The following is a 72,089-nucleotide window of genomic DNA, read 5'->3' as shown; positions in this document are numbered from 1 at the left end:
GAGTGATCTTAGTGCGGTTAGTGAGGCAAAGCAACGCAAATGAGCTTTAAGCAATGGAGGTCAAGAAGGATATCAGCTAGTCTTGTGCAATTCTAACAAGTCTGCCTTATTTAAAAAATACTTAAACAACACAAAATAACAAGAGTTGTCCAAACATTTTTTTAATGTTTCAAATGTCCGCCTCTCTGTTCTGATGGACTGCATGTGGAGATTATGGAGGACCATGAAAAATAATTTGTTTGAAAAGAATAATTGATGCATCCTGCACAGGCTCTTAAACACTTATTCATTTAGATATGAATGCTGAAAGATGGTTCTAACACAAAGAAAATGTAATCTTTGTGATTGTGATGTTAGGAAGCATTAAACTGCATCCAGAGATTGCATTTCCATTTTTATAGTGATCTATGAAAATATATTAAAGGATATACTATACTTCCTGCCCGTACTAATAACATTTTATGACTAAAGCCATTTTAATTTAGATTTTGATCTGATTTTATGAAAAAATATAAATATAAGAATATAACTCAATTTGGGGGTCATTTTTGTGGTCATGTATACTCTTGTATGCTCTTCATATATACTGTATACTTGAAAATAATAACTGTTGTCCTAAATGAAACATGAAAGGTAATTCATAATGCAATTTAACACTTTGACTGTTTATTGGAAACCAAGAGAATCTGCCGTTAAATGTGCTGGGTGTGCTTTATCATTCAGCCCCTTTATTTCTCTGTGACTGCCAGTGCCTATATATTTAATCCTCAGCTTGGCCGTTGAGTCAAAGTGAATTTTTCTGTGTCCATTAAGGTTTTAATACTCAGGAAACAACCTCTTTTGCTACTTAAGTGCAGCTTTTGTTGAGCATTACCTCCCTTTCATTCTGTCTAAGCCACTCCCGCTACTTCTTCATGGCAACAGATTTCTTGGCTGGATTTTTGATTATTATAAAGGGCACTCATATACAGAAGAGAATAATTGACACTGGCCCCTCATCTCTCCACAGACAAAACCAGAAGACTGGCAAAAAGCTGTTAAATAATGTGAACTATGCATTTTTTTTACCATGTTATGATGACCTTTATCATCATTATGTGTGGTTTCAGAAGTCAGATGATGCAGCTAAAGATCTCAAGTAGACAATAACAATGCTGCATGGAGTGAAAATCCCTGGAGCCAGTCAGTCTTTGATTCCATACAATCAGACAAGGAGACCTATTATAGAGGAATGTCACAAGCTTTTGACATAAAGAAAAAGGATGAGATTACACAGTACACAGCTTGGTCCAGGTTGCATTCCAGAAGGATCATTTCATTTTACAATACAATTATACACACACACACACACACGCACTCACAGAGAGAGATAAATATACATATAGCTCAACCACAGGTTTGCCCAGGGTTAATTTTTTTGCTTCACCCAGCAACACTCATGTTTGCATTGCTGAAGATATTGATGTGTGAAATAGGTTGGAGGAATTCTGTGTGGGGGTGAAAAAAACTCCAATAGACTTGCCACTAGTAGCCTAGAAATGTGTGAAACAATCACAGGCATTTGCTGTTTTTTGATATTATTTTATTTTGCCATAGTGCTCTGGGTGCAAGTAATCTCTTGATAAAAATATGATTTTCCCAAGAAAAATATTTCCATGCTCTCGTGGGTTTTGGGGCCTGAAACATGCCAGTGACTTAAAAATACATTTAAACTGGACTCAATTTTCATGTCATTCACTCAGCCAAGCACTTCTTTTATGGTGTCTTCTGCTCCCCAGCCATTGCCGACTTCCCTGTCACTTTGTGCCCTGCTGCAGTGCTCCAGTTGCCATCTATCCACTGATATACCACAAGATTTCTGTCAAATGTTCCACATCCCAGAACCTGCTGGTTGGTCTAACAATGTTTCGCTATGAGTTCCTGTGTTATTTCACTAATGGATTCACTAATCCATTTCAGATCACCACATTCTGTCAGTGTAAACACCATCAGAGCCACTGCAGCCCTCATTACTGCATCGTCTAACATGTCTCTCAGTCATAGCCAGGGCACAAAAGGAGCACAAGAATATGATGACCACCATCAATCCATCTACTCATTAATTTGAACTGCTTGCAGTTGCTAGTAGAGGTCCTGTGTCAGCTTCCTCCCACCTCATTCACTCATGTCAGTGCCATGGGGTTGGACAAGTAGTTGGGTCCATTATCCAGCTCCAATTAGGAGCTAACTAGTGGTATTTCTTTAGAATCCTTCAGCCCACAGAGAAGTCTTCTCCAGATATCATGCATGGACAAGAGTTACTTTTTCCCCCATACCAAGACCACATAAAATGTTTAACTAACATAAAAGTTAAAGATAATTAAGGAGAACTATTACTTTTCTGATATGTTTATTTTATAGTAATCTGCAGTTCTGCATAATGTAGATCTTTGACATTATTTGCAGATTATTTCCTGTTGTCTTTATCACATTTCTGAATAAACATTGGTATAAATCTTGGTATCAAAGTAGTTCCTGCAAGATCATGCTTTGGTCCTTATTTGTAAATACACACCATTTTATATATTATGAAGTAATGTATGGTATTATTTGTATGTAAGCTCAAAGTAATGTTCATGTATTCCTTACTTCTTTCATTTGCATGCACCTTCATTACAAAATCTAATTTTTTGTTTTATTAGGAAAGAAACATAATAATAATAATAATAATAACAACTTAACAACATATTCAAAGACAAAGGGTTAGACTAACATTCTGTAATACCAGGCCAGCAGGTGAGGGAAGCACAGCCACTCAACAGCATGAACAAACATGTTTAATATCGAAACCAAGATACAAAAAGATGGTACATACATAGTGAAGTGATTGTCACTTGTGATACTCGAACCGGCAACCTTCTGATTACGGGGGCGCTTCCTTAACCGCTAGGCCATCACCCTGAATAAGCAGTGGGCAGCCATGACAGGCTCCTGGGGAGACCGTGCTTTGCTCAGTGGCACCTCAGTGGCACCTTGGCGGATCGGGATTCGAACGGGCAACCTTCTGATTAGATCAAGATCAAGGTGTGTCACATGCAGGTTCCCTTTTAAGGGAAACACTCATGTATATGGGCGCAGCCCAGGGGCACCAGGCCATCAGACATTTGTGACTTCATATCACATTATAGCATTAGCATATGACATTATTTGTATGGATAAACAGTCAAACGTTTGAATTCAGCAATTTGTCGGTAGAAACAACTGCGATAGTAGTCCACCTACAAATTCAGTGTCATCTATAAACAATAAGCAGAAAGCAGCTGACTTGCAGTGAAGGCTCATGGCAAAGTCCTCACATGCTGTGCTGTCTGGAGAGGAGAACTATTTATTTTTTTTAAATCCGAAATACCATGTCAAACTGTCTGACAATGAAATGTTCTGTTATCTCTCAGAAAGGTGGTATACACCCATGTGACATTCCTTCAAAAAATTTGTTGCTCTCAAAATAGATTATTTTGAAAAAAAAATTGGACAGTTATAAACAGGTTTCTAGACATATTAAGTCATCACAAGTCATCTTAAATACAGAGTGAACATAAAGATAAGTTTAATTAGAGTGAACATGCTCTAAAATTATACTCAGAAAAATGAACCCATTAATGTTTAGTTTTAAGATATTAAATAAAATACATTTTGAAAAACTACCCTTACCTTTAATGAAACCATGACTTTAAATAGTCGAATCACGTATCTGTCTGTCAGGATTGGCTCCAGGTGATCACGACAGCTGAAGCCAATTCTGACCGCCTTTAAAAGACTGCAACTCCGCCCCTTCTGCAGCGGCGGCATTTTAGTCAACTTTCGTGAACTTGACCTGGCAACGATTTATGTGTATGTGGGCCAGTTTGTGTTTTCCCAGTTATTTCCCACTTTCGGCCAGCGTGCCGCGTTTATTTGTGTTTAGTTATTATTGTTAATAAAACCCCTTTCTCAGCATTTCCCGCCTCTGCGCTTCCCTCCCCCATCAGCTCGCGAACGTGACACTGTCAGGCAAGCAGTACCAGCTCCTTCTCTAACCTGTTCCCAATAGTCATTCGCACCCTACTCTTTTTCCTCTTTTTTTCTGTTCTTGCATTAGTGTATTTGCATTATCCCTGTCTGTGTTCTCCCCTCAGGTTTGTGTCCAATAAAAACTCTCTCCCCCCATCTGCACCTGGATCTCAGTAGTCGTGACAGTAATCGACTGGAAGAGACTCCAGCAACCACATGACCCAGACAGGATAATCAAGATTTAAAAAAGCTATGCATGTAAATAGAAATGAAATGCACAATAGTAGCAGAGCTACACAACTTTTCATATCGATTTGTTAGTTGTGCTCAATAGGTGTGTGTAACCCAAAAACATACTATGTTCCTCAACACAACAGATGTAAGAAAGTATTGATTTATGGATTATTGTTCTGCACATTACTTAATTGACTTGCCTTTAAGGCTTTGATGCATTCAAATAGTCATAGTTTGGTCAGCTGCAACTAATGGTACTTCCTTGGACACTGAACATTGAAAACCAATGTAATCAAGTTGCTATCAGTCATGAAGAGTCCACTCAACTCCCCCCGACCCCCCAACCAGCCCCCCCAAAAAATGGAATTGATTAAATATGCAATCGATCAGTTACTTTACATCATAACAAACATTAATAAATAACAAATATTTTGCCCTGAACAATAGTGTAGTGAAAACTAAATGACAACCACATTCCAAATATGTGAGAACCCAGTGAACTGAGAGAGAAAGAGAGAGAGAGAGAGAGAGAGAGAGAGAGAGATTTATTGCCTTGACACAAACATTTTATTTGACACATTGGAGCCTGTGCAATACTTTAATATCCATCTTATCATCCGTCACTCAGTCAGGACGTTACCTTCAGCAGCATTTATCTTCGTCATGACACAGTACAAATATTTTATAATACTTAAGTGTGTACTTATACCCTTGGCCCCATGCTTTTTATTTATCAGACTCAGTCCCTCAGAGATGTGGTGTCCATGACGTCAGCAGCATAATTATGGAGTGCATTTGAGGAGCCAAATGCAAATGGGCTGTGTTCACTCAGAGAAAAGACGCAGGCTTTCTGTCCCGACTTAGCCCATGGCTCTGACTCCTGTTGCATTTTTAAGAGCATCTGCATTGCCATGGTAAGGGAGTCAAATTGATTTTATTTTTTCCAAACTGTCTGCAGTGTGACATAGTGCCATAAAGCAAAATGGGGTTTGAGAGATGACAATGCATCACCATTTTTTGGTTGCAGTATACTCTTCAACACATATGATGTTAGCTTGTTATGCTTAGTTTGTATGTTTTGGCATATATGATGAAAAGTCATTCAGGTTATTGGCAAGATACTAATTATTTTAGCAATAAAAATTTGTGCTTACAGTAAATTGCTGTTTTTTTTTTCTTGACAAACCATATTGAACCTCTCAGATTCCATTGAAACACTATTAACCATCCAGAAAAAAATGATCATTTCTGCATGAAAAAATAATTGATAACAAGTCAGTCTTAAAATGCAATGCAAACTAAAAAGATCTGCCACTGTACCCCTATAAACCACAACGGCAGCGAAATGATTCATTCATCAAGCTGTTTTACATTCATAGAGGTGTAAAGCCAACGAAAATACTGTTAATAAAACGACTCCTTAGGCAATGATTTAATGTGACTGCATGATCACCAAAAAGGGCAACGCGTTTAGCACTAGTTCCGTCATCGCAGCCAGTGCAGAGTAGACTGAGGGCTTTATAATTGATGGAGAGACCGGCGGAATCATTTTCATTTTCATGCTCCCTTCAGGGCTGTTGTGACTGCAAGAAATCTCAATATTGCTGACTTTGGATATGCTTGAGCGTCCGTTGTTGGGGACACAGCCATTTGCATTGCTGTGCAGTGGCTTCCCATAGGAGTCCAGAATAAACAGGAAGCACACACTGTCAGAAATGAAATATGATTTAAATGTTTGGGCAGAATTGAGCAAAATTACATTCAGTGCATTTGTGTTTCTGCATCCCTAAGATAAAGAGGTCATTATGGTCTAGCACTGATGTACGCTCCAAGTGCTTGAGTTTATAGCTGAATTTTCCACCATTTGTGCAATGCATGCCGCACATATTTTGTGTAAAAGCGTAAGAGATAATGCTTTAACGAGGATCAGAAAACAGAGTGAATTACACCAAAGCCGGTTGGCTGCTGAACATTTGTTTAATTTGCAACAGAAAGGAAATCAATGGCTTCATTTTGCTGAGCAGGAGCTTTTGTGTGCCTGTAACTTGTTTTACGCAGGCCAGTACCATGAAAGCCGCGACAAAGAAGAGAACTACGAATGCTTTCATTCTGTTATGCTAATAATCACTAATGGCCCAGTGATTACAGCCTTCAGCTCCCCTCCATGCCATTTTCAGATGCCTGTTTGCCATGTAGTGAGAAAGTATACACATAGCATTCAGAGATGAAATGAACAGATCATATATTTTCTATTTTAGAATTTGCTCGGGTTAAACAAATGTTGAATGCATTGGTTTCAGTTCATTTTTCTTTATCTTGCTTTATGCTTCTGTGTGATCAATGAGATGAAGATCTCAAGTGTGAGTTGAATTTAATGACCAAAGTGCCCCCCCCTCTCCCATTAAAAAGTGCTCAATGCCCAAAACAAAAGCACACCAGTATACTGGATTCTATAAATACATTAGCTTAGTCACATGGTAAAGCCTGTAAATGTTCCCTGGTGGGGAAGCTCAGAAGTTGTATTTCTGAATAAGCATTTGATAGCATTTGAACACCCACACTGGAGCACAAAATTTTAGACATTTTTACTGCCAAAGTACTTTTTAAGCAATGCCTAAAAACCACAGGGGGAAAGAACAGGGAACGATATGTCATAGAGTTATCCCTTATTGAAATATACATGAGAATTTATTGAACACTAAATATTTCTAACCATCCCACACTGGAATAACAATGCTTCTTTTTACTGTTTTGAGTCTGAGTGAGATTGCGGATACGGAAAGCTAAGAAGAAAACACAAAGGTGTCACGCTGTTTTGATGTTTTGAAAAGGTTATATTTGGTTCCATTATTTGTATTCACAGATAAGCTTCCATGCTTTATAAACCAGGCTAAACAAGAGAAGTAGGTCTGAATGAAGGAATCGCTGCACTTCCTCAGTGGTACTGGGTGAGTTAAATATTCAAAGTCAAATTAGATGATTTTCCTGATTTCTTACCAGTTGCAAAGTCAGCTGACCGGGAAATCCGGGAAAAGGATTGAGGATCCCTGCATTATCCCAATACTGGTAGATCCTTGATTTTAATGTAGGTTATGCAGAAAAATAGTCTGGTTTGGATGATGGCACAAGGGTTCGATTGTAGACAGATAAGTAAACACACCAGGGCTCTTCCAATCTGTTCCTTCGAATCCAAATCCTTGGCCTTGTCTTCAGTTTTATCAGGATGTTGGTGTAATACTGATTCTGAGCTGCCACAAAGACTTCACGCCTGGCCTGCAGATGAAGAAACCTGCAAAACCCCACCACCAAGACCATAATGTTCCCTGAGCATCTCAGCTACTGTAAGTTGCACATTGTTCTCTCAGAAGTGCTGTTTACACTATTTAAACATTCTTCTTGTTCATTGTTTTTACCTAAATATCCATCTGCCCTAAAGAAAGGTGTGTTTTAAAAGCACTGAAAGAACCAGTTATATTTCAAAAGTATGAAATTATTACAGTTTGCGTCAAGAGAAATTTGTTTTTGCTTTGGATGCTGGTTGCTTTGGTTTTTGCATGGTGCTTGAAGTCCTCCTTACCCCAATCCTTGATGGCATTTACATGTGTTTTGTCTATTGCCAACATTAAATCAGTTTCATTATGTGCAAATGTGTACCATTTGAAGCATTGTGGCCCAGAATAAAACACATTCCCAGTCACTGGCTGCAGTGCCCTGTTTGAGTCGTTCCAGCCTTAAGCCTAGATATTGCTGAGATAAGGTAATAAAAAATATAAAATTAAGGATGGATAGATGATGGATCTGCCTGATCAAAAATATAATTTTTTATGTCCAATTTATGGACATTACACTTTATGTCCAATTAAAATGAAACTTGAAAAACACTTCTTTCAAAATAGTTATGAGAAGTGAGTCTCAAGGACTCTAAATCTAGAGATTACTCTGCTAAAGGTTAAAAGAAAGAGGTCTATTATATATCACATGCAATTATTATGAGCCTAAAGTTATCACGAAGCAGTGAGCACCGTAAAACTATAATCCACTTTTTATCGTCCATCACCAGAGGATGGGGAGCTCAAAAGCCTTCATGCAGTGGAAGGCTTCAATGAAATTCTGTAGCTATGTTCATTTTAGTCAAAGAATTGTTCCCCACCACTCCTATTTTTTAAGAAAAATTTTTTTACGGCTTCCAGAAAAGACACCAGAAGACTACAAAGTCACAGGTTCAAACCCCAATTATAACATTGTGTCCCTGAGCAAGACACTTAACCCTGAGTTGTTTCGGGGGGGCTGTCCCTCTGCCTACTGATTGTATGTTGCTTTGGATAAGGGATTCTGCTAAATGCCATAAATGTGAAAATGTAAAAATGCAAAGATGACAAAATATATAAAGTGCAAGGTTTATCCATCCAGTGATATGCCAAAGTCTACACTTTAGTTTCTTGGAGTCAGTTTGAAATTCTCACATTGTCATTGTCATGAGAATACATGTATCCTCCAAAATAGCTCACAATAGATTTTTTGCAACTCTGTTGGTGATGCCTGTTGACAGCACCATACATACTGCAATATCATTCATGTCACATAGCCATGTATCGGATCCGATTTAGACCCACATATGACGGTGACACTGATTTGATTTGAAAAGATCGGATTTGTGTGCCCACGCCACCCGTAAAACATCAGATCTGTGTCACAATAAGTAGAAAAATTGGATTTGAGTTACTTCAGCCTGGTAATATGATGCAATGAATCAATTGCACCTTTATTTAAACTGCACCTCATATCCACTGACATCACTGTATAATATTACTTACTCTACTTGTAACACATTCTGAATATTCTTTAATTATCTACTTACAAATGAACGTAAGTAGCAAAATGCGGCTGTGTTATTAAAAGCAGTTGCCCTTGGATTGGCACATTTGTTCTCTGAATGCAGACTTGTAAAATGTAATTTGGCATTAGGCCCTAGGCCTGTCAACTATGTTTCTCAGCATATTTTGTCATTTCAGCATGGCTGCTGAACATAAAATTCATTCAATTGTAATGACATCAATTTGTGCGTTTCGATGTCCCATGACTTTTGGCTTGGGAAAGGGTTTGCGTGGGTGATCCATTCGCACAACTATCACCTCTTGCGACATGCATTAGGACAGGCTTTAATAATTTACTGTCTGAATGGACATAGACATGAGCGTTTCTTTGAGTGAGGTGTACATTTTTAATTGCACGCCTAAGATATTAACAAGACAGTCATGAGTTGAATGAGAGGGTCGACATTGGCATAATGCGCTGGCTGTAAGTTTGAGTGAAAGGGAGCATTTCACTTGTCACCCTTCATTCATCTTCACTAAACACTTGTCACAGACAGGGTCACAGTCCGCTGCAGTTTATACTAGCACCAATAAACACAAGGCGAGGTACCCAGATCAGGGTGTCAGTCCATTATGGGGCCGACTTCCCATTTGTATTCATTTCAGGTGCGTTGGCCATGCAGTGTGTTGCATAATTTTCCATTCTGTACAAGGTGCCACCAAAATCCCAAAGATAATCTGTCATTAGTTATCATAGACTACAACTCCAACAAAGAATTTCCAACTAACAAAAGTAAACAAAGCACAACTACTATCAACAAGAATAGCAATTTATCCAGATCCTCTCGTCCTGTATTTTCACTCTGACCGAGGTGGCAGTTGACTCGTTCACAATTCGCTTGGAAAATGATGAAAACAAATTGCATGCGAACTCTCTTCACCTGGGCACACAGTTCCCTCTATTGGTTCTCTAACTAAATGAAGCCTTATATGTTTTTATCCAAGGAGAATCTGCTGACCTGAAAGAAGAAACCCATTTCCTTTTCAGATCATGACTGGCTCACCCTAACTAGATTACATGGGTAACCCAGGAGGGTTCATCTGTAATTACTTTGCTGATTAAAAGAGTGGCGGTCTCTTATGTGAGCCGTCAATCAAACATGTCTCTGAGACAGACTGATAGAAAGTGTCACCCATCCTTAAGGTTGAATTGTCTGAATTGTCTTTTGGTTCTAAAACTTTGGACAATTTGCAGTCTTTGCATTATGCAGCAGTAGCTGCAAAAGCTGTAACTGTATACTACAAAAGACAAACTGCCTATGATAGTAGTTATTTTAAATTACTATTTTAATTATTATAGATTTGCCCAGATTGTATTCATTTATAAGAAATGTACGGTGACTGCGCCTGAAATGGGACCCCTGTGCAATGAAGTGTTGCCTGCCATTTCCAGGCCCGTTGTGCTTCTTGTAGACGGAGAGGTCAGTGGCACCAACACCAGTCCACTAATCCACTCTTTTCCAACACCACTGCCCTACAGTACCATAATGGGGCTCAGGTGATGGTTAATACTCTGATAGGGAGCATGGCAGGTTGAAAGTAATATGGGTCGGAATGAAAACAGTGTGGCAGGTGGTACTGCTGGGGGGTGGGTCATCATTGGCTGACCCATTTATAATGATGGTCCTTGTTATCACCATATCGTTCCCACATATGGAGTTTGTCACAAATATTCCACATGCATTCCTAGCCAGATGCAATATTCTTCTCACTCCATATAGCTCTTGTGCACTCTGTTAAAGCACCCATTAAATTATAGACACTGATATCCCATACATGACACTGATAATGCTTCCATATGACATATAGAAAAAAAAACATGTATGATGTGTGCATTTGACTGAAGTGTCACATGAAAAATGTATGGTAATTACTGTACAATGTGTACAGTATACCGTGTATTTAATTTATGTTTCACACCCCCATAGTGCAATCATAAAAAAAAAAAACATATACATACACTAAACTAAAATATACTAACTAAAACTAAAGCTTAAATACTGACATAAAAATACATAAAATAAACATATAATACACTACTAAAAAATATATAAAGAGAACACTTAAACAACACAATGTAACTCCAAGTCAATCACAATTCTATAAAATCAAACTGTCTACTTAGGAAGCAACACGAACTGACATTCAATTTCATATGCTGTTGTGCAGCATCCTCCAGCATGACCAGTTTGGCAGTGGGTCAGTAATGGTGTGGGGCGTCATTTCTTTGGGCATTTCTCCATGTGCTCACCAGAGGTAGCCTGACTGCCATTAAGTATCGAGATGAGATCCTCAGACCCCTTATGAGACCAAATGCTGGCTGGCCCTGGGTTCCTCCTAACACAAGACTTTTCTAGATCTCATGTAGCTGGAGTGTATCAGCAGTTCTGTCAGGATTGCCTGCAGCTGGCCTCCACACCTGACTTTAATCCTGACGCCCCATAAATGCCGGAAGTTTCCGCCCGTTCGGGGTCGCTGGCATTTTCGTGAACTCTATGCACGAACTTGACCTTGTTTAGTTTTATGTGTTTTGAGTTCTGGCAATCGCCACACGCCTACGGGTTTGTTTCAGTTCTTGATTTATGTTAAACTGTTTTTGGCCATCGCGCCATTGTTTCTTTGTATTTCTTTGAGTTTGTTTATTTGTTGTATAATAAAAACCCCTTCCCAGTATGTCAGACCTCTGCGCTTCCTTCCCTCGTAAGTCCGTAGTCGTGACAGAATGCCAGCGACCCACCCAAAAGCGCAGAGGTGGAAAGCAGAGGAGAAGAAACGCCGCGAAGGACGCAGCCCGGCGCGGCGAACGCGGACGCCAGGGGAGAGACGCGCCGCCCGTTCTGGTGGAGCGTTTTCTCCCCGAGAAGCCGTGGTACGCGGCGCCGCGTGATGACGTCACCCCCGGGAAACTCCGCGAAACCCGGAAGCGACAACGTCGGCGGGTGAGTGGGCGGAGCGAGGACGTTGGCGTCGGCAGCAGCGAGGAAGTGACGTGGGCAGCGAGCGCAGAAGATGCGACCCCCACGATCTTCGCCATGTCGAGCCAAGAACTCTGCGCTCTGCTGGCAAGGCTCCCCGTGGACGACACGGACGACGACGAGAGCACGGGAGACGAGAGTTGGGCTCCGCCCATCGCGCCAGTCTGCGATCGTCGCAAGGTCCGTGGGGACCCACGTCACTTCCAGGGGGGTGAGAAGCGGCAACAACAACGGCGGCGTTCCTCCAGCGAGGAGGTGGGCAGCCTCCAGCCCGAATGGCCAGAGTACTGCCCATGGGAGCTTATCGCGCCATGGGTCCAGGATGTCCGCAGGGTGGACGACCCTTGGAGTCACCGGTGGGAGGACACGGATGACGAAAGCGATGATGACGTGGATTTTCGGTGGGCGGTCGGTGCCGGGATGGCTCCGCCCAGCGTGCGCGTCCGAGATCATCGCGGCGTCCATGATGACCCATGTGACTTCCGGGGGTACGAGGTTGACACGGACGACGACCAGGATGACGCCGTTTGGGCAGTCGGTGCCGGGATGGCTCCGCCCATCGCGCCCATCCAGGAGCGTCACGAGGTCCGTGGAGACCCACGTCCCTCCCAGCAGTGTGAGGAAAGCTGGTGGAAGAGGGCGACGGGAGGTCGCCAGCCAGCAACTGCGCTGCCGGGACTGCCTCGCAGGGAATCCTCCATTCCTGCTCCAGTCGCCGACCCGCCTACCCTCTGCCCGGACGTTCCCCAGCAAAATGGCAGCGCAGCACCAGTGTCCACACCTGCTGGAGAAGACGTCCACCCCCCTCCACACCACACACCTACCACCATCTCCAGCGACGTGCCCAGCCCCGTGTGGGACCGCCCAATTGTCCCGGGACCCTTCAGTGGGGCAGCAGACACAGACGAGATCACTACCATCCTCACGTGTCTGACTGGATCAGCATGGGGCTGGAGCACAACCCTCTGGCAGCAGGGAGAGACAGACAGGAGTTTTCGGGACTTTCAACAGAGACTGAGGGCGGAGTTTGATCGGCCTGAGCCAGGGATCGAACTCTGCCCCTCCACCACATCCAGTGCCAGTCAGGATCCGGGGCAAGAAGACCCAGCACTGGTGGGCGACGAGAAGGTCGCTCCTCCCGAGATCCTGGCTGTGCCCCCTGAGGAGGTCCCGGAGAGCCCAGAGAGGGAGCCAGACGACCCTCTCTTCTGTCTGTCTCTGTCTGTGTGTGTCTGTGTGGCATATGTGTCCGTATGTCGCCCCCACTTCCCCTCTTTGTGTCCACCAGATGGCGACCCAGCCGCGGAGCCGAACCCCAGGGAGGAGGTTCCTGACCCGAATGTGCTGGTCCAAGGCGAGGTGGACAAGCCCCAAGGTACCCCTAAGTCCAGCCGGGGGGGGTGCTCCCCCAAAGAATTTTTTGGGGGGGTGCAGTTCGGGTTGGGGACTCCTCCTGAGGGGAGGGGAGGTGGGGGAAGCGATGGAGCTGGGTCCTCCGGTAGCCAGTGAGGAGGGCGGGGCAGGCATGGGCCTGCGTCTGCCTCCAGAGGGGTGGAGCGCCATAGAGCCCCCGGGTAGGCATGAGGACCCAGCTGGGACAGGCAGGAAGAGGGCCTGCTTGTCCCAACGGACGCAGAAGGGGCTAGCCGGATGGTCTGGCAATGCCCCCCCCTTGGCACCAGGGCCGGGCAGCGAGAGGGGCTGCATAGTCCCAGAAGGCACCAGCCTGGGGTGCCTGGAACAGTCGCCGGAGGCTCTGGGACAATCTCCCTGCGCGGTGCAGGGGGTGACACAAGATGTGTCAGAGGGGACATGTGGAGACAGGGCCCACACGTACCCAGATGGATCGGCCCTGATTATTGTGTGCAGATACGGGAGTCCGGGGCCGCCAAGCGGGACCACGCCGGGGAGCCAGGCCGAGGGTCCGGGGCCGCCAAGCGGGACCACGCCGGGGAGCCAGGCCGAGGGTCCGGGGCCGCCAAGCGGGACCACGCCGGGGAGCCAGGCCGAGGGTCCGGGGCCGCCAAGCGGGACCACGCCGGGGAGCCAGGCCGAGGGTCCGGGGCCGCCAAGCGGGACCACGCCGGAGAGCCAGGCCGAGGGTCCGGGGCCGCCAAGCGGGACCACGCCGGAGAGCCAGGCCGAGGGTCCGGGGCCGCCAAGCGGGACCACGCCGGGGAGCCAGGCCGAGGGTCCGGGGCCGCCAAGCGGGACCACGCCGGGGAGCCAGGCCGAGGGTCCGGGGCCGCCAAGCGGGACCACGCCGGGGAGCCAGGCCGAGGGTCCGGGGCCGCCAAGCGGGACCACGCCGGGGAGCCAGCCCGAGGGACCGGGTCCTCCAAGGGGAGGATACAGCAGGGCAGGAGCCCTGTGGTTGCCGCCGTCCGCCCCGCCGCCTCCACTGATGGTACTGTTGGGGCTCCGAGGACGTAGCCCTTGGAGGGGGGGCTCTGTCAGGATTGCCTGCAGCTGGCCTCCACACCTGACTTTAATCCTGACGCCCCATAAATGCCGGAAGTTTCCGCCCGTTCGGGGTCGCTGGCATTTTCGTGAACTCTATGCACGAACTTGACCTTGTTTAGTTTTATGTGTTTTGAGTTCTGGCAATCGCCACACGCCTACGGGTTTGTTTCAGTTCTTGATTTATGTTAAACTGTTTTTGGCCATCGCGCCATTGTTTCTTTGTATTTCTTTGAGTTTGTTTATTTGTTTAATAAAAACCCCTTCCCAGTATGTCAGACCTCTGCGCTTCCTTCCTTCGTAAGTCCGTAGTCGTGACAAGTTCCTGCAAGACAAAGGCTATGGACCCAGACCTGAATCCAATTGAGCACATATGGGACATCATGTCTTGCTCCATCCTCCCACACTATATTACACCACAGATTGTCCAGGAGTTGGTGGATGCTTTAGTCCAGGTCTAAACTCTAAACAGGTCTTTTACTCCAGATCCCTCAGGAGACCATCCGCATGACCATCAGGAGCATGACCAAGGATTGTAAAGAGGCCATATAGGCACGTGGAGGACATACACACTAAAGAGCCTCATTTTAACTTGTTTTAAGGACATTACATCAAAGTTGGATCAGCCCGATTTTCTACTTTAATTTTGAGTGTGACACCAGACCATCATGGGTTGATGAATTAGATTTACATCAATCATGTTTGTGTGATTTTGCTGTCAGCACATTCAACTATGCAAAGTATTTAAGAAGAATATTTCATTCATTCAAATTTACGATGTCTTATTTCCCTTTATTTTTTGAGCTGTGTACATTTTAACAAAATGTGGCTGCAATTTGCATAGACAATTAACATTAATTCATGTCATTAAAGGGAAAAGAACAGGGTAATCACTCATAAACACTCAATCAGAAGCAAATTCCGTCAAGTTGCTTTTTTAAAGGCTAAGTGGCACTGATTAAAAATGTTCCCATAAAATATTCTCCATAGTATAAAGTCACAGAAGGTATTGCTCTCTGTTGCCAAGCACATTATCATTCTTTCGAACAATGCAACAGTCGTGAAAACAGCGACGTATTCTGCTTGCTTAATTACTTCAGAGCAGCAATCGAAATCCTCATGGCACCAAAAAAGACCTTCATTAATTTTTTTAAAATCCCCTGGCCAAAAGCCCTGTCCACTGAATGATAGATTTGCAACGTATTTTTTAAGAATGCTAAATGTTTTCAACCCCTTTTATTTGGATATAGTTTTTAGCAGACTACAAAAAGTATACATTTAGTTTTGAGGATATGTGTTAAAGTTCTTCATAATAACATTCATGATGAAGTTCTTCATATTATGAACCAACAGGCACATGTGGTGGCAATCTGCATCCCTGGGCTGCATTATAAAGGTCTTCCCTTAACTCTAAGTGAAGGACTACAGCAGTAGAGCAGTGGTCCAACGCCTGCCTTCTGGCTGAGCGCTTTAAATGAGAAACATTGATCTGAGCCATGCCACGTTCCCCTTCGAGGAAGTGTGGGAGATGGAGCAGAGCCAGGGTGGAGAGAGAGCTCCACACAGTGGACGCAAGGGCCCCTACATGCACGGGCTCACAGCAGAGAGCAGGGGGCTAAACATGCATCTCGTTCAGCTTTCATCAATCACGCCGGGTTACAACGTGTCTCTGTGCAACATGTCATTAAAGGAAGTCTGTCGGCATGGCCTGGCCCGGCCTGGCCGAGCTGAGTTGATTGCAGCTATAACGTTGGGGGCAATAGCAATTTCTGTAAATGTGGTCAGCGCTGACGGCACACAGCAATGAAAAAAAAAAAAAAAACGTCGCGCAGAGCACGCTAATCAACTCTTGAATCTCGCTTCTATGTTAATCAGGAGAAGTGAATGGGAAAATGCTAATTAGATGAATGAGATTCTGAAGTCCCTGTCTGATTCCTGTCATAACAAAAAAGTTCATTAAGAATATAATCAGGCTATTCAGTTCTCCTATGCGCTCGCTCACACTTTCGCTCATTCTTCTGCCGTAGCTGAAGAAATGTTCTTTCTGGTTTCCGTAATAAATGAGTGTAGCTCATCATTCATGCACCATGCACTTTGCACAACGTTGGAAATTCAAATCAGGATTGCCCGTGGTAAAAAAAAAAAAAAAAAACAGAAAAAAATACACTAAATTACTTTGGGGACTCCCCATTGTGCATGCAAATATTCCAAAGTTTAGATAATGTTTACCTAAAGGTGTTGGAGGTAAAACAATAAGATTTTTCTCATTTGCTTACACACTTGCTAAGCACCATAATTTGAACGAATATTTTCCCTTGGGTGAGTGTTAGCAATGTGCTAATCAGAAAATGTCAACAAAAAGCATGGGTTTGTGGGTATGAGTTGTCTTGGATCTAAATGCAATGACATTTTAGCCACTACGTAATTCTCACATGGCTACGCTAATGATTTCCAAATCAGTCTGGCAGAGGTTTACATTATAATGCAAGGAATGGTCTTTACCTGCCACTCTTTGCCAGACTTTATTGGTAAAGCTTCAAAGGCCTGTTTTTTTTTTTTATAAATAAGGTGTCCTGGCTCAGTGATTCATATTGGGGTTAACATTGCACACAAAAAAAAAAGCATAAGGGAGAGAATGCGTGCCAAATATGTATCTATAGATTAATGCAACGCTCGCAAACAGCCATTTTTTGTCAGAGGAACACAATTCCCAAATGAACCAGTGATTACAAATGCAAATCCCAGTTGCGAATAGGCCTGGCAGCACCTGTTCCTGACACGAACTGAGCGTGCGTGTGTAAAAGAAAACCCACAAATAGAAGTGAAGGCAAAAAAGGGATGGACGGCAAACCGTGCCTTGCAAGAGTGCATCTCTTTACGCTCCCATCGGTCATTTCCACGGCCACCGCTGCTGGCGTTGCCCCTTTGAAAGGGAAAAGTGCTTTCTCCCTTTTGTAGTAATTTGTCCTAGTCAGTGATGGATGGATTCAGGTTGTGTCATGATCTGGCAACCTGACAAACCTATCTCTGATTCTGCGTTCCAGATACAGAGAGCATCCTTTGTCTCACTTCAGTGAATGCCTGTTGGGACATCCAGTTTTCCAATCCAGTCCAACATTTTGCAGGTAATTCAGTAACGATGAGATATTAACAGATTTGTATTTGTGCACAACCAAGACATTAATGTGACAGAGAAGGCTTTAGGATGGTCTCTACACCCCATTTTTTTCATGCTAAGCAGTCATGTCTGTGTGCTTTCGTGACGTGTGTGTCATACCCGGCAATTCCGAGTGAAACTGATCCCTGCCTTGGTTGGCATATGCACATCAGATTTGTGATGCTTCCTATGATCTCTGTTACATCCCTCTCTTTTGGGAAACATCAAAGCTGTAGACACTGCAGATACGCCTGTGCTGAATTGAAATGTTCTGCTCTCGTCACAGAAGGAAACTGCACAAAGTCGCTTATTTTTCCATCAGATTCACTTTGAGATTGAAGATATTCTTGGTCTCCTTGTTTGAAATGTCCAATAAGTCCATAGTGAATATGTCAATAGTTACTACATGCTTTATTTCTCAGGCTAAAACAGATGCATTGCAGATATTAAACCATGTCCATGCATGTTAGTAGGACTTTGTTAGTGCAAACACAAGACGTGAACTCAATACTGAACACAATACTGACCATGGACTTTGTTTCGCTTATCTTTTTATTAAGTTATTAGGTTGTTTCTATAAATGCATGTTGATTATGAATTTAATTTTGAAAAGTTTTTGAAAGTTTTTGGATTTCATTTGGGTGTCCGAACAATGTCTAATATGCATTTTTGCAATGGTCACTTTTTTTTTTTTTTTTGGTGTTTTCACAAAGACAAATAATCTTTTTAATTTTCACTTTATAGTCACTATAAAATTCTCCTGACTGATAATTATAGCAGTTGTGCCATCCAACAAATAGGGGACAGAGCTTGAAGACTCAAAAAGACCAGCTGCTCCAACACCAGGGCTGAGGAGAGGAGCCACAGCTTGGCACTCGGCGGACTGCCTGAACAGCGGCCAGCAAACACCGCTCACCTCCCTTTCCATAAACTTGGATGGGGTTTCTGCAGCGTTTCTTTGGCCATCTACACAGTCGCTTTCTGCCCCCTGTTGGGCTGCTACCTTATGAATAACAGGAAAGCAGAAACCAAAACCCATACGATTTCAGCTGTTCTAATATGTCATCTACCAAGTTGCAAACTTTTTATTTATTATTTTATTTGAGAACAAATACCCTGTATCGGAATTCTAAGGAATTCTGTGGGTCCCGTTATTTTTCCTTATACCTGGCAATTGACAAGCAGTAACAGTAGCAGTAATGGTAACATCAAATGTTTTAGTCTATAATAACATTATTACTGCAATAACATCGGATGGAAAAGAGGACAGGTAATGGGAGAACAACCTGGCATTCAACAGATTTAGCATTTTGCTGATTACTGTCTGTTTTCTTGCTGCGATTCATGTGAAGCAATTAGCATGAGTAATGTTAGAGCATGGCTTCTTCCGTTCGTTTGTTCTCCCAAAAGGCTGATGAAAATGTATGCACCTGCGTGGGTCTATAACTAGGCTAAATATTCACAAAAAAAGACAGCAAAGGGGAAAAAAAAGCACTCGGCTTCTATTTTGTGTAAAGAAATGAATGAATACCCCCTTTTACCGGGCGACTTTACACAATATGCGTGTTTGAAATTGTGTAGTAGGCATTCAAGGTCTGTTCTGCTGCGGAACAATGCAGCAGCTGATTGAGTCAGAAGAGAAAACACATGGGGGATGGTTGTTAATTTGATACAAATATAATGATGTGTGCAGCATTATAAATATGAAGAAGCAGGCTAGAAGTGATTTTTTTTTTGCATAACATGGTAGGGTGGCTTTTTGTTGTGCAGTGTATTGACTCATTTAACACATGGCATGTGAAGACAAAATTAAGTTACCAGACATGTTACATGGTATTTGTGCTTCATTATTGAAGGATTGCATTCAGTTCAGTCCCATCTGAAATGCAAACCTCAGGATGCCGTTGCCCCTCGTCATTGGGTGGAGGATCAGGGACCCACCCTGGACTGGGCACCAGCCCACCACAGGGCACAGACTCCATTCACTCACGCTTATGGCCAATTTAGTTAGAATGATGGGAGGAACTGGAGAGCCAGGAGGAAACCCACATCAACACTGGGAGAGTGTGTAGTCTTTGCTTACACAAGGCTGTGGCTTGGGTTTGAACCGTCAGCCCTTTTGAATGTCTAAACCCACAGCTGATATGTATGTGCAAAGCAATTGTGCTTTATCGATATTAATTTATTAATTACAACTTCTCGTTGGGATTTTTTCTTTAGATTTTTTTGAATGTCAAAATAAATAAAAAATGTTGATGACAAATCATCTGTCAGGAGTGACGGCACCTGAAGACATCACCTGTGCACAATCAGGACAGCTTTTAAGAAGCCCTGTGGTTTCGCCCATTAGGAGCGGAGGCATTTTCGTGAACTCTGTTGTGGACCCCAAAACTTGTGTAAAGTGTTTTTATTTCCCCTTTTCGGGCATCGTGCCGTGCTCCTTTGTTGTTGATAACTAAATCATTGTTTCCAGTATGTACCGTCTCTGTGCTTACTTACCTCATCAGCTCGCCGACGTGACATCATCATTAAAATTAATTGCATAATGCAGAAATGCATGCTTATAAGCACCTCATATATCTTTAGACACAGACTTTCTATAACTAATTAAATCCAATAGTCACAGCAAAACATATGCAATTATCATAACATTTTCCTTTGGGAAATCTGAACAATACTGAGAAATGAGAAATTGGTCTGTGGTACAAGGTTATCAGTCCATCGTTCACAATTTCAGCCTGAAACAAGGGGTGACTGCATGGTTGTAGCATATCAGATTCTGTGCTGCCTAAGTCCATGCTTTAACTGTATCCTTCCATCTCTCCAGCCAGAAAGCCGTTGGGGCCTTTCTAAAGACTACATGCAGCCAGGGGAACATTATGTTGTGTCTGACCTACATGAAATACAAGATGATCCTGCCAATGGTGTCCAGAGCAAAATTGGTCTGTGCTGAGTCGGTGCGAGATAAATAAAACACAATTTGCTGTAATGCAGCTGACAGTGTAATGCCACTGCTTATCCTATATGATCATATAGGATGTCAACACACAGGTTTCTGAATCTCATGACCAAATGATTTATGATTTGTTCCATGAACGGCACAAGACAGCAATGCACCTTTCAACTAAACACAATTAGCGTTTGAGACAAAACCAAAACATGCCGCAAAAAAAAAAAAAAGAAAGCCTGTCAAATCATGTTAAAAGGCCAAATTACTCACTGTACCCCCATTATTTATGTTTTTTTTCCTGCCAGTGTTCAGGCATGTTTTCAGTCCAAGCAGATGTATGGGAAAAAAATCACACATCTGATTACTCAGAAACAAAAACTCCGGGAAAGGACATTTTTTTTTGCTGCAGAATCTTATCTCCACTTTCCAGTTGTCTCCTGTGCTTCATCACCAGTTCCAGTTAACTTTGGCTTGTTTGTGGATACTTCCTGGATTCAGTCTCTGGTTTGAAAAGCCCTTGGTTTACCACATTAGTGAATTTTCAAATTCAGATCTCTACCAATTGATAAGTTGATAGGAAAATGTATCATTTAAAAATTGCCTGTGGATCAATGAGCACCGGGGATGGGAATCACCAGTCAAATTGAAACCGTTTAATAAACATGTAAAAAGTTAAGTCATACTTACTTTCGAGTATTATTCAACAGCTGCACTAATTCTGCTTCAAAAAACACTAATATGGGGTGACAAGTTGTTATTTGCCCAAAATGAATCTAGGCTACTACCACCCAAACTTGTAGTTTGTCCATAAACCATGGCACATTTTGTCCACAAAAGCAAGCCTTCATTTTTTTTTTCATTCACAGAAAGTGTTTATTTTGTGCACTGAACTGACATCAGCACCCCTGCTTATAAGCTCAAATGATGCTGTCATTAGCTATAACATCAGGGGTTAACATGATCAAATGATAACAATCATGAGCTGATAAAAATTGACAATGGCGGTGATGGCGGGCAATTCTCAACTGCCTTCATAAACAGAGAAGAAAATTAAGAGAATTTTATTTCTTTCTTTGGCTCAAACTACTGCAACTCCTTTTTCTAAATTCTGCTTGCTATTGTCACACACACTTTTGGTACCATTGGGGGACACAGCAACCTTTCAACCTTTCTGACCACAGCAAAGAGGTGAACCTGTCTTTTCTTTGATTGTCATTTCATTATGACCTTTAAAAATAGTCTGTCCAGTCATGTGTTGCGTTTAACAGATAAAACATTTGAACTACTCAAAAAACTTTTTTTGCTGATTGAAAGACAATTAAAAGATTAATATTTTTCTTTTTCACATAGGCTAACAATAGCCTCCACATCGTTGCCTGCAATGCAGCACTGAAACAAACAGCGCCATGCCCTTCTTCACGCTTCAGACCTCAGTGGCCATGAATTTAACCTCCTACCAATTGCATCTGCTTCACGATCGCCTTCTGGTTCAGGCACACATAATATTCCCCAGGCAGCTCACAAAGAGCACTACTTCTTCACAGTAGTGCCAAAGAGTTTATGGGGGCTTTGTTTCTGTTCCGTTTTAATGGGCTGTGATGGGAGTGTGTTCACAGTATGACACTGCCACGGCTCAGTAATTGTACTCTTGAGCAACCACATCGCACCACCATGCATCCATCACTATGTGGGCACGCAGAGAACGGGTTAGCTACACGGCAACATTCCGATTACTCATAACTCTCAAACGCCTGCTAAAACAATGTTGCTGTGTGTTCGTCCAATGCCTACAAAATGTAGACATATCAGCAGTCAAGTGTATTTTTAATCATTATATCACCATGTGAACTAATAAACATTTAGGACACTACCATAATATGTATATTAAAAGACAAAATATTCATTTTTATAAAAGAAATAAAGTGGACCATGCATTTATTGGAATCTAAAGAAAAGGATGGAGATTGCATGATAACATAAAAAGTTTTTTTATTGTTTTTACTTTTACCATAGTCCAGAGGTGACATTGGTCATAATCTTATCAAACCACCAGCTTTAGTTTTCATACAATGGACTGAACAGTACCAATCTAAACTATTTTGATTCAGGGTTTATCTGATGTCATGGTCACAGTGGCAAAGTCAACATTCCAGGCATGAACATTGGCCAGAAACAGAAAGTGGGCCCTTCACTGTTGTACGTTTTTCTTCGTGTTGCAAGTGTGAAGGACAAGTGACATAGATGAGGACAAAAAGAGAAGGAAGCTGGTCTTATTGTGTATCAATCTGTGCAGAAGCCCCTGCAGGGATGGTTCAGTGGAGATAATTCCCAAGACTTTAGGTGAGAGAGAGCAGCTACAGGAAAACTGATGGCGATAAGGTGTCCAGTCCTATGGTGAGAGATTTATAAACTCCCTTTAAAGAAATAACTCAATAAGAGCAGAGGGCCACTACAGCTATACAAAATGCTCTGGAGAAAAAACAGACTGTAGATTTAACTCAACTCAAACTCAGGATAACTCAAGATTTATATTAAATGTCTATATTCACAAATAAAAAACATACTGTGACAATTTATAAAATACTTTTATCAGACTTTCTGACCCTGCTATAAGTATATTTAAACATATGAAAAAGATATTAGTGAAATACACTCAAAGCATACATATTTAGTGCAATAGATTTGTATCCTGTTGATCCAGCTTATTTCATTCTTGAATAGACAATAAATACACATGTCTTAATTCAACACAGTGTTTAACACTGAACAAAATAAACTTTTTTTAACTAAACTGGTTTGGATTACGTAAGATGTATTAGTTTTAATGAATTGTGGAACAATTATTTTTGAATAAGAAGTTCTGTAACAGCCCCCGTTCCACCTCCCACTAGAAGGGGGGTGTGGACACATGAGGCAGTCCACCAGGAAACATACGAGGAAGAGGCCGACTTTCTATATAAATACTCAGCGGCCATCGTGACCTTTCTCCTTTTGACTACACCTAATGACGACTCATTTTGCCAAGCGATTCTTTTGGATTTGCCCTCTTCTGCCTGCCATTTGGACATCGCTGTTTAAAACCTCTTGCCTGCCCACCACCGCCACCATTGCTTCATCGCTTTGTTCTTTTGCTCTTGTCATTGCCAATCCCTGCATGAAGATGCTTCTTTTACCAGCCCCCTGCTCACACCCTCAAGCCACTGTAAAGACTGTTCCTTCCACGCCACTAACGTGCTTCCACTGCTGCCGTGCGGCCCAATATGCCAGTGCCTTCTCCTGTGCCTTCTCACCCAAGTCTCCTGCCTGCTCACGTCAGCCCAGGCGCCCATGCCCTTCAAAGTTAATATATTTTCAGTCTATTAATTGAATAAAATCAGATTTTTTTATATACTTACATCTGAGTGTGATAAAAGTATAGAATATTATCTTACATTGGCATGAACCACTATTGACAAAATGATTTAATAGCAAAAAAAAAAACATTAACATGAACAGAAAATTGGCACGGAAGCCTAAAAGAATTCTGAGGCCCTCTTCAGCATGTCCAGATGAACCAGATGGATGTTTCACATTAATATCAGGATGTTGTGCATTTGCGCTTCATGCAACACAGATAACGTCTGATTATTATTTTTGAAAAGTCAAGATTGTGACCTTAATAGGAGGGGATATTTTAATAATCGAATCTACATACATAGTCTACTAGTACATCCAGTAATGTGAATAGAATAAGCCTGGATTTCTGTGAGATTTAAACAGTGCACATAAAACTCATGTTTACATGCCTGGTGTGAACCTCCCTGTCCTATCTGATAAACCAGCCTGATCCTGGGTCATGAACTTAGCATTCCTGAAAACCATTCCAGAACGCTCTCTACAGTTTCCTCAGCCTTGGCAATCCTCTTTCAATCACAGTTTACTAATATTAATAGCAACAGATGTTCTGGCTGATTATGAGTTTATAGCCACTTACAATTACAGTAAAAGCAAACACAATCGATATACTGCACTATGCAGAAGTACATGTAAAACACTAAAACTTCTATATGAATCTGACTCTGGAAACCCATTCTCCATTTCCAAAATTGTTGGATACCTGCCATGGCAACATTTTTCTAACTCTCATAAGAGCCATAACATTTTTTACCACTGAAGTCAAACTTTAATATTTTAATGAAATGGAACTGGTTCCCCTCACTTTAATTCCAAACTTAACAGGCAGCTGCTGTACCAGCAGTGCAAGCCTAAAGAGGCTCTCACCTATTATTATGATTTGATATTAGGCACTTTTTTACTCAGTAATTAAGAGAAACTAGCCTACTGTGGAGCTCCACCAAGAACCATTAGGCACTGTGTATTGATGTCATTAAGCAATGCTATATGTTCATGATTATGTCCGTAAGTATATAAACTGCATGGCTCCTTAGCTTTATATAGTGGATAGCTGTGTTTTGTACAGCATGGATTTGTCCAGTCAGCATTACACCTAGGTTGTCACAGTGCCCAGGATGAAGGGGAAAAAGGCGCAGGTGCTTTTTCTTAGTCTAGCACCCAACAATCTCCGAGCATGCTCTTCAATGACAAGTCTAAGCCTTATCAGGGCTCTTAGTTTGTAAACTCGATATTCTATAGAAATCGAACGAGAATTGCTGGTGTCTTCCTATTGTAAGTCGCTTTGGATAAAAGCGTCTGCTAAATAAAGTAAAGTAAAGTAAAGTAAAGGTGCTTGACATTTTGCAGGTAAAGGGGGCTTTATTAAACAGAGAAGCAACTGGCACAATGGCCACAAACAAACACAAAGAACCTATGTCATTGGTATTTTTTTGGGTAGAAGATTACACCCTAACCTGAGGCAGGAGCTAAATAAGTCCAAAAAGTGGGAGTTCTAGTTCAAGTTCAAGTGAGCCTTATTGTCATTTTAGCTACATACATGTTGCACAGTACATAGTGAAACAAAACAATGTTTCTCAGGAACAAGGTGCTACATGAAACATTTAAACAAAATTCAAGTTCAAATGCTGCTCTAATAGTGCAAATACTGCTGTAAAAATAATATGTTCTAAACATAGAAGAGTTAGAGTGTGTGCACATCGGTCCAAAGAGAAAAGTCCCTGAGTGTTCAGGTGTCTGATGGTCTGTGGAATGAAGCTTTACCCCAGAAGAGGCGTCACCAGCCAGGGGAATTGTTTGACACTGGCACTACCATCAGTCAAGAATCAGTGGCGGCCCACCTACACCCGGCTGTGGACGGGGATGGGCCAGGTGGTGGCCTACGCCATCCCAAATCATGGAAGCGACCATGGTGGTTGATTGCCTGATGGAGGGGATGTTTCATCGATTCGGCATCTCACGGGAGCTACACAGTGACCAAGGACGTAACTTCGAGTCCCGTCTGGTGATAGAGCTGTGTGACAAGGCCAACTCCACTCCACTCTCAGAGCGTCGGGTTGGTCGAGAGGTTCAACCGGACCCTGGCTACACAGTTGGCCATGCTCAGCAGCCGGCACCAACAGGATTGGGATGAGCATGTGCCTTTATTACTCCTGGCATACCAGAGCATGGTACATGAGTCGACAGGGAGCACCCTGGCTGCCCTCATCCTGGGCACCAACTGCCCTCATCCTGGACACCAACTGACCTGATGTGTGGGCGCCCTCCGGATGACACGCTGCCCAGCACCCCAAGCATGGATTAGGTGGTGGCTGTATAGCAGCGGATGGAGGCGGTACATGAGTTAGCCCGCAAACATCTGGGGCTGACAGAAAAGAACCAAGGTTATTATAGTTAACGAAAACGAACGATAAAACTAAAACTAGAATTGAAAAAGCATTTTTGTTAACTGAAATAAAGAGTTAAAAAAAAAAACGAAAACTAACTGAAACTGTTTTGTGTGTATACAAAACGGACTTAAACGAACTAATATTATAGCAAAAACGTCCTTCGTTTTCGTCTTTGTAATAAGCCTTTTGGGTTGAATTAAAATCTATTTACTTCACGCTGCCAGTTTTAAGCCAGGTTTTTGACCATTATGGTAACACGTGGTCTGTGACGTCACGTGTCCATAGTCGGCTAGCGTGATGGCTGCAGCGAAAGTCGGAAGAAAGCGGAAGAAAGTCCTATTTGGGATTTCTTTGATTATGACAGTGGCAAAAATAAAAGTAAGTGCCTTGTTGTAGAAGCAGGTGATACAATATGTGGAATACTTCTCAAGGGGAAAAACCCCACGAATCTGAAAGTCCATTTGAAAAGCTCACACAAAAAGGCGAACCAAGAGTACCTGAACAAGCTAGCCTCTCGCCCGCCCTCCCCCGAAAGAGAAGCGGTAGCCAGGCCAGGTAACATGGGAAAGGAACGTGATACAACAGCATCCATAATGGACTGCTTCCACCGCCGACCAAGTAGCTGCTGGCTAGTAAATACGCAGGAACACCACAAATGAGAAGAAGCATTGGTAAATATGTTTATTAAGACTGGAATGTCTACACGACTGTGACTCGATTACCTTTAAAAAGTTCACCACTTCACTCGAACCAAAATTAAAAACACCCGGAGCTGCAAGAGTCAATAACCTTATCGGAGCTAAGATGGATAAGGCTATTCTGGTGATTTTGATTCATGCACCTGACAAATATCCTAATTTACAAAAAAAAAAACTAAAACTAACACTGTAACTAATAAAAACTAAACTAAAACTAAGCAATTTCAAAATATCAAAACTAATAAAAACTAGTAAATCTGCCTCTAAAAACTAATTAAAACTTAACTGAATTTGGAAAAAAAAAATCTAAACGAAATAAAAACTAAAACTAATGAAAAATCCAAAACTATTATAACTGTGAAAAGAACCTATGACCTCCGAACCGAGGGACTCTCACACACAGTGTGGGTGTACAACCCGAAACAAAGGAGAGGGTGTTGCCCAAAGATAACCTTGGGTGCTGTGTTCTGTTATGAGGGGGAGTAATGTAGTGTTGACAGCCAATAGAGCTGGGTTCATCTGCATTTGCCCACCTCCAAGGCATTCAGGGGGAGGTTGGCTCACCGTCTGGGTGAATGCTAGTGTGAGTTCATGTTCTGGATAGGGTTGCAGTTTAGAACAGGGGTGTATCGTGATCTTGTGTGAGTACTTACCTCTTTTCAGTGCTGAATAAACAAGCATGGCTGAACATTCTGACTCTCGGTACTCCCCATCCACACCTCTTGACCGTAAGCAAGATGTATCCTTAAAAACGGTCTTTGCCCATGTTCCAGTAATGTTGTGGTAACGTTCTTTTCCTGGCCTGTTTTTCATCTGTGCAATGTTATAAATGCATGACCATTGTATCGTGTCCTCACTCTCTTGTTATGTACTGGTTTGTGATCCTGTTATGTATATTAAACATATTTTTGTTTATAGTTCCATTCTTCCACCATATTCCTATGGCATGAATTCATACTTTTTTATGTGACGTTCCTATTTTGTACCTAATTCTATAGCTCTAAAGTTGTGATCAATTAATTTCACCTTTGAGCAGTGCTGCTGTTTCGAAATTAGTTTGAAGAAGACCCATTCCAACCGCAGTGAAATGGCACGGCCTCTTTGTCTGGGAAACTACCATGAGTCAGCTTCTATTACACAGCCATCATCTGACGGTACATGGCAAGCAGTAAGAAACAGCAAGATCATTGACTTCCTGACAACATTGGGAAACTCCCTGGAAAGTTCACTTGATCTATAATGTTTAGGAGCAGTGGCTATAAAAATATATTGGAATTACAATGTGACTGAACAATTCTGTCTAGGTAGGATGCTTTATGTAGGAATATTTATGCAGATAATACAATTCAGAATAATAAATGTAAAGAAAATGTACATCCCAGAGAAACACAATAAGTAAGTGAATATGAAAAATAACTTAAAAGTAATTTTGTAATGAAGTAGTTTAAGTAATATTATAAAAACCTGTACTCCTCTGCAGCACTAAGACACTTCCTCATAATCATACATTTCTCCCCATCATAATATTTCCCAACGTTCTTACGAAAGAAACGGTTGTACATAAGCATACAAAAACTACGCCCAGTGCAGCACCCTCACTAGAAATGCTTGCTTCAAACTGCCTTCACATTTGACATCATTAGAAACACCCATAGTTTACAGCAGTGTTCTTCAAATGTGGACCTTGAATTCAAATTCAGCCCTTGGTTTCAGATGTTCTAGGCAGTTATTGATTCTGTTTCGGCAAAGATACTTTACATCTGAGCTACGGGGAGAGGAATGTAGGACAAATCAGCAGTTTATGTACCTTGAGGGTTGATAGTTGGTTGATAGTTGATTAAGGATGAGCTATAGACTTTAGGTAGGGTGTAGTAACCTAGTGGGTAACACATGAACCAGAAGACCTATGAACCAGAAGATACAGGTTCAAATCCCACTTACTACCATTGTGTCCCTGAGCATGACATGTAACCCTTCGTTGCTCCAGGGGGGGACTGTCCATGTCCCAACTGTAACTACTGATTGTAAGTCGCTCTGGATAAGGGCATCTGATAAATACTGTAAATGTAAATGTAGGTACATGTTATGCTAATTGACCTAGATCTGACTCTGTATATAGTTGTGTGTATGTGTATCTGTCTCTGTGTGTGTGATATGGACAGAGCAGTAAGTACTGAAAGAAGAAAGAAACATGATATTTATTAAGAAGAGGGAATTGAAATAAAGGTTTTTAACTGAAAACCCAAGTAACCCAGGCCTAGCTTGGAGTTGGTAAATTCTGCTCACATCTGCAGGCTGGTGATCAACGTAAGCCCAGGCCGAGGTACAATGAAAGCCAATTCAGCCTTTGTTATAAAGTTACAAGCATTGTGTTGCTAATTCAGACCATGTTGCCACTATAAAATGAGCACGAGAAAGCTTTCGGGAACATCAGAATTTTAATGAGAAAGAAACCATGACTTGGTCTTGCCTGTTTCCAACAGGACTTTAGTAAAGGCTCAAGCTGAAAATGAATAAAAAGAAATAAAAACAGTGGTTAATCTTAATTAATGAAAAGTTGTTTTTTTGTTAATCTGATGTCTGAGAATGCCTTCCATGCTCAGCATAATGGAATGCTATTGAGGCTCTGGCTATCATCAGTAAGCAGCCCCTATGCCGAGGCATAAAACCCCCTGTCAGCATGAACACACCTAAATCCCCCAACAGACACACACACTCACAAAACACGGTGCACCACCAAGTTTACCACTCCCCTCTCTCTGCTAGACACACACACACACATAACAGCAGCCTCTTTACAGGATTCCTCCCACCCTAAAAAGGCGAGGCATTATCCCAAATTATTTTTTAAATACAAATGTGTGCAAGGGAGCAAGAAAGACGAACAAGAACATTTTCTCTCTGGGCTGAAATGGACCTTCATGATTAGGATAAACAGGAGATGACTGTGTGAGTGGACTTTGAAACCCAAAATTTGCCTGTTTTCTTCGCCTGCTGTTTTTCACCAACCAAGCACAATGGTAAGTTGAGGGGACATACACTGCTGTTTTAGGGGACAAATAAATGTTCACAGTGAATTTTAAAAATCACGGAAAGACATTAGCTTGTACATCACATGATGTTTGAACTTAGCATTTGGTTACAGCCACATGAAGTCAATAAGGAGTATGGAAACAATTACAGAGCCCTTTCCCTCCCTTTAGAAGCATGGACAGTTACATAAAGTATTACATAAGTATGTTCAGCATTTTTCTTATATACTGTACAATGTTACTAGTAGAGTGAAGCTTTGTTTGAGTTATGTTATGCCACCACACACATACACACACAAACACCTCTCTAATATATATTTAGGATTAAATTATAGATGTACAAACACCTTATATCCATTTAGTGCCTGAAGCCAAACTGTTGCACTTATCTTAAAAAGTAATAGTTTTCATATCTCAGCACAGATGCTCACTGGATATTTTTTGTTTTTTGGTTTAATACATAGTTTTTCTTCCTGATCCAATTAGACAATACCGGGTTGAAACAATGGAAAGACACAGTTTCCTTTATTTATGTTTGTAAGAGATTATGTTATGGCTACAATAGAGCATATGGTTTCAATGTTCTGCAAGGTTCTGATTTTTTCTAATATGAAACATGCATTACAATTCAAAATCCCATTTAGCATAAGAAATGTACAGACGCTTTGCTCTTGTGTTTCAAGCACAGTTGCATCAACAGTACATACAGCAGGATTAGGTGTTAAAGTCAAAGAATCTTGATGCCTAGGGCAAGTTCTACATAAAATGTACATAAAAGAAAGTTGTGTAATATTAAAACTATGTTCAGTATTTATACAATTTCTTTTTTTTAAGTATATTTGTATATTTGATCCCTCCTGTAGGTATCCTTTTGGTCACTTACAAAACTGTTGATGCAAATACAAAACTATATGGTAAATACACAAACTGTGTACACTTCAGTGAAGGAGAACAGGCCTACACTGTTATAAATATGTTATCAGAAATTTACAGTAAAGTAAAAACCTGTTAAATTTTGTGACATGACTTCAGGAAATATAAAATCACATTCTAAACAATGTTTCCCCCCATAAGGGTCTCCTGGACATGGCAGTCTTTGTATCCATCAGCTTTTGTGCCTTCACCTCTGGAATGTGCCCCGACAACTGTCAATGCAAGAAGACCAAAGTGTTCTGTCAAGGCCATATAATCTCTACGTTTCCATCACCGGTACCTGCAGGCACAAATGCCATGTTCATCTTCAATACTAGCATAATGGCTCTGAAATCTGCAGATTTTGATGATGTTTCTGAAGACCTTCAAATTTTTGACATCAGAGACACACAAATTACTGACATCTCATCAAACACCTTTGATGCAACAAATAACCTTTTTGCCCTGTGCATATCAGGTACTGATCTGGTTTCTCTCCCAGAGGACCTCTTCCAAAACCTCCAGGCACTGGAGTCCCTGAACTTAACCAAAAACAAATTGCAAAATCTTCCCTCTACCCTGTTCTCACATTTGGAGAGTTTGGAGACTTTAGATCTAGGCCAGAACCTGCTCACTACATTGCCAGAAAATGCCTTCTACAATCTAACCCAACTAAAAAAAGTGATTTTGGCCAAAAACAGAATTACTGAATTGCCTAAAGAAGTTTTTAGTGGCCTTAGACAACTTAAGATCCTCCGGCTGAACGACAATCGCATGAAAGAAATACCAGCTGGAGTCTTCAAGGACCTGGTGGACCTAGAGGAGTTGTCCCTGCAGATCAACCAAATCACTCATCTCCCAGCTGACCTTTTTCTTCATCAGCGGAGCCTGCGAAAGCTGTATTTGTCCAACAACCGACTCTCTGCTTTGCCTGGGGGGATCTTCATGAACATGCCCAACCTCACTCGCTTCACGCTGCATGAGAACAACCTGCAGAACCTGTCCACTGGTGTTTTCGGACCCATGAGCATTCAAGAGCTCTGGCTCTATGGCAACAGACTTACACATCTGCAGGATGGCGTGTTTCGCAATCTGACAAACCTGCATCTTCTAGTAATTAGCCGAAACCTGATTGAGACCATCTCTCCTGGTGCCTTCCAAGGCCTGATCAATATTCAGGAAGTGTCGTTGCACACCAATCGCATCAAGCAACTTGAAATGGGCATATTCAGTGGGCTTCCTAACCTCGTCCATATTTCCCTGGAGCATAACCAGATAAAGTCCCTTTCTGGGCAGCTGCTCCATGGCGTCTCCAGTTTGCGTCAGCTGGACCTGCACAACAATTCCCTCATAAACGCACCGCAGGATTTCTTGGATTCCTTACAGGTTGTAAATGAAGTGCTTCTTGCAATGAATCCCTGGAGATGTGACCGGGACATTATTAAGCTCCGTGACTGGATGCTGTTGAACCCACATAAGGTGGCAAACCTGTCACTTATAAAGTGTCAATCACCTCCCGCCCTGAACGCTACTAAAATAACAGACCTGACCGATCAAGATATTGATGCAACTCCTTCACATGCACCTTCTGTTATCCCATACAGTCAATCACAGAGCCCAACCGATAAAAGGCGAAGACCTCACACGCCATCAGGAAAGAGAAGCACGCCAGTGCCTGCCACCAGGGCCACCACTGCGCCTGAGCAGGGTGGTGACACCCATACCAGGGATATTGTTAGCTGTGGCTTGTCAAAGCACACACATTTGATCACTGCCCTTGTATGCACAGCTATCATAACCAGCTTTGTCATCTGCTTCATTTGCTGGAACAGGAAAAGGCGTGACAGTCGAAATCTGCAGAGGCCACCAAAAACAAGCTCTGTTATTTAGAAACATCATTGGAGAAGAAGATGGAGGGGCATATGTGTTAAACCCCCAGGCAAATGGAAAAATATATTTTAAAAATTTACATGAGCCAAACACCAGCCAAAAACCATGGCTTAGATCAGCCACACTTGATGGAACTGTCTGCTCATAAAAAGTGAGCTACAGGCTACAATTTGTCCCAGACTTTTTCTAAGTTTCAGTAAAACATGTTCATTTAGGGCAATTTTTAGAAGATCTTTTGAACCACGTGTTAACATGGTGGTTGGTTTTTCTTTTGCAGGGAGATTATTGCAAGACCAAATGCTTTTTAAAAGTGTCTCTTATGTTAAGTGATATATTGTAGTGTAGTTGTAATATCGCATGTTCAGAATATCAGTTACCCTGGGGTTCCTGGCAACCATTGCAAGACTGAAATTAATGCTACATACAATTTATGTAGAAATTTTTTTCCAGGAAATATTATACAGTTTAATGTAGGACTTTCATTCAATAACACAAATTAAAACAGTTATTTCACAAAGTTAATTACAGGTTAAATAAACTAGTATATAGATTATATACAAAATAGATAAATATATAAGAAATGAACATGTTTGTTCATCTAACTTAATACAATATGAGTTAATATTTGGTAAATATATGTTTAAATGGAAATCTTTTACTGTATAATAGTACCATTTAATGTTATTTTGTATGAATTTTAATGTAATTAGTGAATTTTATAACTGTACTTTGAGAGGAGTGCAGTGGCATAGAGATCCTCTGCTCTTATCTCTTAGAACAGAAATTCGGTTAGTCTGGACAGAGCAGGAGTGAGATAAGAATAGAGAGATATATCGCTGTATGTTCACTTTTCCAAATGACAGGACATTTAAGAAAAAAATAACATAGTATTTCTTTATTTTTGTTTTAGTAATAAATCCTGTGCATATGCAAAAATCTATATTACTTTCTCACTGAGAAGATTCACAGCAGTCTCAAAGTATATTATTGTCAGAATTAATGGACAAACACATTAATCGGCTGATCTGGAACATGGATATCATTGCATTCAAAAGGACGTGTCTACTCCCAAATTTTGAATGCAAAAATTTGCTAAAGAGTGTTAAAGAGTGTTCATTTGTCAGGGAAAAAATGGCAGCCATTCATTGTGCTTGAGTAGCTCCACTATCTATCATTATCCAATCAATCCCTATCAGTGTCTCAGGTGTCCTCCATCCACCGTTCACACACAGACCGGCGCCCACGGCCGAATTTGTCCACCTAGTGTTCAGTTGGAGCAAAGCAGAGGACCCCAGAGGAATCCCATACCAGCTAGGGAGAGTGCGCAAACCCCACACAGACCTACCAAAAATCTATTTTCTTTCCATGGTTTGACTTTTCAAACTGTAATACATGAATTTTTCAGTCCAGAAAAGTAACATCTTGTACTGTTTGTGAATGTGTAAAAGTGAACAATTCTCTGAACCACGAGGCGGAGAACCATTTGTGATTTAAATGAACATTTTGGCCCGGACGGATCACTTTGTGCCATTGCAACTTCCAAAAATAAAAAGTGTTTTCCTAGAATCACTGTTAAGTAGGTGTCTTGCATCTTTTGTTTGTTACTAGGCATTAACCTCTTTACTGTGTAAATATCTGTACTGTAATTAGCTACTTTTTATTTTGAGGGGTGTAAAGGATTTCACTCTTGAGTCTGATTTTAATGTGGCTGCATATCTTAGGTCATTTGCTCGAAGTAATTTAAAACAGGGAGACAACATGACAAGATATACACTTTGACTATCACATAACATTTATCAAGGCCATAGCACAGCCTATATAATCACAAAAGAAGAGTTCCAGGATTATACAATACTTCACTACAAAAGTTATTTTGCTCAACACTGTAAAAAGGAAGTCCGAATTACTATGATTCCAAAAGGAGCCACGAGAAGTTGGAGTTCCTTGGTGGTCCAGGTCCACTAGTTGATACATTCAAGAGCTTAACCAACACATATGACCACATTTGTGGTGAAGATTACTTCAATATTTTTAATTGCTAAGTTTTTAATTGATAAAACATATTCCTTTAAATAATTAGGCTGGTCTCCCATGACAAAATAACTGGATGCAACCAGGTGGGGTGATTAAAAACACGTGGATAACTTCTATATTAAAAAAAAATAAAAAGAAAAAATTAAATACCAAGTGCAACGTTTTTCTGCCCTTATCTGTAAAGGCAGATTTTTTTTTCTTGTCACACCCCAGGGAGTCACATACGCCACAGCAGGAGTAAGATAAGAACAGCTTCCGACATGCACTTGCTTCCTGACCGATCATGGACATTTAAAAAATAATGTGGGAAAAGTGAAATTGCACAGGTAAGATTTGTTTGTTCAGTTGTTATTTTAGTGCTTTTTGTGGTCTAGTTGTTTATGACAGAACAGATTATTTGCTCAATCGTTTACCTGGAGGCATATAGAAATATATATTTGCCAAACTATTCATAGCCTATGTAAATGCAGTAATTAATATTGTAATTTATTGAATAAATAAATATTTCAATAGTCGCTGTTTTTTTTTGTTAATGTATTCAGGGTCTACTACAATGACTGGTTGAGAACTAGCATTGGCTCTCGTTTATTACTTCACTCGACTTGATGTTGTTGTGGCAATTCTCAATTGAGAGACTTTAGAGAAGGACACGAGTGCAGATTATAATCTGTTCTATATGAACAATATTTCCAGATTTCCAGAATTATTCTTTCATTAATTACATACTAAGGACTGAATTCAGTATATATTTATATATATTTATATAAAGCATATATTTTACTCAAGGCACAAGGCGCTGTTATTAAATGTGTGTAAAATTTATTTTCGTTCATGAATCTTGAGTAATGTCTGATTTCTAAATATGTAAATGTATTTGTCTGGTGCTTTGAAACCTGCAAGAAATGCAATGAAGATGCAATGATCAAATTAACTCTTATAAATCATCCTCAAACAACATTGCGTAATATTGCAATATTCCTTCAAGTTATGTTGACTGAATTGAATTAATGTCACACAGGCAGGCTTGTTCATTATTATTTTGTCCTCAGAAACAAAGATATATTCAGTGCATTTAGTATGAGTTCACTACAATTCTCTCAGACAGGCATGAATGTTCCGTCTGTGAAATATTATATGATAATCCACAAATAAAGAGAATGTCATCCTTACTTTCATATTTGCAGGGACATGCTGGCAGTACCGCTTTGCATCGGACTGCTGCCACTGCTGATGAGCTGCTCGGCACAGCCGTGTAAGGATGCAGAGAAGTGCCACGATCAAGACGTTTACGACAAAACTATTACAGCAATTCCTGACACTTTTAAATCTGGCGCAAAAGAGGTCTACTTTGTTGGAAGTCTGATAAGCACAATTCCAAAAGGAGCCTTTGCCAAGAACCCGCAGCTGGAGAAGTTGGAGTTTCTTGGTAGCACAACAAGTTCTGTAGAAGCTGGTGCGTTTGAGGGCTTGAACAGCATCAAGGTTATTGAAATTTCAGGCACGCAGGTTGACTCACTTCCTGTGGGGGCATTCGAGGGCTTGGCCAACCTTGAAAAACTTATCCTAAAAAGCAACAGAATTCACCATCTACAGAAGGGATTGTTTGATGGTCTGGGGAAACTTAGAGACCTTCAGCTGCACATAAATGAAATAACCTCCATAGAGGAAGGTGCCTTTGATCACCTGGAAAACCTTCAGGTTCTTCATTTGGCGAAAAACAACATCAGCTCTGTGACAGCATCCCTTTTTTCAAACTTAAAAATGCTGCAGGTCTTTCGGCTGTACGAAAATCAGTTACGTTCCTTTCCGGATGGATTTTTTGACAATCTGCCCAACCTAAAGGAAATTGCCATCCAAGGGAACAGATTAACACATCTACAACCTAATTTAATTCCACATAAAAGCAAACTGCTGAAGTTCTATTTAGACAGCAATCTTTTGACTGAATTGCCACATGAGATGTTTGTAGGATTCCCAATGCTTAAAACGTTAACCCTGGATAATAATCAGTTAACTAAGCTTCCTTCAGTGCTGTTTGGGGAAACATCTAAGATTACGGAATTAAACATGAAGAACAACAACCTCACCTCTCTTCCTCCTGGGGTCTTTCAACCCCTTACAAAACTTGGAAAGCTGGATTTATCCAGAAACCACTTTGAAACTTTGCAAGGCAATTTTTTTGAGGGCACAACAACACTTAAAGACTTGAATTTGCAAGCAAATTCGATCAAATCACTAGAATCTAAAACTTTTGAAAAATTGTCATCTCTAACAACTCTCAGACTGTCTTTCAACAGCCTCACGTGGCTTCCGGGAGACGTCTTCGACCATCTCATCAATCTCAAATTGTTGCAGCTAAATAACAATCCTTGGCACTGTGACTGCAATCTTATACCCTTCTTCCACTGGATGCAGTCAAACGGGGACAAGATAAAACTTCCTGTCATGTGTCAAGAACCTGAGAACCTGAATGGTGTGAACATCATGTCTCTCAGTGAAAGCAGTCTGACGTGCCCTACTCAGCCCACACCAACTACATTAACAACGGCAGCAGTCACAACAGCTGTAACTACAAGTGCGCCAATGACGACAACAATACCAACTACAACCATGACAACAACGCCACCAACTACAACACTACCTACAACTACGACCGTAACAACAACACAAACTGCAACCACTACACCACCCACAACTACAGCTATAACAACCACACCACCAACTACAACACTACCCACAACTACAACCATGACAACAGCAACTCCAACCACAACTACAACCATAAAAACCACACCACCAACTACAACATTGCCCACAACTACAACCGTGACGATACCAGCTACAACAACACAGATTACTACAGTAATGGTGATAACCACACCACCAACTACAACAACAATGACAATGCTGCCGCCAACTACTACAGCAACGACAACAACAACACCAGTAACGACACAACGATCAACAACTATGACTTTACAACCTACTACTCTATTGACAACTACATTAGCCACTACTACAGTAGCTACAACAACAGCAGCTACCACAAAACTCATTACAACTCTACTTACCACATCTATCACAATACCGACTGAACCAGTAACTACAACTACAAACACACCCACAATGCGAACAACAGCTATGCCTACTACACCCATTCTAACTACTACTACAGCTATCATCACAACCACCATTACAACCACACTTCCCTTAACTACCATGAGCCAAAGAAAGACCACACCACAGTTAGACACTGCAAGAATCTTTACTTGTCCCAATATTCTCTTGCCGTTTCATTCACCCTCCTCTGCCTACAGCCGCTATTCTGCCCTGAGAGCTTCTCAGGCTGCACGGTGTAAGGAGAAGGTGTTTTTTTACACGACTATGCTGGTAATTGAGATATTCTGCACTGCAGCACTAACCTGGTTCACCTATTCCTTGTACCGCTCTCTTCAACAAGGAGAGAGGCGTTACAACCGCGTGAACTTAACACGCTTCTTATACAGGAAGGAGATCAGCCTGAGACCGGTCTGTGAAACAGAGACTGTTGCACTGTAGTAGATGCAGCCTTTTACTATACATGCCATTGCATCGTGTTTTCCAACATATCTGCTGTATCCTTAGTATTACTCTTTTGTTGTTAATTTTGAACAGAACGTGTATGACCTTGTTGTGTCGTGAATCTGTAACAATATTTTTCATTTATAAAAAAGATTGTAAAACACCTTCGTTTCTTCTTTGTGCATGCTCCTGTAAATGTTTGACAGCAGAGCATAACTGGCGGTCAGTACACTGCAAGCAGCATTACTCTGATGGTGCAATAATGCAGGCCAGTCCTGCAGAAAATGTGATTTTAAATGATCACTAATGATCTGTGGAAATGTCTTTTGTTACACAGTGATGAACAGGGCAGGCAATTATTTAAAACACAAAACAATATCACGAATAATCCTGATGAAGCAAACAAGGGCTTATAAATGGTTCAACTTGATATAAAACGAATTGTCCGTTTAATGTTACTGTTTCTCTGATAGTCAGATGTAAGCCACATTTTGGTCATGTATCTGTAATACAGATACACGATAAACCTTCCAGTTAGTCGTGGGTGCCACCATGTTTTTAACTGGTTTTAAATACTGTGAACAATATGGTAATAAACAGTGTTCCTGTTTACCGATTTGAGCAAAGACATGGGGTGCTTAAGTTTAAAGTGAAGTGATTGTCACATGTGACACACAGCAGCACAGCACACGGTGCACACAGTGAAATTTGTCCTCTGCATTTATCCCATCCCAGTAAAATGTCTGTTGACAGTGACATAGGTTATAACCTTGCAGTGCCGTAACCCTAATTAGTTTTGTGAAGCTCTTGTTGTCAAATGCTGTATAACAGGTGTTTGACAGGAACAGGACATTGGCTTTGATCGTCCTGGGAACAGGAGGCTCATGAGGCATGAAGAAAGGAGTTGAATGACGCTGAATGGCGAGTGAACAGCAGCATTGTCTTTGCCCATTTTCAGATGGGATGAAACAGGGAAGTGGATGATCATTACTGACGTTCCTCAAGCCCCAGGGACACACACACTTCCACACAAAATGAAGCACTTCTGCTGGCCCGGTTCGAAATAGAAAATTATTTCTAAACCAATGTTGTTGTTTTATGCCTAACATTTAAATCTAAAAAATATTAGGATATACGTGTATTTAAATAAATATAAACTGCAAGTAAATATAAGAGTGAATGTTATTCCTTGGTACTGTCACCAGGTGTCAGTGTGGTTACGTGGGTTACAGTTTTTCCTGATTGCATTAACCTGCTTAAAGAAACTGGAATCCACTCGGTTTTCATCATCACTCTCTCAGCAGAGCAGAGGACACCTCTTGTAAATTTCTCAACCCTTTTCTCATTGGATGGACATGTTTTCCCAACCCAGATGGGAACATCCCTAACACGGACATCCAACTCCATTGCTGTAGCTATGATAACCAAACAGAAACCATGTACACAACTTATTAGAAACTACCTAGATGAGTTTGCAATTACCGAATCTAAAGGTTACCATTCTTTGGTGGTAGAGGGAGAATTTTTAGTGCTGAGCAGGAGTCAGCCATTGTGAACATATTTGTGGCAGACAATGCCCTAATGCTGCGTGGGTAATAGACATAGTGACTATTTCTTATACTCTACTCTATATATTTTACATTTTGTTTTCTTACAGTAATTTCTAATACTCTGATGTATTTTGCATGTATTGTCTGTAATTGTTACAGTATTTCAGTTGTCAGCCACAGTCTGAAAAAAAATGTCATGGAATCAACTAAATTTGCATGAAAGTATTTCTGATACTGGATCCAATTCTTTGCAAGAAGGCCAATTTGACACAGCCTATGCAGAAAGAAAACAAATGGCACTGGCATGAAAGCTAATAGACCACAGTGACAAGCAATGGTGAACTGGTTCACACTGAAAGCTATATTTTGTTGTGCAGTTTGTAGTGATGGATTGAAAGAGCACATACACTTGTTTGCAAGTTGCAACATTTGCTTTTGTTGCATATTTTGTGGCATGGTTATTGCCTTCTTCAATTCATGAGTGCTGCTGTTTGGGACTGTGTGTTCACTGTTTTGGAAATGCTCAGTTTTAGTTGACCGATTGATCAAATCAATCAAGAAATATTGAAAAGTGGCATTCTGCTCTGCAAAAGAGCTTGCCAGCTTTCATTAAGACATTACTCCCTTCCCTGCTAAACAGATTAAGAACATCTCTACTAGAAAACCAGATGTACAACAGAATCATCTTAATTTTGGACTTAGGGCTTTGTTTAGAACGTTCTTCTGTTAGTTGCTTATGTGAGATGTTCCTTCTGTCCTCCAGAAGATGGCGATATCTGCCTGCTGCAGCTTTCACATTTAGTCCAAGTCTAAAGAAAGCCTGGATGTTTTTTTTATTTAATTTTTTTGTCGATATCTGAGCAAATTCCAACTGCATATTCTAACTGTGTTTTGACGAAACATAACACACTTTCTACATATTTTATTTCCACTTTAGTTTTACATTGAAACAATGTCAAACATAAATGTATGTTGAGCCATAACAGTTGTCTTTAGATTTCTTTTTTAAAGAAGGGCTGATTACAAGAAATAAGTCACTTGACAAGACAAATATATAGAAGATAATAGAACATAGAATAAATAGAAACAGGATCATTTTCTAACACCATTAATTGCATTTTCACCATAAACTGTAGAATTTATTGGGCAAATTTATTCAAATCTAATTTCACAGGTAGCAACATTCACAGCTGTTCTTGAAAGGGGCATTAAAACCAAAATCATCAATTAAAATACCAAATTTGACTGAGGAAGATCAAAGGGAAATTTACCAAATTTCCTCCACCACCCCCCTTTTAAATACATTTTACTGAAAGCAAACAAATATTTCATGATAAGCAACTTTTACACCTCAGTGGTTGAGGACACTGGAGAGGGTGGGGCAGAAGGAGTACCGCGGCAGTGGTGGTGGAGAGTTTTTTTAGTCTAAGGAGGCGGGGGGATTACAAACACAAAAAGCCATCGTGATTTTTTCATCCACCAGATCAGCGCTTAAGTTTAACATTTTGAGATAAACATTTAAAAACTAAAATAAATACCATCACCATCATCACAGTATTCCAAACTTTGGAACAGTAAACTGAAAGAAAAGAAGAAACAAATATCCATGGTTACAGCCCTACAAAGCCTCTTTATGGAACAGGAGCAAGTGCAAAATGTTTTAATACCCATACCCATGCAAAAAAAAAAAATGCATTCATTAATCCATTAACTGAATAATTAATACAAAGTGCCAAAGTCAGATGTGTAATGTCTGAATCATTAAATACTTCTTAGACTTATTCGGTGTAAAGAAAAAAAACAGGACCTTTTCACTTCAGGGTCCAAAAATCTAAAGCGAAGGTCAGATTGTAGCTCAGCATGGGCCGCTGGATGAAGGATTCAGCCACCTGTGTGGTTAGAGGGAGAGGAAATATATGGAGCTGAGACTGGAGTTGCCAATTAACCAATTACTAACACTAATTGTCACCTCCTGAGGAGAGGTTAAGGAGTGAGCTAGTGGCGTCCCTGTACGCCGCAGGCTCTGAGCTACCGTGTCATCCATCCCGGGGTCTAATCGAGTTATCATATCAACAAATCTCTCATCAGGGGCCCTCGCCTGACACTCACAGAAAGAGAGGCGAGGGGGACAACAAATTTCTAGCAGCAGGACGTTGGTGCTGGCCCGTAAGGCAGACTGAAAGGTACCTGCAGCCCCCGTCCAGACCGTCCTCGCCTGTCCCACTAGGACAGCAGTCCTGCTGGGCACTGTCGTTCTCTACATTCTTCCATGGGGCCGAGAGGGGAATGGCAAAGCGAAGAAAAGCATTATTTACCAGCGCATACAATAGGTGCACCGCACAATGCTGAGCCCATGCTGGGTCTGGAAGAGGCTCAGAGACTCCCTGTAGACAGGAGAGGGGACCCGGGGTCAGAGTTTTAGGGCCCAGAGCGGTACACCTCGAAGGAGGTTAATGTATGGGTAATCTGGGGTCAGAGTGAAGCCTTCGCGGCTGTACATCACCAGTGACAGTTGCCCGCACTCGCAGTTGTCACGAGTTCTGTGACCGTATCCGGCTCACGTAACGTTTGACAGCAATGCATCACTTTTAGAAAGGCTGCTGTAAAACATCTGTGGCTCAGGGCTTTGGTAGAAACACGTGCTGTGTTTGCTTAATTTAATATTGGCAACAAGTACATTTTAGGTCTGCTCTCTTACAAACATTAAGAAATGTAAAGAAATCATGCAATTTAGAATGAAAGTGATGGCAATTTATTTCTAAATTTGTCTGTCGAAAGACCTGGAATGCTTTGTATTGTTAATAACATTTTATGAAACAACCTTTTAAGTTCTACAACTACTGCTACTACTATTAATAATAACAATTAGTTATTAAATGTGCTAAATGTTGTGAGGGCACTAAGACTCTTTGAGGAATGTCTGGGCATGCTTCATTTTAACAATTAGTCCCAAGCCTGGGAAAATAGAGAAGGTTGCATCAAGATGGGCATCCAGCGTAAAAATGTTTGTAGAGACCCCCAACAAATGAAGCCAAAGGGAGAAGCAGACATTTATTTAATCAAGCACTGTCTGTTTTTAAACTATGAACATTTGTGTTATTATATATCTTCAGTTCTGTTAAGACTGGGGTTACAGGTAGCATTGGGGTAAGGGGTTATTCCGGTGTGAGCAGCATTCAAAGGAACTTCTGGTGTTTATGTTAAAATGCACAGACAGTGAAGGCTTGGATTATTTTACATCGCAGAGTGTAAAATATGCATCTGGAGCCATGCAGGTCCAACAGCTTATCAGACGTCCTCATATCTTGCTGGCTCTCAGCGGGTAAAGAATGGGCTTGTTTGTGTTTCCCCTGCTGACCGCGCATGTGGGCAAGAGGCTGAGTATTCCCTGAGGGTGAAGGACTGTCAAGATTACAAGATGCGCAAGCGATTGTGCCTGGCCTCTCACCAGCATGTTTGACACTGCCTTTCAGCAAACCACACAGAAGCAGGGAAAGGCCAGAGAGAGTCAGAAGGACGCCCATATTTGGGCCGGGCCCAACACTCCCGGCCCCTATCAACAACGGCATTAGCCAAGGTTGAATGTTAGGACTGGTACGCATCTGACAACAGCTTCCAGGGAAGTTTTCATTTCACCTAACCAGCAGCTGCACTGAATTAGCCTCATATATATATGAATGTTCATTCATATAATGTTCATTCATAGTTTTGATGCCTTCAGTGAGAATCTACCAATGGAAATGGTCATGAAAATAAGGAAAACACATTAAATGAGAAGATGTGTCCAAACCTTTGGCCTGTACTATATATATATATATTTATATATATATATAGTTTTGACATGGCCTCCACAGTCACAGAACACAATCGAGTTTGGGGTGAGCTGGGCTACAAAGTGAAGGCAAAGGGGCCAACAAGTGCTAAACACCTCTGGGAACTCCTTCAAGACTGGGAACTCCCATTTCAGGTGACGACCTCTTGAAGCTCATCGAGAGAATGCCAAGAATGTGCAAAGCAGTAATCAGAGCAAAGGGCGGCTATATTGAAGAAACTAGAATATAAAACATGTTTTCAGTTATTTCACCTTTTTTACAAAAAAGGTGAAATACAAGAGGTGTGCTCTGCTCTGCTGAGAGAGTGATGATGAAAATCAAGTGGATCCCAGTTTTTTTATGTTAAGGACATAACTCCACATGTGTTCATGTGTTTTGATGCCTTCAGTGAGAATCTACCAATGTAAATGGTCATGAAAATAAAGAAAACACATTGAATGAGAAGGTGTGGCCAAACGTTTGGCCTGTACTCTGTGTGTGTGTGTGTGTGTGTGTGTGTGTGTGTGTGTGTGTGTGTGTATGTGTATATATATATATATATATATATCTAAAAAAATAATGTTTTTATTATTATTTTTTTTATTATAATTTCTTTCTGCATGAAGTCTCACTCGGTCCTTTGACATGAACACTGGAAAAAAGAGGGCAGGTACGGAGCAGCCCGGCCACACTTGACCCTTCAACGGAGAGGGGCTCCTAGAGAGAGTGCGGATGAAAAGTGGCGTGACTGCCTGCTGCTCCCCACAATGACGCATATTCCCTGGGTCATGGCCAGCAGAAAGACCCCCCGGAGCCTTAGTCGCCATCTTTTCAACGCGTTTAGTCCATCCGGGGTAAGGCACGACTTGGTGAGGGGAGGGGGGAGAAAAGATGGGGTGGGGGGCGACCACTCAATAATAAAGCAGATACAATGGGCTTTTGAGCGCATCTTAACACGTCACAAGCATTGTCAACATCTGTGTCTCCCGGGCTGCCACCAACAGGGGACAGAAACAGAAAGAGTTGTGTGAAAAAAGTTCCCTTTGGGCAACCACAGCAAAATGACTGCAGCTTTTCCCCCCTCCCAGTCTTTCTTTGAAGAGGGGAATTTTGAGGGGTCCTATTGAATTGCACATTAAAGCTCACTGCTGACTTTGTCTGGTTCTTTGTGAATTTGGTGTTGGGGGGTGGGCGGGGTTTCTACAATGCATATGGATAGTGTGAGATGGTACAGGACTGGAAGGTAATGCGTTTTGTCTTGCACATTAGATGTGTGTGTGAGTGAGTGTGTGTTCTGCAGGGAAGGCCACACGCAGGCCCAGACGTGTAGGAGGGGATTCTCAGGGGGCGTCTGGGAAAGCCACACTCTCACTTTTTCCTCTGCCTCCTCCCTCACACTCTGTCATTCGTGCCCTGTGTCAAGCCTGCGGTGGCTCTGCTCTGCACCCGCAGGACACACTGTACATAAAGGCTCTCTTCTTCCGTGGCCGCTGTGAAAGGCTTCATTGACTGCTCTGCCCAGCGTCCCTTTCCAATTTATCAGTTACTGGGCTCTAACTGGGAGCCTTGTGGAGATCCAGGTGTTTATTATGAATTCGGGTTTGTTGTGGATAGAGGAATATGAGAGGATATGGGACCATGTGGCGGGTGTGCGTGTGTGCACCCCTGCGCTGAAATACCTCTGGGGCTTAGGAAAACATATTCAAAGACAGTAATCAGGGCAAGAGGGAGCTCAATTTAATTTATGAATGGAATGTGAAATAAAATATTCAATACTTAAATTAATTAAATTGCAAAGTAGATATTCTTGACATACAAAAATGGATGCAATTTTTATCATCAGAATCATAATCGATTGTATGTTGTAGTTGGGGTCCAAAAGGAATGCAGAAGTCACCTGCTCTCAAACAAAAGCAAAATCCTGGCACGGTGGGTTCACAGGCTGCCCACATTCTGCCTCACCTCTGATGCATTATGAATTTTTTTCAATTCTAAATATGACCACAGCCTCTTCATTCTCGGACAATCTACGTATGGTGAAAGACCAAACATTGAAAGCTTGAAAAGCCACTGAAGGGAATGTATTGATCAAATAGCCAATAAACCCATAACAATCAATATAAACAAGGTAATATATTTCATTTACAATTCTTGATTCTCTAAAAGCAATTGATTATTCTACTGTGTCTTTGATCCGGACTCAGGATCTTTGAATAAAAAAAATCTCTTCTGCTACTGAATTTTTCTTCACCCAGACTCTGGCATTTGTGGCAAATAGCATGAATCCCAATGTGTGTCTTGACAGCAGATACATTAATAAAAAATTATGTTCACAACACACTGAATGACAAACAGTGGGAACGCAAGTTGACAACCTCGCTCGCTGCCTTAGCCAGGCACTGCAGTGTATTTAGAGGGGGGAGTGGGAGATTTTGTCCTCGTAACAAGGAGAAAAACACTCCAAACACAAATAAGCTGTAAAAACCTCCGCTCACTGAAGCATTAGCTACTATAGCCTGTTGGGGGGTCATTGCTGTAGTGTCCTTTGCATACCAGTGAACCGGGCTGTAATTTTCATTACCCTACTCCAAGTGGGAGAACGGGCTTACTTTTGTTCCCAGAAGCCGAAACGACCAAAATTAGAGATGGCTGACCTGAAACCAATGTTGGGTGTCTGAGATTTATGGGGAAAGCGTTAGTAATCTCTTGTATTTGTACCCCCATGGTGCTCTTCATTTCTACTTTTCTTTTGGGTGGATAACAACGGATATAAGCTACTTATCGCTGAATTACAATTAATGGAGAGGAAGCACATCCCCTCAGAGCGGGTGAGTGGTCAGTAATGGAAGCCCTCTTCTGAGAGCCACTCCTGATGAAGTGGCTGTAATATGCATATAATCAGTGTTTCATTGAACGTTTTTTCATTAAGAAGTTACTCCCTGGGTTTTGCGTTTGGACTCAAAGGGGTAAAAATGACTAATCCTTTTTCCCCGCGCAAGACTGCATCAATCCATTCAGTTACACAAGGAATTTGTAGTACAATTGGCATGTAAGTGAAAGCTGGTCAAGAGGTTGAATTTGAAGGTGGAGGGAGTGGTATGAATATGTAAATACAGCAAAGCTGTATTAATGGATGCAGGAAATGATTGAACTTGCATGGTCTTGAGATATTTTTGGTTTGGCCATTTCTTGGCAGAAACATATAGATTTTGGACCTCAGTAGGATTTGTTGAGACACCATAATCTAAACAAAAGATCTGTATGGTTTTTTTTTCTAGTAATTTTTTAGATATTTAGTATGGCCTACACAGTCTGCTCTGGAACTTTGATCAGATAAAAAAAAAATTCTGTTGAGATTTTTGTTAAGTATGTTATGTGAGTGTTTGAGTCAAATGTTGTCCCCAAGTGGCTTTTTTCCAAATAATTCATCTAAGCTTAGTCATGTCTAATGCTCCAGAGGCATTATAATAGCGTTACAGATGCATGCCGGTCTGCTTTAGAGGTACTTATGACCAAAGTGTAAAATAACAGCGAACACACACGAAAATCACTTCACAGTATGTACCCATGGTCAGGGAAAGGATGTTGTTCAGACCTCCAAGTTAAAAACACAGACACACTCGCTGTGTGTACTTCACCATAAACTAGCTAGTTGTGACCAGCTGTTCTTCACATCAGCTCTAGGGTGTTTGAGAGAGAACAGACTCATCTTATCATCCTTAAGATCAGTACTGGGCAGACTCTGCTCTTTCTCATTAGCATTGGACTAAAGAACAATTTGAACGTTAGAACATGTCTGTAAGAAAGATGGGCCATTGTAATGTTTTATGTTTGTGTGCGTCTGTGTGTGTGTGTGTGTGTGTGTGTGTGTGTGTGTGTGTGTGTGTGTGTATGAGATTTCAACATGCATTTACTGTGCTCCAGAGGAACATTTACATGTTAGACAAAAGGCCATATCCATTTGTAACTGATTAAAAATGACCTGTGATTTCATTTTGCAATTCCAGTGTGATGTGCAATTTGAAGTGGTTGTATTGGTATGTGAACTTTACATGTGTATGTATAGATGCGTTGATCTTGCATTTCTCCATTCATTTAAAACATATGCTGGCAACAGCATGAAATGTGTCCAAATCACTCGGTGCATATGCCAACATGACAGATTTGTACAGAACTAAATGTATTAACTTACAATTTAAGTTATAAACTGAATCGTTTGTTCTCTTTTGACTAATTTCTTTTCTCATCAGTTCTAAAATATCAGAGGTGAGAAAATTGTAATCATCTCCTGTTTATAAAGATGCTATTCATTGCAGTCAAATTCTTTTACTTTGCTAATTTGCTGCAGTGATTTGGATTAATGATTAATCCAAATCACTGAAATTTATTAATGATTAAACCATTAATCTATAAAATCTACATATCTATACATATATTAAACAAAATGTATATATACTGGAGAAGTAAGCTTTGTTTAAAATTACCAATGAATCTGTTTTGTTTTTTTTATATCTCTTTTCTCCCTTAATTACAATAAGTTGATGCTGTAATAGGATTGTCAGCCACCAAGGAGTGACAGCTTAAAAGAAATGCTTTCCAGCTGAAATGTGCCTTTGAGGGCTAATTTTCCAGGGCTGTTTTGCTTCACTTTTAAGCTCGATCCAATTCAGCTGCTCTTTCAGTGTAACTGGGATACAAATCCATGCCATTGCAGCTATCAGAGGCCCAGAATGAGCATGAAAAAGCTGCATTACATCTTCCTCTTTTTTAGGTTCCTCTTTGGCTTTTGCCTGAGCAGACCCTCATTGCAATGTGGCCCACTTTGGCCTGCCAAGAGCCTCAGTTACTGGGATTCGTCATAGCAGAGTCACAGAATTGCATGCGAGACAATGCTAGCGGCCATTATTCCCAAACAGCCCAGTCTTCTCTATCTTATCGCAGAAACACCATTGTCATGCCACTGCCTGCCAGACAGCCTACCCAAGGCCAGCCTTTAAAATGCCAGAAAGTATCCACTGAGGTGATTTCTTTCAGTTAGCCAGCGTGTCCGTTCCTTTTTTTTCTGCCTACGTTTCTTCTAGAGGAGTTTTGCCAATTCCAAGTGTGGCTCTTTTAAAGCTGTGCTGTCTTAACCCACAAATGGATGGCAAAGATAATCATCACAGCCACGGGCTACCACTGTTCCTTAAATTTCCTGGAAATGATCAGAAGTTGCACGCAGGCCATCTACGTTGCAGAAAAAGTCAAATTTGTAACCTTCCCCCACACATTTTTTTTACCATAAGCAGATCACATTCTGAAGCTCACGCAAGATCTTGCACTCCTTCTGAAATGCACTTGACAATATCAAGGGGCCAGTGTGGAGTGTGGGCTGTGCTGTGAATTACAGCATGTGACCTGTCCCAACAGCAACTGAAATACCACTTGCTGTGAGCATGATGAACTATAAATCAGAACAATATATCATAATCATTACTGTAACATACATAAAAAAAAACTTTAAAGATGTGAGCCTAGAGATTTACTGATTATTACAAATATTCATCTTAAAAAATGTTGCTAGGTTGAAAGTTTGGTGTTTCCTGGCTGCACGCATGCAGGAGAAAAAATACTGTAACATCTCATTGAACTTGATAAGGAGTCTTGATAAGTTGATAAGGCAACAAGAGTGTACTACTCTTTCTGACTACTCCAACAATCATGCATCAAGGGCGATGGGTTAAAAGCAGAGGACACATTTCACTGTGTGCACAGTGTGCTGTGCTGCTGTGTATCACAATGACAATCACTTCACTTTTAACTGAAGAGAGAAAATAATAGCATTTTATGACCATTCCCTCTACTCAGTGTCAATGAAAACCTTGACAAACATTGGTTTCTACCTTAGTTGGACACTTGTGGAGCTCACAAAATCCAATGAGAGACCTGCTTGCTCTCTTCCTTTCTTAAGCTTATTATCAAGATTAGAATAGAATAGAATAGAATAGATTCAATACAATACAACACAATAGGGCAGTTATGTTTTTAAAAGGGTGGTAGTAGCCTAGTGGGTAACACACTCACCTATGAACCAGAAGACCCAGGTTCAAACCAGCTTCAAGACACTTAACCCTGAGTGTCTCCAGTGGGACTGTCCCTGTAACTACTGATTGTAAGTCGCTCTGGATATGGGCGTCTGATAAATGCTGTAAATGTAAAAATGTATTTAGGAGATTAGGGGTATTCATGTGGATACTCAAAATTTATTGAGAAACATGATGCTCCAGTGGCGATGGCAGCATCTTGTGTTCAAAAGGATTAAAAGGTGAATTGTGTGTTCCAGTATGCACAAAGTAAACCCTGTTATGGGTAAAAGTGAAGTGATCGTCATTGTGAAACACTGCAGCACAGCACATGGTGACACAACGGAATGTGTTTTCTGCTTTTCGCCCATCACCCATATGCCTGGGGAGCAGTGTGTGGGGACGGAGCTTTGCTCAGTGGCACCTTGGCGGAATGGGATTTGAACCGGCAAACTTCCAATTATGGGTCCACTTCAATAGTTTTACTAATATTTTAATAATGATATAATAATTATATAAACAATATAAATAAAATAAAACATGTAGTGATTGATTGTTTTGCATTTTGCACTGCATTACAGATTTTAAGAACTTGCAGAAAGTAGGACTTGATTCAGGATTCCATAATAAAATCATGTTTCAGTGTGTGGCCATTGCCATTAATGGCCCTTATGTTTTAATAACAAGCTGGTCTTTGCACGTGACTACAGGTAACAGGTCCTTTTGTGTGACTGTATATGTAGGTGCATCCATATTCCATCACTAATAAAAACAATAACAGTCTTAGAACCAACTCCATAAATATATACAAAAAAACTGAAGAGCAGCCAAGCCCCCTGGCCTTTACCTCAGCCACATATCCGAGTGCAGCAGCCTCCGCCTCAGCTCTGGAGCCTCCGGCCATGCAATAAATACATTTTCAATTACAGGGGCGAGCAGAGGAAAGCTGAGGAGGCGGAGGAAGTGGAGGCGCGGAGAAGGCTGTTTTGTGAAACAGCAGGATGACACCCTAAGCACGAGGCCCAGATGACCCACACATGGCCTTTCCATCTAGCTCCCATCATGCACGCTAAACTGGTCCTCATAACCCAGTCATTTACAGGCCACACGGCCCCAAGAACCACCGGCATACTTTGATGGGACACCTGCAGTGTAACTATATCTTTACGGTTCATCTCTGAAACCCAAGCCATACTGAGAGCAGGACCTGGCTCTTGGAGAGGAGTATGTGCACACGGGGGTCGCTGGGGAGGGGCGAGGGGGGCTTCAGGCGCGCTGTCTTTGAAGATTATTATGGGTGGCGGTAGTCAGCACGGCATGAGGAGCTAATTTAACACTTACGTCAGCTTTGCCCCCAGCCCCCACCCGGCGGGCTGTAATGGTGATATCACGGTGCGTTGTGCAGCCGGAGGGAGTGATTCAACATCCTGGCCTTTCAATTGCCCCATGGTCCTTAACCTTAAGCATCTGTAAAAAACTCGTAGTCCTAACATCAGCACACATTTATTTAACATGCTTGGAAGCTTAAAAAAAAAAAAAAATACATCATATAAAACCATGAAAAAGGAAAATAGCTCTTTTTATATCATTTGATTTGAACTAGAAGTCAATTCTGTTATGAGTGGGGGGCAGAATGTCAAGGCTGCATGCAAACTTCCTTTATTGTTGCAATTAAGAGTTTTGATGAAAATACAATGTTTAATTTGTTAGAAATAGTCCTATGATGAGTAAATCTAAGTCTAATCTAACTCACCAAAAACATACCACTGGAAAAAAAAAAAACACGTGCAATGACACATTGTAGGTAAATGTTTTTAATAATATTATTAGGAGAGATACTGAATGTGCATGTGAACTAGACTCTTTCGCCAAACACTACATATTAGTTGTATAACGTCTTACAAATAATTAATTGTGCATAAAAGTCAGTTTGCATCCTCGGATTGTTGGATTGTAACTATTTTTTCTAAGGTCAAGGACACTTTTATGGGCACTGGGACCTGCTCTATAATTGCCTAAATTAGTGGAAAAGGTTCCACATTCCTAAAGTGGCAGGATCCCATGTGTTTAAGTAAAAGGCTTCCAATAGCTGCTCTGATCCTGAAGTGAATCTAAAGAGATTTCATCACATTGGAATGTCACCCCCTAATCTGCTCCCCCACTCCAACACTAAAGGAATGGAGATTTGAAAAAAGAACCAATGGCCATGGACGCAAGAGCTTCCATGCATTTTTGGGAAAGCATTTTGTTGTGCAGACTCTCTTGGGGACACTGGCATGCTAAGATTAAAAGATCTGGAGGAGTAGGGGTTGTTCAATCCACCCCTGTTCTGTACTCATAGGGTCCTGGTTTTGTCAGCTAATGCATGTTTTTCCACCTTCCTTTCTTTCACCAAACAATGTTGCGCTTGTTACACGCTGGAAGGAGTGAGCTAGGGTTGGATGTATTGGTTGGTGCACTTTGCATATAAGCCACAGCTAAAGCCAACTGTGCCTCATTTCACTGTATTTAAGTTCCTTCGTTTTGCTATGTTGGACCAAATCTATTATTGTTGGCATTCATTGATTGTGAGTATTTATTTAATGTATACCATTTAAAGATAGTTGACTCATTATAGTTTTATAGATTTATAGTTTTATTCTGTCACTTAATTACATACATACTGCATAGGTTGAGCAGTGGGGCTCTTGTAAATGATTTGCACAAAACCAGGCAAACATTACATCATAATAGAAATCTACCTCAGATCTATTTTTTATAGGCTTAATTGATTAGCTTAATCCATGTCATGCCCCAAACACTAAAGAAATCCATAGAGGTCATGCAATTTTTGGGTTTCTTTTTATTTAGTTTTTTGATGTTGGTTTAAACTGATTTGGTTGGGTTGAGCTAATCCGTGGCTAGCCAGAGCATCATGGAGGAATGGATTGATTATTACTTTAATCAGGGTTTGAGACAAGCAGAAATAGCATTGTGTCTGTCAGTGAAAGACAATTTTCATATCATAGTCCATCACTCAAGGAGAAAACTAAGGGAGTTAAATCTTTACCAATGCGTTTACGAATTAATCAATGTAGGATAATATATTTTAAACTAGCCTGTACTATTGCCATAGTTGCTTGAACACACCTGCTGTATTGGTAAGAAAATGGTAAGAAAATAAAGATAACAACTTCTGTTTTCTCAAAATCATGACATAACGAAACAAAACACTAGGGACTTCTGTAAAGCACACATCTGTTACAACAACGTGTTTCTGATGTACACATGTGCGAAGTCCATACTTTCAGCTGTCAAAAGAGTAAGATGGACTTGGACACACCCATGAATGTTTTTTCGTGCTTTTTGTTTTATGCTATGTGGCAGATTGCTGAAACAGGGCCCACAGTGATCCGTGCTTAAAAACAGAGAAATTACCTGAGACACAAAAATGACAGTGAATGTCATCATAAAAGCCGTCACATACAATCTTATCAGTCTGACAACACACAGCGTTTTGACACAGGAATCATTAATGTGGGGTTTTGCTTCAGGACAGCGAGGCCATTCCAGCAGCACCGCCATCATCAGACATAATGAGAACCACTGCGGTCGCCAGCAATCCCCAAAACCTCAGCCTATTTCCCCACTGCCTGCTGGGAGCGCTTGACAGAGAATTAGCCAGTGGACATGACAGTGATGGAAAAGAGGTGTCTGTGTGCACGTTCCGTGGACAAGTTCGCTACGTCCCAGCTGCAGGAGCAGGGTGTTGAGAGTTAATGCAATCTGAACTCTGCTCTCCCTCTTGTTGGACAAGAAGCTCAATTTTACAGGACATTAACACTGTCCAATGCTAGTAATCAGAGGCTTGTGTACCAAAAGGCCGCGGGAATGATACACATTAACAGGTACAGCAAATATGTGTGAAAACCTGACAAAGAGACAGGAGTAGCAGGCTGTTACTCAAGGAAGCCCATGTGCAAGCGTTCAGTCAGATGAACAAATTAATGTAGATACTCTGCAAGTCCCTCCTTCTAAGCTGCTGCAGGTCTCGGTTCATTCACCCCATAATAGCCTAAAGCCCCTCCAGCTGCTTGCTGGGGTAGCTCTCCTGTCTGGCTGGTCGGAACCTCCCTGGGGTGCTTTCACAAAGCATTAGGGCCCGTGTTCTGTTTCCTGACCATGAATAGCCAAAAGAGCCACCACTGGGCTAAAGACAATTACCGTTTAAAAGACTTTAAATCAACTGCCCGCGCAGAAACAATATAATGACTGCTACTGTTATGTACTGTAATGAATTGGAGCCCATTATGAAAACAGCGCTCTATGGGGACTGGTTATTGAGGCTTCTGAAAGCGCTCGGATGGAGTAGATGTCAGGGAACATAAAGGTTTTCAGGCAACAGTGAGAGTGTAGCCATGTCCATGAAAGAGTTGCGGTGAGATCATATTTACACACCATTCAGCCTTAGCCTAATACCCCCACAGGTCACATCCTATTCGGATAAATAAGAGGAGCAGGAGGGAGGATGTAGAGGTATATTGTGTTCTCCACAGCCAATTCAGAGTCAGACCTGACACCAGCACAGGAAAGCAAATAACTGGGATTAGAGTCTTTCAAAGGCCAAGCCGACTGAATGCCTGTGTGCAGAACCCGGACAAAGGTGGAACACCCTCCCTGCTCCTCTGTGTGATAGTCAAAGGTACGATTTGTCCTCTGAAGTGGCCTCCTTCTGGTGAACCGCAAACTTCCTGCCATTGCTCTATGGCCTGACCAAAGCCTGATTATTGTGTGTGTTAGTCGACAGGTTTTATATTAATTTGTATTGGTAGCAAAAAGGTAACTGGTAACTGGTAACTGAGACATTGACGACGGATTTAATGCATGAGGAAGAAAGGACCTTACTTTTAGCGTTCCCAGAATGGGCAAATTTGGATTTGAAAACTCCATTTTTATTGAAGTATGTTACTTAGTCATGACCATTAAACACTTTTGAGACAGTTTTTCAGCATTTATGGACAACTGTGTTCTGAACGTTGTGTTACTTGCTTGTGGGATGCATCGAATGGGGCAACCTTAAATTGTCCAGAAATGTATAAATCAGAAATTTATATTTTGGCCCCAAACATTAAATCTGTTTTCAAGCTTTGAAGACAGGGCGCTGTTTCTCCTTTTTTAGCTTCTTTAAAATCACAGTTTTAACAGAGATATAAAGGTTCCTAAAAGGCCAAAGTTTAAATGTGCAGCGTTATTTATTGCTTACTGAACATTCAAAGGGATGGGGTCAGTCAATAACAATAAAAATGACCCAAATGCTTGTTCTTGGGACATGGGCACTGCAAACTCTGTAGTACTAGACCACTGATGTCACTGGCCCTGCCATTTAAAAACTATTTGAATCTGGACCAGGCTGCTATTTCAGATGTGATGCTTCACTTTAATTTCATCTGTTTCCAGGATCTTCCAGGTTTAAAGACTCCCACGTGACTCAAGGCTCTGGATATGATCTGTTTAATGTTGATATTACTGAGACGTCATCTTGTAATGGTTTGCTGTAATGCAAGGCAGTCTCACAGCTGCCAAGCTCTGTGCGGACATGGGTGGTGGGTGGGTATGGAGGCGTATCGCGCATTGTGACTTCACTTCACTTCCCATCCCTTCCGCCAAAGCTTTATCTTTTGATCTCTTTTATCAAATCTGAGTAACATCCCTGTTCCCCAGTGATCCAGGCTTGTATAGACACACACACGCACACACACACACACACACACACACGTGCACAGGCACACGCGCTGAGTCTCTCCCTGAGGAGGTCCGGAGGAAAAGTGATACCACAGCTCGGAGTATTTTGCACATGCCTTCCCGGACAGTTCCCACACTCCTGCCTGTTTGGAGCTGTCTGACCTTTGCCAAGACTGCCGTTCCCCTCTCCTCTCCTCCCCTCTCCCTGGGCCCTGCGGTTTGGACAGCTGTGGCCAAGCTGGCTGCCTCGCTCGTGGAAAACATCCGCCACACATCGAGGGCCCCGGCGCGGATCCGCTGGCCTCGTCCGAGCGCAGCGATTAAGAAGGGAGGGAGGGAGGGAGGGAGGGGGGTTGGCGGGGAATGGGCCGGTGCACTTTCCCAGCCGTGTGTGCGCACGTCTCTCCTCCCCCCTCACAGCCCCCTTTCCGCCTCCCACCTCCTCCACCTCAAGTCCCAGGGTTCACTACTAATCCCCTGCAGCATGGCTCCAATTTAAGGCCTCCCCGCCGTCAGAATGTGGAACATAAACAAGCCAGGGTTACACGCTGCAGCCTATCCCCAGCTGAGACGGCTGCTCTCCTGGAACCACGTAGGGTTCGCTTTTTTTTTGTCTCTGGTTAGGTAGCATGAAGTTGCCGCCTTGTCTGTGCTGCATCTTCTCTCTAAAGAGGGCGGTGTTCTGCATTAGCTCCCTCTGAAGGCTCTGTGGCATGTGCATTGCTTGCTTCCAGTTTCCTCACCTCTTCTTGTTCACACAGATAAAAATGAGGAGTTCTCAATCAGAAGAAATAAGAGAAAGAATTGCCATGCACAGAATCTTAAAGGAGTCATCCAACTGTAAGAAAGGGGGAGAGAAATTCTTTTTCACATTGCTGTTGCATTGCATCATTTTTCTAACTGTATCAGATAGGATTATGGGAAGTCTGTCTACCTCTAAGCAATGGGAAAATGGTCTGACCTGACAGCATTTATGAAATGAGCCTCTGACAGACATTGAGAGATGACAAATCCTAGTGACGTACCAGTCTCAATCTGATTCTTATCATAAAAGATGTTTAATGCATCAAGATATAATTGTATGCACACACACACTCAAAAGAAATGGAAAACCTAGCAGCAGGAGCAGCTCTGGGAATTGCTGGTAAAAAAAAAAAATCATCCAGTAGGACCTGGGCCTTCACCAGGATGCCCAGCAGTGATGCCCATGAAAAACTGTCACACACCTCTGCAGCCGCGTGCACCCTCCCACTGGGAGAGTACGCTCCAAGGCGGCTGCATGTAGACCAGCCCAGCACTACAAAAGCCTTCAAGAGAGGTATGGAAAAAGTGTTGGGTTGAAAAGCAAGCAGCTTTTGCTCGGAGCTCAGAGCTTAAATCTCTGCCAAGCGCTTTCATCATTTGGAAGCCTGGTACTTATGCTGTACCTTCTGGCTGTAGGCAGCTGAAATACCCCTTTTTCACTTCAGCAAAGGCTGCTTTCACGCAAAGCAACCTCTGGAGTAATGTGTGTTCTTTCCTTCTTTTCTTTTTGTTCTACAAGAGGGTAAAAATAAAATCTGTGATTATATAAACTCCTCAAGTTGTCAAGAAAGGTGATTTGCAAGCAGAGAGTCAGAAGCAGAATTATGACCTTGATGTTTGATGATTGTCTACTGTATCAATCTTGTATGCTTTCCAACAAAAATGTGTCCTGGAGCTCTTTTGCTAGTGAAATTTCTTCAGAAAATGCATCTGCCTGATCTTTTTAGTGCGCTGGATGATGCTATTCATAGATGGCCATAGCAACCAGGTAGGCAAGGAACTCAAGATATTGCCAGGAACTCAAGCTGAAAGGATCCCCCAAGAACATTTGATTGTCTACTCACAGTAAAACCATAATATACAGTTAAATGTGCACATATATGTTAACTGGAAAATAATAATTAACACTGCAAGTGTTAACTAAGGAGGAAAGATGTCGAGAAATCTTCTTCAGGCAGTTCATTAGATAAATTAATGCCATCACAGAAAGACTGAAATATTGATTTTGTTGTCAAATAAACTGAAACAAAACTGGCTCAGAGCACAAGTTGGATATATATATAAAACCCTTAATAAAGCATGGCATTTAAAAACCTATAGGCCAAGGAGTTGCAGCTGAATTGGCCTTCTGAATTGGCGACATCATGCTGACATCAGTCCCAAATGCTTGTATTATTATGTCCCTCAGACCACAAAGCTTGTAGACAGACATGGATTTTTTTTTTCAAATCATATGATTCGGTATCAAACAAACAGGTGGTAGCATAGTGGTTAACAGACATACCTATGAGCCTGAAAACCCCACTTAGTACTACTGTAACCCTGAGATGCTCCAGGGGGGCTGTCCCTGTCACTACTGATTGTAAGTCACATTGTATAAAGGGTGTGTGATAAGTGACATAAATGTAAAATAAATCTAAAATACTTTTAATTAATATTATGTTGAAAGCCCAGGCTTTTGGGTCCTCTGGTCTGGAGCCCTTAAATTGCCTTGAAATGGCCCTATACTCTTATGTCCAGATCCCGTCTCGAGTATTTATTGAAACAGATTAAAACACACCCTGACATTGTCCCATAAGTGCCCATCATTTATCTTTTTTATGTCTTGCCAATTAAGCTTGCAAGACACATTAAATGACAAAGTGTTGAAGCATATTATAGTTCTTTTGTAAAACTAGTTCCCACAGAAATTGAGCAAACATTCCTTCCACAACAGGAATACAACTGTTGGATGCATAATGAGTGAAAGCTATGATAAATCTACCTAGTTCCTCATGATTAGGGTGTCCTCAGACTTTCCCTGGCCATTGCACAGCAGGGATCCAGCGGCACCCCACTAGGGGTTCTGGGAGAAGACCATCTGCTAGGCTTTTCTCTACCCCCTGGTCTGGATGTTGAGCCTGGCATGGTGTGGGTGTTAGTGAACCAAGTGTGTGACATAGAAAGTCTTAGGAGAAGGACAGACACTTTAGGAAGGCCAGACATATAAAAGAAACTGAATACAATTAATGAGAGTGAATACAAACCAAGCAAACACACATGTGTGTTCAAAGCTAGTGCTAGACAGTCAACCCACATCTCAAATCAAGAATATTTTACATGAAAATATGAAGGGGGTATAATTTTCAGGATGTTTGCTCCAGACAGAATTCAACAGATTTCCAGAAAACCACCTGTTAGCAACTGTGCATGATCATTTTAAAACTGCAAGAGGACACAGACCTGACAAAAATCAAGTGTGATATCTAGGCTCTGACAAATCTCTACTGTGTGGCTGAATAATTGACCAAATGTCTTTTTACGGGGTTTGTTTAGTTTTTGATAGGGTAAGCACATTTCTATGGAACTTTATGGAACTATGGTATCAGAAAGATTCAAAACAAGGTAACAATAATGATAACATAGGATAAATGCAAACTTGGGAACTTCTGTACGAATTTGAGATCAAATAATGCTTCTGAATGTGTATCAAGACTTGATGGAAGAAAGTGTCAGAGGTCCAGAGGTTTTTGATTAATGGCCATTTCATCACTGTCTGAGATACCTGCCATGGCCAAAGCAGGACAAAAATGGAGGGCTGTGGCAGAACTAACTTAATTCTTGTCATCCGCCCCTTTGCAAGGTATGGGAAAAATAGAATGTACTGAAGTTTGAGGATGAGAGAAGAGCCCTGAATGGGAAAAGAGAGAAAGGGGGTGAAAGGAAAAGGAACTTGGTCAATGGAAGGGGGCCGGAGTGGATGAATAAACCATTCCCCCCATCCACAGTGTTGATATTTCTCTCAATGGCTTCTTCTAAAGTGAGCATTTTAAGCCATCCCGACACACTAAATTTGCCCTTTGTGCACGAAGAGGCCCCAGCCTGTCGAGAGGCAAGGTGAGGAGGCACTGGGGGCAGATGGAACCTGCCCATCACCTCAATGGCCCCTTTCTACCCCCAACCTACCCCCGTCCATCACTGCCATTCACTGGACCCAGTGGGAACGTCCCGGGACCAAGTGCTCTGGGAGCAGGCCCATATAATGAGCCCCTCCAACGGAGTTGAATGTGGCGCCATTGTTCTGCCTGGGGCCATTAAACCACCTCCTGGGCAAACAAGAGCGTCCCTCTTCCTTTATGGGGGCCGAAGAGGCAACAAAGAGAAGAGTCATTGAGACACAGAGGGGCTGGCCTTTGTTTGGTATCTTTTTTGAGCCCCTTCAATGGCCAGGCTGGGAAGGGGAGGCTCCTGTTTGGTCTTTAGCACACCCGTATTGCTGGACACTGTTGTTCGGCCAGCCCAGAGATGTGAACTTAATTGACTGAGTGGCCCCCAAATGCCATACTGCAGGAGAAACAGAGTATGTATTGTGTACAAATAAGTTGCCACTTCTCTGAAAGTAGTGAAAAGTAAATGGAGGATCCGACTGTTCAGGGCTAATGAAGCCCTGGAGGATTAAAGGTCATATTGTATGTACAGAGCTGAGCCATTCAACATACCTGAGTGGGCAACACAATAGAGGAACAAGACAGGAGACCGCAACAGTGTTGCATTCATGTTCTTCTGCCAACAAAATGAAGAGTTTGGTCATTAAGTGGGTTTTCTATATTTCTGATCTCTAATATTTATTTTACTCTAATTCTAAATATATTATGACCTCATGGTTGAAGTATAATAACATACTAAAAATGTCTCTTTCTGTTAGACATGGGGGCTGACATTGTCATATGCTGGTATGAGTCAGGCTATTCTGGAGAAAATAGTCATGAAAATAATTTTTGGAGCTGGAATAAATGTCTTAACTGAAGAATGCCTGTTTCTGGCCAGCACTGTGACCTATGACAGTGATTTGTTGAGAGCAGGGTGTCGGGATGCCTGGCAGGTGGAATCTGTGGTCCCCTGAGGAGAGGTTAAGGAGCCAGTTCAGGGCCTCCCTGTACGCCGCTGGCTCTCTGCCACCGTGTCATCCATCCCGGGGTCTAATCGAGTTATCATATCAACAAATCTCTCATCAGGGGCCCTCGGCTGACACTCACAGAAAGAGAGGCGAGGGGGACAACAAATTTCTAGCAGCAGGACGTTGACGCTCGCCTGCCAGACGTTATGAAAGGTAACTGCAGCCCCCGGTCAGGCTGCCCTCACCGTCCCGCTGAGACAGCAGTCATGCTGGGCACCACGCTGAGGCAGTCATTCGATTAGCTGCCCTGCTAAGTGGGCAGCTCCATTCTCCAGCCTGAGAGAGCCGCTAGTCTCCCACTGAGTGAACGCTCCCGCTACAGCCAGGGGAGGGAAAAGGGGGCAAAATCAAAGGAGAACCTGCTTCTACAATATGAATAATCAGGCTGTTTGTGCAATGGCTCAATGGGCACATTCCAATCACAATAGACAGGCATTTTATCTAACGCGCAGTACAGTAGAGTCCGAGACGGAGCAAGTTTGCTTTTCACAAATGCCCATGTTGAGGTTCTTGACGTGGGATTACTGGTGAAGCAGGATTTTTCTAATGCAGTGTAATGAACAGTGGTAACAACAGGATAAACTGTCAGACAAATCCCTATTTGCATGACATACTGATCTAGCACGACATCCCACCACATACAGGCCTGTAATAGGTACTGTACTGATGGTGAGGTATTCCATGACAAAGGCAAGAAAATTATGCTGCACCTTGAGTTTTTTCAGGACTGATCTTTCTTGTACTTAAAAGTCATGTTAAAAACCATGGCAGAAATTATTTTCAGATATAAGGATGTCATTGCCATTAATGCTCTGTCAATTAATCTACATGTTTGGATTGGGCGCAGCAATGGTCCAGAGGTGCATTTAGACATTGCTTTGTTTTCAATGAAACAAGAAATTCGAAAATATTACAAAATGACATTGATGACAATGATAGTGAAACCCCATGTGCTGACGCACCAGATACTAAACTCGTGTGAAAAAGGACAGTTTTAATCTTACTTTAATCTGGGCAACAAAGATAAATGCAAAAGTGCTTTCAGTTAATCAATAACAGAATTCAATTGAAACGTATTGTTTAAAATCCTTTTTACATATATTCTGTTAATTTCCAGCCATTTCCTGCTACCGTAGTCATTATATGATGTTGATATGATTTTCTTCTATTCTATTTCAACATTTATTTGAGAATTAGTGCATATTAGTGAACATAAAGCATATCGTTTGATATAGCACCTGGAAGAGTAAGTGCACTGACCCTGACCCTGTAAAATTCAGCAAGGTAGGGGAGTGGTAAGTTGGTCTCCCAGAGCTGACCATACACTCCACTGCTACCTGGTGCTAAGCATAAAGACCACAGTCCTAATGTTCTTCAGAAGAAAGCTCACAGAAAATGAAGGCCCGTTGTCCATAAGTGCCCTCTACTCCTCCCCGGCACTTTGTTGCGTTGTGAATACGGTTTCTATGCAAAATACCATTTATCTGACTTTCCTTCCCCTCATCTGTATTCTTGACTAATTCATTTCTGTTTTTTTCTGCCTTCTTTTGACAGACAGAAGGAGAAAGCCAATCCCATACTATTACAAACTGATCATCATTAACTAGACCAGAGGACCTCACCGCCCATTTCAGGACGTTCTTTGTGTTTACTGGTCTGTTGATCCCATGTTTTGAATCTTGGCTTGTTGGAACAGCAAGAATGAATCAGCGAACTGAGTGTCTCTGAATGTGTTCCAGTTCGTACCGCCAAATTCCCTACCCTTCCCTAAACACGCACCCCTGCCCCCCTCCCATGCAAACACACACCTTAAAGCCATTCCGATATCCCCTTGACGGTCAGGAGTACAGAATGAAATACATTTCTTTGCAGCACCATTATCCCCCCATTTTAATCCCATTTGAGGCTCTTTTGCCCTCCAGAGCACAAAAGCGAGGCAGCGTGGCGGGAACTCCGGCCAGAGCTTGGTGAATAATGCTCATGCCACTGGGTTATGATTAGAATGTCAGAGTGGCCGAAAGTGGGGTGGGATCCCTGTGGGATGCCAGCGAGCTGCTGTGCCCCCCCCTCTGCACAGGAACCCATGAGGGGAGGGAAAAACGCTCAAAAGGAGGGTGGTGATGAATACCTAACCCCCCCGCTGCATTCAGCCTGGGCCTGAGAAACAGAGGTTGCACCACTGTCTTCACACTCTTCTTTTTTCTTTTCACCTTCGTCCTCTAAAAGATGCTGAGCTCTGCAAATCTGTCCCCATTGAAAGGGCTGTATTTGGGGACTTAGAGAAGCCTGAGTGAAAGGAGACAGGCCCTAGGACACATGGGGCTGGGGATTTGTCAAAGGTGGAGCAGCCCAGACCTGTGACAAGATGCTGGCGTCCCATCACTAATGGGCCGAATCAGCAAAAAGACAAAAGGGGGCTGACAATTATTAGTTTTGGGAGTGCAAAAGGAAGTCCAAATAGAGTGATTCCTCATTCACAGATGACCAGGGGGTCATCCGCAGTTCAGCACTTAACAAAGGCGCCAGGCTAAAATTATTAACCAGGAAAAAACTATTAATCTCTAGGGGCACAAAGCTTAAAATGGAGGGCAAAGGGGAATCATTAATGGACACTTTTAATTGTGGACGTTGCCAGCTGCTCCCGTCTTAAACAGGATGTCAGTAGATTTATCTTCATTTAACACTACATTTAAAATGGAGTGTTACCTGGTGAACCAAGCCACCATGTTAAAAATGTCTTAAATCTCAGTCGTGTAGGACAAGAATGATTTGGGGTTTTTTTGGTTAGTTTTTTTGGGGGGGAATTCACTATTTTGAAAAACTGCTTTCAATTTGAAATGGTAAAAGTAAAATAAATACATGTCACACATGATGTATAGGGTTAATAAATTATATTAACAAGATGAATTTATATAGTGTCTTTCAGTGATATTGTAGAATATACAGTCAAATTTACATTTCACTGTGAACACAGACATCAGAAATGCTTAAGAAATATTATGAGAAATAATTCAAGTACAATTAAATAATTGGAAATAACTGGAATAACCTCTTAGCATATTTTAAAGCATACACAGTTAAAGTGTATGTTAGTTGTGTACAGATATTAAAACCAATCAGTTACATTTCTTATAATATTTTTTGCAAAGTAGAATATTGTTTATTTGACTAAAATAAGTGTGGGCCTCAACATTTGGCATGTACTGTATGTTAAACTATAACATTATTATATAATAATATTACAAAATGACTATTTCAGTGTCACACATGTTTTTAAGACTTAAATTGTACACAACGTTATGTATTGATGTTTTATGTATATGATATTTTAGTTTAAAAAAATACATTATGCAGTTGCAAGTGACATTTGTACTAAACTCTTGTTTATTAAAGAAGATGGGCTTAATGACAAGTATGGCTAAATGTCAAGAACTGGACATGATCAACTATCATGTCTGACTCTCAGGCGCATTGCGTCCGGGAGCCAGTGTAAGCAACCCTCCTCATCCTCAGTCCGCAGGGCCTAAGAAGACAGGAATGTGGTCTCGGTGAACAAGGGGACATCACGGGACATCCGGCGTGTCTCCCAGGGCTCCCACATCAGCATATGAAGCCCATGCATGCGTCTGCTGCTGGTGGGAAAGCTGTGCCTAGCTCGGAGCAGGACAGGGGCGGGGGAGCAGGGTTCCTTTAGTCTTTTCTAGCGTCCGGGGCCTGTTTTGAATGTGAAAGGGCACCCACCTCGGTGAGGCGGCCCAGGCAGGCGTCCCATGAAAGACGCAGTGGCAGCCGCGCGGCACGGAACCAATGCGGGGCGAAAGGCCGAGAGAGGAGAGGGTGGCAGTATGTGGCAAACCCCTGGCACTCACGCCAGCTCGCCTTCCACGGCACTCACTCTCCCTCCTGCCGGCTCCACCCCATGCCTCTTTGTGCTGCTTAGTAATTCAGAGCACAAAAAAGGGTGCTGTGCAGGTGGTCCCATTCCTCCAGCTTTACCTAGAGCCCCCCACTCGCAGACGAAATAGGGGCAAACAAAAGGACGTCTAGATGGCAGATAAAACAGTCTGCAGCTAAACCGACGAGGGATGTGTTGCTCTTTATGTGGTCCAGTGAGTAATAATTTTTTGACATGAATTATGAACACTTGAGGCAATGCAAATATATAAATGTCATGTAATGCGTCCCAAATGTAATTAACAGCACGTGGGCCGTGGGAGAAAGACAAACAGCGCTGAGAGGGGGAGTTCTGGGATGCCTCTCTGAGGGATCACACTTCAAGCTCCATTAGCACCTGAGCACCGTGTTTTTTTTTTTTTCTTGACCGCTCGGCTTATCAAAGGCATAGAGGCTGAACCTTAATCCCTCAGGAGTCCCGGAGAGAGCAGGCGGCTGGCTGCTGGGGTTAAAGACCAATTCTTCTTTTTCTACTATCAAACGGCTGATAAGAGGGCTCACTATCTGCCTCATGCTGCTCCAGGCCTCCTTGGCCGTTGCCTAGGTGGACACGGCATGGGTCACCAGCAAAAGCAAATGGTCCCTTTCATTAAAGACTTCTATAGAATAGTTCAGGCTTTCACAACAGTTTTTCTGACCTTTGCACACTTTCCAAAATCCTCTAAAAAAAAGGGGTTTTATATAGCCCTCCATGAATTCATTGACAGATAATATCACACAGAATATAATCCCTCCAGCATAACCCTGTTCTTAAACATGTGGGATTTGAAACATGAGAGCAGCAATACATATTCATATACAAAGTAAATATTACATAGCAGTATGTTATACAGATACATTGTTGTGTGTATTACATTGTTTGTGATACATTGTTTAACTTTGAGTGAAAGTGAAAAGAGCACCACCCAGGTTCTTTACAAATGTATAATAAAGAAACTCTGATCCAGCACATGTAATGCCATGCCAGTGGGTAACACACTGCCTCTGAACCAGAAGACCACAAAGTCATAAGCTCAAACTCCAATCACTACCATTGTGTCCCTGAGCAAGACACTGAGTGACTCCCCCTAAGCGTCTCCAGGGGGACTTTCTCTGTAAATACTAATTGTAAGTCGCTCTGGATAAGAGCATCTGATAAATGCTGTAAATGGAATGTAATGGAATGAATAATGAAGTAACATAAGGAAAAGAGAAACTCAAAATCAAATACACACATCACTATCGTTTGTGGCACAAGTGAGAGTCAATGCAAGACAGAAGCATATGGGATGCAGATTTTCTTTTACAGGACCCAGCATACAATGTGAAACAGGCACCACCTGGCTAGTTCCGTAGCACCCAGGCATCACAGCACAACTGTACAATTCAAATATGCACTTTATATGTGTCATAAAATATTCTGACTACAGTGCTTTTTATTTATGACCAGAAACACTCTGTTACAGTATAGACAGTCATCACTAACATACTTTGTAGTTTTTTTAAATAAATAAATAAATAAATAAAAAATATATATATATATATAGATAGATATATATATATATATACACACACACACACACATATATATATATATAAAACTACAAAGTATGTTAGTGATGACTGTATATATATATAATTTTTTATTTTTTATTTTTTTTTACAGCTGATGCAGCTGAGATACCCCATGGTTGCATCGTAAATGGAAGGATGGATGCTATATTCATCCCAGAGGGAAATTCACAGTTTCCAACAGTTTTAATTTAAAAGTGGACAAAGTTCACACCATTCAAAGCAGACAGAGTGCATGCCTTATAGACGTGTAAACATGGCGGAACTGAAGAGGTATATGTGATGCACTTGTGGTATTTTACGGACTGATTCCAAAAGAAGTCATACTGACTGCTGTGCTGGTGGGGAAACGTCCCAAAAGCCAAAGTTGACCTTCCACAGTCGTTACTCATGAAAAATGTCCTGAAATTTGCACATACTCACATAACCAGCACTTCAAAGCACTGACACAAAGCATGACAGAATGGAAGCCATTACGTCTAATTGCTGAGTCCCTGCAAAAGAACCTGCTGCACACACACTGCACATGTAGTGTGTATCAAAATGTGACTGTGTGTGTGTGTGTGTGTGTGTGTGTGTATAAGTGGGTGCCTGCATGACATAGATGGAGGTGCAGCAGTGCACAGGGTTTTGAGACAGGCAGCCTGCATCCAATTTTTTTTAAATGCTTCCTGTGTGAGACAGTAGGACCCGGGGCAGCATGTGATGAAAGAGTCTCGTTCTCCCTGCTAGGATCCACAGGCATTCTTCAGGCTCACTTGAGCAGAACTGCACATACCCCCAACCCTCTGCCCCATCTTCGTAAAATGCAGAGAAAAAAAAAAAAACTCCCACCCACTTCTGACTTTATAGCACACCTGAAGCGCCCGTCCCTTCCCCATCCAAAAAAGGGCCCCCAAATAAAACTTTCAAATGAGTGTCTGTCATCAGGTACCTGTGGTAAAACTGATTCAAAAGCACACGGCAGATGCATACACGCACACACAAGCTTTCGATTGGGCAGCAGATATGTGTATCTGGCCCACACGCCGCTCCCACGGGGCCTGAGGGTGTGTGAAGGCATGAGCCACCCTTCTTTCCTCACCTCACACATCGTTAAAGCCAATTCTGCCTCTGTTTACCCCCCACCCTGCCCCATTCAGCGCTGCAGAGAATGAAAAAGGGGGAATGAAAGGTTGTCCATTATCTGTTATTGTACCGCATCTCATTCAGCCCTCTTATTTGGACAAATAGATGCAGAAAGATATGGTGCAGCACCATATGGGCCGAGTTCATTTTCTCATACACCCCAAGAGAGTTGGGAATCCATATTGCGGTGCGCAGAAAGAAATATCACCAATTAGAGATAAAAGGGGCTCGCCGATGCAGAGAGATGACCTTTAGATTTGTACGGCATATTAGGAGGCTGCGGATTAGGCAAAGTTTTCCTTTGGTGGCATTGGGAAAAGTCTTCCAGTCTTTAAGTCAGCTTCCTTTGTAAAGAGAACAGTTGGCTACTGTGATCCCTCCATTGGGAAAGGCGGAGGTTGCTGTATGGCCTTCATGTCAGGCCCTGAACCAGGCCTCTTCAGATGGCGTTCTGTGAGAACCCTGATGAGTGAGGGGCTCCTGCGGATGGAATTTTTTTCTCCGCCGTCTTTTAAGGGCTAAGGTCACGACAGAAGCGAGACATGGAGCGGCGGAATCTTTTCACGCTTCCCAAGGAACTGGTAGGAAAACAAACCTCGGGTCCTATCAGTGTAATCTATACCACTGCATGATTCGACCTCACGGTGCATCTGCGATCGCCACCTGTTCCACCTTTCCTCAACCGCCTATTCTGATGCTTTTTTTTTGTGTGTGCTGCTCTTACATTCTTTGCATCCATTCTGCCTATGAAACTTAAGCTTTTTACAAATTTCCCTTTGCTATACAGTCCATTCTCCATGGAAACATCTCATCGTCTCCCAGTCTGCCTCCACAATTCATACGTAAGGTATTATACCGGGTCAGACTTCTGCATGTCTGAGACCTTGAGCTTCTAGAGTTCAACAAGCAGCGGCAAGAAAGAGATTCCAGGAAGCTTCGCAAGGACGGCCACCGCCAACTGTAACAAAGGCCTGGATTTACAGGGCCTTGCGTTTTTGTGAAACATCTAAATGAACTGTAGAGCCGAAGCGTTTATAGAGGGAGGCATGAGTTTTAACAAGATGCATTAAAAGGAGGCTCTTATAATGTTTAGATTCCCTTAAACATCAATAAAGAGCAGCTGGAGGGGAGTAAAGAAAAAAAAACTCCGCTTTACTGAACAGCATGCCAGCATTTTATTGCTCACTGAATTGAAAGACGCAGCGTTGAAAAAGCCTTTTCCTTTGCACTTGGCTTTCAGAGATAATGCCTCACGCTAAAAGAAAGTTGCCGTTGTGTGAGCGTGCGTAGGGTTTTTGCAACATTTTTTTGCAAGCAGTGAATTTAATATAAAAGAACATGAGCCAGATATGAGCCAGGTTTGGAGCTCCCAGTGGTTCTTCAGCCACAGGTTGTTGACCTCTGCTACACTGGGAGTTAAGGATATGTCTCTGCTCTTCAAAAAGTTCACAATCTTTCCATGGGAGGGCATACATGAATCAATTCTGATTTGGCTTTGCAGGCTTCGTGCAGAAAACCGTAGTGAGTGCAAGCAGAGGGAAGCACAGCCAGAAAACAATTACGAGCTTCGTGATCGGCATCAAACGGCACATTGTTCCTTTCAGGCTCATCAGTCAAAACGAGATGGTCAGGCTAAGCAGCTCTGCTAATAGACTTTGACTAATATTGATACTTTTCCGAGGCTTATACATTGAAGACCTACCTAAAATATGTTAATAAAAACGAGGCTCTGACCTCAAAGGGATTTAACACAAATTGAATATCCCCGATGCCATCTCAGGGGGCCTGCAACTCAAAGGGAGATTATAAAACCATTAGTCACAGACTCCACAGTTCAATGACGCTGCATATTTCAAGTCACTGTTGATTACTTTGACACCATTTGTGGAAGTGTACAGCGTTTTTGGGGGAAGGACTGGTACTGCGGAGCAAATGGGAAAAGAATGTCGCGTGAATCGGGCATGCCTGGTGCAAGGCCCTTCCAAGACTTCTTGGTGTTACCAGAGCCACCAGGGGGCAGTAGCGAAGGCCATCAGCAAGCAAGATGTGGTCACTCCATCAACAACTTTCTTCATTCAGAAAGGGCTACTTTCATTTGCTGATTTGTTGTCTTAATTTTTTTTTTTAATTAACACGTAAAATTGGAAATATGAAATATGAGTCCTGTGTGGTAAATGCTAACCTATCCAACCAGGAGGTTACTTCTAACCACCTTGAGTAATTGCATTCAACCCACTTCTCAATGTGAGAAACGGGGTTTACAAGCAGTGACACCCATGACCAGCTTCCCACGCCTCCCTGTTTGCCCGCTGCCCACATTCCTGATGCAACACACGAACCCAAGATAACTGCAACCTGTGGGTGTTTGGGGAGAAAGAACAGTTTACAAAGGTGTGGGACAGTGCAACAAAAAGGCAGCCTGTTTATCTGCGGTGGGTCTTCGGAAGGCACGCACCCATACAGAGCCAAGCATAGCATGTATGGCGGCTTTTAGTGGCTTGTCACACTGGTACATTATCTCGCTGCCCAGCTATGTACCAGTCCCGCCAGTGGCTTCCAGCGGGAAATGGGATTAGAGAGTGGCCCATGGAAGCCATGCTGCAGCTTAAGTGGTTTTGCGTGGCCGGCGTGAGAGGCGCTAGGATAATGCCATTTCATGTCACTGTTCCAGCTGCTCCGCACCCATGGGGCAACTGAGGTGCCTGCTGTGAGGATCCAGCCTGACCAAACTTTAATGGGAGACCGAACCCCCCCAAAAAAAACAAAAAAGAACATTTTATTAGTCTCTTAATCCTACAAAGGACACATAGTTTTGTTACACTTCTGTTCCTCGTGTTTCAGGGCTTCCAATTGTGACCCTTAGTAAAAGGGAAAGGACAAGCGGATGTGTGTTTAAAAAGCAAGAATTCCAGGATAAGGTGTTCCAGGGGTGTCAAACGGTGGACTTCACTTCCACAAACACGGAGTCACAGCTAAACGGTGTTTATGCATTTGGAGAGTTTACTCTGTGGGATCTTCTGGCTCTCAAAGAAGGCGTAGAAAAGACGAGACATGATTGCAACATGACTAAATCAGCAGTTGTTAAAGGGTTAAATCCTATAAAGGAGACGTGTTCTTACACAAATAACATGCATTATCTGCAACTGTTTTTACTTCTAGAGGATAGTTATAGTTGATAAGATTTATTAAATATGAAGCAATAATCATTCTCTATTAGATGGTAGTATAGATAAACTACGATAGTTCTACCAGCTTCTCAATTATGTTAAGGAGCGTTAAAACTTTAATGCATTTAAAAGCATTAAAAGGACAAACAGACTAAATAACAGCTTCTACACTGTTGCCATCAGGGCACTTTATGACATTTAATCCATCTTTCCACCTCCAACTTAATTTCTTTTTCATGTGCAATAAGGTTTCTTTCTCACCTTTAATTTAAATTTCATATTCTGTATAATATTTTTTATTAGATTTTGTACTATATGTCTACACGCAGTATTTAAGATACCTCTCTGGCTAATTTCGTTGTGTGTGTTACAATGACAATGAAGATATTCTGATTCTGATATTCAACAACGCCCACACCGCAGCCCAGAAGTTCAGCCTGAGCCTGTGAGTGGCCTCAACTTACTGCTTCCACCTTTCCCAAAACTTTTGTCTTTGGGTTGGTGAGAAAGCCGACAATTGCCGCTGCTGATTTGCATAGTCGCTCTCGACATCAAAAAAAAACGCCGCTTGACATTTCAATGGTGCAACACTGAAAGCCTCTGGTGTGTTATTGTTGGCCTGCTGGTGAGCTGCGCCACCGTGAAAATCTGGCTGCCTTGGGGTTCACCGACAGATGCCCATAAATGTGGGCATGCGGATGGGGCACCAACGGGCACAGTTGAAGTTCATATGAATTTGGCCCAATAGAGCCGAGGAGGGTAATGAATTTACACAAACGAGGCTGGAAAGTGACATTTACGTGGCGGCCCGGGGACACAATTCACGAGATCAGCTCTCACGCTGTTTCTCCGTCCGCTGCCGGTTACCAGGAAACTCTGGCGGCGGTGCAATTAAACGCGGCGGCTCAGCATCGCCAGTGTGAGACCTCAGCCGGGGATATAATGAGAGTCTGCCCCGCGATAGCCGTACCCCTGACACACACGCAGCACCTGTGTGGGCTTTTGGGGAGGGCGGTGGGGTCTGGGGTCTACCTGCGGTCAGAGCAGCAGGCCGCAGGGTGGCAGGATCCACACACACACACACGCACACGCAGGGAGCGCCTGCCCACGCCGCTCCACGCGGCCCTGTCCGTCAGCGTCTCCGGGCGGGCGGCGGGGAGAGCTGGTGCGTGTGTCTCTCACATTCCCCCGGCGGCTGGCAGCGAGCCGGCTGCGGGAGGGGGGTTCGCCTCTTTCTCACGACCTCTCAGGTTCCTCCGCTCATCTGGGAGCTATTCATTTCCTGCCAGAAAGCAGCCTTCCCCTGCAACTGCAGGAGGGCGAGAGAGGGAGAGCGAGACAAGGAGAGAGAGAGCAAGTTAAGGGCGGGATGGGGGGGGGGCTTGGTACAGCGAACCCTTTGGCTTAAATCATAAAGCTTCGGCTTGTCTGGGCTACAATCAAAGACGGCACAGTGACGAGCCGGGGGAGAGCAGTCGCACCATATGGTAGCACTTAAGAGCCAAGAAGGAAGCAGAGTTTTTCTTGCCTTTTTTTTTTTTTTTTTGCTCTCCAGCTACATGCACACCGACTGTGGGAAAAGTTAATTGACACGCATG

General features: G+C 42.2%; 2 protein-coding genes across 2 annotated transcripts; both read left to right on the top strand.

The window, feature by feature from the left end:
- Positions 1-29,896: 29,896 nt before the first annotated feature.
- On the top strand, positions 29,897-34,567 carry LOC114802435 (leucine-rich repeat-containing protein 15-like). Its single transcript, XM_029001338.1, has 2 exons — positions 29,897-30,177; positions 31,264-34,567. The coding sequence occupies exons 1-2, from the start codon at positions 30,175-30,177 to the stop codon at positions 32,989-32,991; spliced, it is 1,731 nt and encodes a 576-aa protein (XP_028857171.1). The 5' UTR covers positions 29,897-30,174; the 3' UTR covers positions 32,992-34,567.
- A 279-nt stretch (positions 34,568-34,846) lies between these two features.
- On the top strand, positions 34,847-38,749 carry LOC114802434 (leucine-rich repeat-containing protein 15-like). Its single transcript, XM_029001337.1, has 2 exons — positions 34,847-35,351; positions 36,210-38,749. Exon 2 carries the CDS (start codon positions 36,214-36,216, stop codon positions 38,581-38,583), a length of 2,370 nt encoding a protein of 789 aa, XP_028857170.1. The 5' UTR covers positions 34,847-35,351; positions 36,210-36,213; the 3' UTR covers positions 38,584-38,749.
- The last annotated feature ends 33,340 nt before the right edge of the window (positions 38,750-72,089 follow it).

Source organism: Denticeps clupeoides, chromosome 13, assembly GCF_900700375.1.
Source record: "Denticeps clupeoides chromosome 13, fDenClu1.1, whole genome shotgun sequence".
Lineage (NCBI taxonomy): Eukaryota > Metazoa > Chordata > Actinopteri > Clupeiformes > Denticipitidae > Denticeps > Denticeps clupeoides.
Note: the sequence above shows the minus strand (reverse complement) of the source record. Positions and strands in the feature narration are given on the sequence as shown.

Excerpts from the sequence above, each read along its gene's own strand:
- LOC114802434 (XM_029001337.1), top strand. The coding sequence starts at position 36,214 with ATGCTGGCAGTACCGCTTTGCATCGGACTGCTGCCACTGCTGATGAGC.